At 38.2% G+C, this 72089-nt stretch overlaps 4 protein-coding genes across 4 annotated transcripts; 2 read left to right on the top strand and 2 right to left on the bottom strand.

Annotated features, from left to right (window-relative positions):
- Positions 1 to 22031: 22031 nt before the first annotated feature.
- Positions 22032 to 24836, top strand: LOC107809590 (uncharacterized). The gene is made up of 5 exons (XM_075236176.1): positions 22032 to 22112; positions 22226 to 22646; positions 22848 to 23307; positions 23556 to 24291; positions 24564 to 24836. The coding sequence occupies exons 1-5, from the start codon at positions 22032 to 22034 to the stop codon at positions 24834 to 24836; spliced, it is 1971 nt and encodes a 656-aa protein (XP_075092277.1).
- A 7639-nt stretch (positions 24837 to 32475) lies between these two features.
- Positions 32476 to 36913, top strand: LOC107767995 (uncharacterized). The gene is made up of 4 exons (XM_016587098.2): positions 32476 to 32677; positions 33117 to 34211; positions 35135 to 35512; positions 36386 to 36913. Coding segments are annotated over exons 2-4 (1419 nt in total). The 5' UTR covers positions 32476 to 32677; positions 33117 to 33172; the 3' UTR covers positions 36388 to 36913.
- Positions 36914 to 37281: 368 nt separating this feature from the next.
- LOC107767994 (protein Iojap, chloroplastic) lies at positions 37282 to 41777 on the bottom strand. Its single transcript, XM_016587097.2, has 5 exons — positions 41436 to 41777; positions 40248 to 40374; positions 38801 to 38939; positions 38584 to 38672; positions 37282 to 37693 (listed from the first exon to the last, which is right to left on the bottom strand). Exons 1-5 carry the CDS (start codon positions 41637 to 41639, stop codon positions 37563 to 37565), a joined length of 690 nt encoding a protein of 229 aa, XP_016442583.1. The 5' UTR covers positions 41640 to 41777; the 3' UTR covers positions 37282 to 37562.
- A 470-nt stretch (positions 41778 to 42247) lies between these two features.
- Positions 42248 to 45688, bottom strand: LOC107767993 (porphobilinogen deaminase, chloroplastic). The gene is made up of 5 exons (XM_016587096.2): positions 45280 to 45688; positions 43886 to 44291; positions 43055 to 43261; positions 42767 to 42944; positions 42248 to 42631 (listed from the first exon to the last, which is right to left on the bottom strand). Exons 1-5 carry the CDS (start codon positions 45471 to 45473, stop codon positions 42519 to 42521), a joined length of 1098 nt encoding a protein of 365 aa, XP_016442582.1. The 5' UTR covers positions 45474 to 45688; the 3' UTR covers positions 42248 to 42518.
- Between the last annotated feature and the right edge of the window lie 26401 nt (positions 45689 to 72089).

The following is a 72089-nucleotide window of genomic DNA, read 5'->3' as shown; positions in this document are numbered from 1 at the left end:
TGCGGCATGGACAATGCTCAAGAAAGTTATGGAATCGCCAAGAAATTCTGAGCAAAAGCAACAAATACTACTTTCTACTTGGTAAACAAGTGTCTGATCAGGTCCTTCCTGAATCAAAACCCTCTATGAATTGCCAAATGGAAGAAAATACCTTCTTGACTAAAAAATGCCATGCTCTCGACAACTGGAAGGACCAGCTTGGGAAGTTCAATGCAAAAGGAAAATGAAGAAATCCTTCTAGGATACTCTCCACAAAGCAAAGGCCACAAAGTCTACAACAAGGGCACACTAAGTGGAAGGAAGTGCCCATAGGGTATTTAACAAGACATCTTCCTCTAACCAAGGAAGAAACGGTGATGATCAATATGATGAACCAACTATGATTCCTGGAAAATATCTGAGGCTTCAAATAAGGAGGCTGACATAATGAGTAAGATGAAGGAGACAAGTGAAAGACAGTGTAACATCATCTTCCACTTCTCACAAGGACCTGATACTTCACTTACTACCACTGAAGCTGAAGAAAGGGTGGAGATGCAGCTCATGGCACTCCATAAGCAACAAAACAAGAGTGTGGGGATATCAAAATTAACCTCCCAACTTCCCCTACCAATCAAACCTCAGTCCCTAACTGAAACACAAGCTCCCATCTATGTAACAATTCAATCACTCTCTTGTATTCTAGAGTTAGATAAGAATTTAAAATCTCAAAAAAAAAATTGTCCCTTCTGTCTCCCCACTCTAGAAGAGAATCTAAAGTCAAGTCCTTAGGAATCCTACTTGAAGGCTTCCCAAAGAAGTTTGAGATACCTTATGGGAACTCAGGACCTGGTCCTGTATTACCCGTTAGGTGACAGTTTTTAATGTTATTGGGTATGATGATGTTAACTGTGCATGTTGTCTTGTGAAAAGGAAGAGCACTTCTGGAACGGTTCACTTGCCATGTTCATGCCTCATCCCTTGGGAGACAAAGAAACAAAACTCGATGGCCACGTCAACAACTGAAGAATAATATGTAGCGGGAGCATCCTGATGTACTCAAACCCTATGAATTGAGCAGCAACGGGAAGACCATGGGGTATCTTCGAAACTGATGGTATGTCTTCTCCAAGCAGTTCAATACAAGAGGACCAAGATCATTAAGGGGTGACATTATCTTTTAAGGATCAATATGGAGAAAGGGTTGATCTGTAGGAAGTCTTGCAGAACAGAAGACCAAATTCCAGATATCTTTATCAAAGCCTTGAGTAGAGAATATTCAGGAACAGACAAGGTAAAGATGGGGTCATGAGATGCTAATGAAGAACCTGATTCTTCATCAGTTGGCTATGCAAGACACCGTAAGGTAAAGTTAGCTAAAGTGTTTTCTGACCAAGTCTAACTTACATCAATACCGTTGCAGGTAAATACGCATGATGATCATAGAAGCGGAAGGTACAGTAAAAACTGCGAGAGAGGAGCTACTAAAAACTTTTTCAAAAAATTGGTCTGGCATCAGGTTCTTGTACCCCAGTTAGTAGTAATGTGCTTATTCTGCATGCCTTCTCAAAACAAAAAAAATAATTTTACAAACAAAATTAACTCAACTGCCACATCATCTGACTTTTCAAAGTCTGCATCTCCTGTCTTGTCTTTCAAATCCCTTTACCCCCTCTACATAGTAACGCTTTCCCACAAACCTACTACCGTTTTCAAAACTATTCAGAACCTGTTTCTCTCTCTCTCTCTCTCTCCTCTCATCATTAGCCCTTCTCCAATAAAACCTTCTTTCTCTCTCACAGCAAGCCATGAACCTTCATCTTTTTTGTATAGCTGTAATCCTTTCTTCATCTCTCGCTCTCACTACTTGTCTTCTAAGTACTCCTATAATGGCAATTGAACAATTGCCTCCTTCTCCCACCGATAACACCACTCCCACTTCCTTATCATCCTTGAAATCATCCCCAGAGCTTCACTATTTCACTTCTTCTACTACTTTACCCACTCCTAGCGCCTCCTCCTTTCCTATAGTTTTCCCTCTTCTGATAAACCATGTTCTCTCTCATTTTGAAAACCCTATATATAGCCATTCCTCTAATATTATCAACATACACTCAAGAGGTTTTACCTCTCAAGTGTCAGAAGTTCCTGAGGATAATCCTGACCAATACCCGAACTCCTCTATTTTGGACTTAGTGACTCTCTCAAAGTCACCGGAAAAGGAAGCAGCACATAGCATCATGGCTATCGTTGCTGAGAGTCTAATGAGTCAAGGAGCATATCTCTCATCAGGGTATCAAGGGGAAGAAACTCTATTCATAGGAGATGTAAGAACCACAGTACTCCTAAAGTCCTTGGCTCATGAGACGTTCTCAGAAAAACTTTTTGAAGAACCTGATTCTCTTCCATGCAAACCCACTCCTATACCTCCGGATCATTCTAAGCTCATAGAATCCTCCTCCAAGTCACCCACTATTAGGTCACAGCAACAAGAGAGTTTTGACTCCACATTGCAGAAAAGTAAGAGGATTGTCAAGAAAAGGAAAAAGAGGATAATGAATCAAAGGGAATTTGTCAGTAACCAGAGTGTTCCAGTAGGTGGGATTGAAAAAAATGTTCCAAAGGAACCCGGTTCCCTGGTACAACAATTTTTGAAAGCTCGAAAGTTTGTAGATAAAGCTTCCGCTGAAACTATTGAGCAACAAAAAGGGTCATCTGTGAAGGGAAACAACAAGTCTAAAAGAAGTCAAACTTAGCAAGCTATGTCTGAAGATGATACTATGGGGATAGTAAGCTGGAAAGGAAAGTCTGTTAAAGGGTCTAGTAAACGGAAACGGGAAACTATTACAGCACCTGTTGCACTGAGGATCATGCCATGTGATAGTGGTCTCTGGCAGTAGAGATTAAGAACTCAGAAAGTATTGTGGGGTCGTACATTTGATCTAGCAATTTCAGAGATGGACGGTATGAGACAAATTCTGGAGATTGTGGAATTTCAACAATGTGAACACCTGTTTGAAGGGAGCATGCCTCTGGTGTACGAAGATGCGGTACAAACGTTTTACGCATCTCTTTTCACTGTTGAGGGGGATCACATTTGTGCGCTAGTAAATGTAGTAGACATTGTACTCGATGCCCCAATATTGGGAAAGGTTCTCAGAATTCCATGTGAAGGTATGTTCTCAGTCAAGGGTGTATGTGGTGAAAACTTCAGGAGAGCCATCATGAAGGAGGAAGCAATTCAGTAGGGGGAACAAGTGCATAAAAGGTTTTGCTTCCTGAGTATCAGCTTCTTTTTGAACTAGTCAATAAGGTGCTCTTACCTCGTTCTAAAAGGTGATCTACTGCTACAAAATCAGATATGGTCTTAATGGAAGCGCTTGATGAGTTTGTCCCCATCAATTTGCCAGCAATCATGATAGATAAAATGCAAAAGGTGGAAAACTTTAAAGGTGGGAATCATGGGCTACCGTATGGATTTCTCCTCACTCAGGTGTTCAGATTCTACAACGTCCTCTTGGGGAATCCCAGAGTAGGCATACGCAAGCAAACCTTCTCTAAGTCTTTTTTAGAAGAATGTGACTGTATAGAAAGAGTTGGTGGAAACATCTCGACCATTTCTCTGCTGATCAACGCTCAGAATGTAGATTCTAAAGAGATCAGAAGGTTGAGGGCTCGAAATGCCATACTGGAGACTCAGCTCAGTCAAGCAGTTAAAGGACCTGATTCTGTTAATGAAGAAGTTGCACGACTGACAAAGGAAAATGATAGACTTCGGGCATAATTACTTGAAGAACAACTTTCTACAAATGCTTGACTGGACCTGGTTCTCAAAACCATTGTTGTCTCTTCTTCCAAGCCTCCTTCTTCTAGTGTCCCCTAGGATCCTCTTAGTTACCAACTATTTTTGCTCTAATCTTCTGTGGCTACTGTTTTATTTTTATTTTTGCTTTTGTTTTTGTGATGGCATGCTAGAATTCACCATTACTGCTCCTGTCTTGGTCCATTGTAAGCATTAATGAAACAGCTCCCCTTTTTGCATGTACTACTGTGTTCCTCTGACTTCTCTTTTCTATCATGTTGTGTGCACATATGTGGTATAAGCTAGCTGTGTTAGACTTCTTTATGCTAAATACCTGTCTGTGCTCTTTTTAATGATGCCAAAAGGGGGAAGAATATAAGATTCAGGGGGAATAATTGAAGGGAACTTTGTGTAGTCAAACAATTCTGAGCTTACGGGGGAATAAAAAAAAGAGAGAGATCTAAGATTAAGGGGGAACCTTGTGTTGTTTCTGGTATCTTATCTGGTTATTTCTGCTCTACACAAATACTATCCATGCCTAAGTTTGTCATCATCAAAAAGGGAAAAATTGATGGGTTATCAATGTCTTGGACTTATGCTTCTTATATTTTGATGATCTAACAAACTTGTTGTGAAGAACCAGATAGAGAACCTGGCCCACATGGTATACATTTCAACTGACCTGGTCCAAGTCTGAAAATCAGCAAATGAATGAACGACCACAAGGAGGAACACAACAGGGACCTGGTGACCTGGTCCCTTAGGGCTCTCCAACACAAGTACAAGTCAGTGACTATCTGCAATCATTATAAAGAGGAACACAACAGGGACCTCGTCCCTTAGGGTTCTCTAACAGAAGTACGAGTCACTATATAGCTGGAATGTAGCAGTAGAAGGTGACCATCTTACAACTGTGACAAAAGAGGAACACAACAAGCTGGTTCGTTAGTGTTCTCTGACAGAAGTACAGGTAGACTATCCAGCTGGAATGCAACTACACAGAAGTGGATGTGCAGATAGTACAACAATCACTTCTCATTGGGAAGAAACATGTACCAAGAATTGATACCACTATCTATTGTGATGTATTTTGTGATATAACAACCTGGTGCAAGGCACAACATCTTTTGTGCATTCAGTGATATTCACTCAAGCATAATAGTGTTTATCCGACATTGAAGTCACTGGTGTATCAAGAACAAGACGACAACTCCACAAAGGATCAGTTTCTTATTGAGTTTATGTACATCCATATTTGAGTTGTAATCTTGTCATTTGTTCTTCATTGTATTTCCTAATTTGCTTTCTTAGAAGCTTTGTCTTAGGAAAAAACCAAAAATCCGTAAACTTCCGAGTTTATGTTGTGACTAGGAATAGTCATAAGTTTAAAGACTTTGTAACCAGGAGAGTTATAAAGTGGCTTGTGGTGAGAGCATCACAAGTTAGTTGAAGTCTTTGTAATAGGGTTATTGCAAAGTAGCTTGTAATAGGGAGATTTCAAGTTAGTGAAGTTAAAAGCCTGCAAGAGTAGGTCGTGGTTTTTTTATCCCCTTGTGTGGGATTTTTCCGCGTAAAAGTCCCTTGTCTTCTTTACTTTCAGTTTCCATAGCTTTCGTAGTATTATCCCATATTGGACTAGGTACTCTACAATTTGGTGGACTCACATAAACTAACAAAGGGCATCGCGCGTTAGGGTTTTGGCTTAGTTGATGTAAGTAACACTGCCAAACTTGGTTCTGAGGGTTCGAAATCCCGAACTATCTGTTCTATGATTAATATTGAGGTGGCGCAAATGCCTAGTGACGAGCGTGTGGGCATGCACCATGAGAATTGCGGCCTGGATCATTCCATGGCACCGCTTAGTGATTCTTTCTTGTTGATACCTATGTAGAGAATATGTGATTAAGTTAATAAGGGGTAAATCATGCTAATTATCATGTTAAGGTTTCACGCCAAAACTGTTGTGACCCGAGAGGTCGTTTCTTGCTGTCATATTATTAGCCTCATTGATATTCTGTACTTAGTCTTGTTCATGCATATCATATCATATCTCAGTCTCAGTTATTGATATTTGGTGCATTATATCATTGTTTCGGGCTAGTTCATGGTATTGTGAGCCCGTGTGTGCGAGACTGGAGAGTTACGACTGAGTGAGGCCAAGAGCCTGATTATGAGTGACAGTATAGGATCAGGCTGCACACCGCAGCAGAATATTGATTATGCCTTCATTGGCTTATGATAGCGCTTGGGCTAAAAGGAGCCCCTCTAGAGTCTACACACCCCCAGTGAGCACAGTTGATATTATTGAAGGATGGATCTTCCCTAAACATGGATCTTGTCCGAAGTATTTATACCTAGAGATGGATCTTCTCTATAGGGCTGGAATGGCCTTTCTCGGTACTGGATGACTGTGGTCAGTGATGTGTATATATTCCGGGATGGATCTTCCCTGGGCCGCATGGCCATATATAGTACCGAGTGGTTGAGCACTTAAGAGTGAGGGTACATGGTACATTTTTCATGTTTTTTGTGCATTGGCACATAGAGTTTTGCTGAACTTTATACTCCACACTGTTCGAATTGTATTTATTTACTATTGAGTTGAATACTTGAACTGCAAGCATGCCTACTTTGTTGTATGTGTTACCTATTGAGGTTTGGTTCATCACTACATGTCAGTTCATAGATTGGACTTGTTACTTACTAAGTTGGTGTACTCACGTTACCCTCTGCACCTTGTGTGTAGATTCAGGTATCTCAGGGCACGGTAGCATGTTGACTATTCCTGTCACGGACCTTACGGAGATAGCGAGGTAGCTGCCTGGCGATCGCAGTTCCGCTTTTCTCCTTCTCTATCTTGCTATTGGTACATTGTTGCTATTTCCAGACTATTTTGGTCTTGTCTTGTTTCGGGACTATTGTAGCATTACTCATGACTTAGTGACACCTGAGGTCGGGCTTTTACTTTCCGCTTTTGTTTTGGTTTTGACTTTATACCTTTTATTGGATTTTAGTTGAAAAATGGTTTAACTTATGTTTTAAATGAAAAGTGGATTATTTTGAAAATGTGTCGGTTGGCCTAGTTTCACAATAGGCACCATCACGATCGAGTTAGTTTTGGGATCATGACAAGTTGGTATCAAAGCCCAGGTTACATAGGTCTCATGGGTCATGAGCGGGTTTAGTAGAGTCCAGCGAATCAGTACGGAGACGTCTGTACTTATCTTCAGGAGGCTGTAGAACCTTTAGGAAAACTTCCCATTCTTGAATTCTTGTCGTGCAAATCTGTTGATTCTGGTAACTAAACTTCTATTATTCTATTCTTTCACAGATGGTGAGGACGCGTGCTACCGGTCAGGGCGACTGACCACCAGTACCACCAGTTGGGGCCACTAGAGGCCGAGGTCGCACTTGAGGTAGTGGTAGGCAAGGGGTATAGCCCGCACAACATCTAGGGCAGCACCTGTAGATCCACTAGCCGCCCCAGTTCATGATCAGGTTCCAGCGGAGGATGCTCCAGCAAGACCAGCTAAGGCACCGACTGTGCCCATTATTATTCTGGGTCTTCAAGAGAGATTGCTCAGATCTTGACCGTGTGCACTAGTCTTGCTCAAGCGATACAGTATCTACCACAGCAGCTACTTTTCAGGCCGGGGGAGGTACTCAGACTCCCACTGCTCATACACCCTAGCATGTTGCTTAGGGACTTTAGACACCGGAGGCACTACCATCCCAGCCGGTTGCACCTACTTAGGTTTATGTGGTATTAGTTATGCCTAATGACGAGCATCGTCGATTGGAGAGATTTGGTAGACTTCAGCCTCCGACTTTTAGTAGTTCAGAGGGTGAGGATGCCTAGAGTTTCTTGGACAAGTGTTATAGGATGCTACGTACAATGGGTATTCTGGAGACTAGTGGGGTCTCATTTATTACTTTTCAGTTTTCTGGAGCTGCCTTCACTTGGTGGGAGGCTTATGAGGGGCGTAGGCCTGTTAGTGCAGCACCCCTTACCTGGCATCAGTTCTTCATTCTCTTCCTGGAGAAGTATGTACCGCATTCCCGCATGGAGGAGTTGCACAGGTAGTTCGAGCAGTTGCATCAGGAAGACATGACCATGACGCAGTATGAGATGAATTCTTCGAGTTGGACCGTTATGCTATCTAGCTAGTTCCCACGGATAGGGAGAGGATCAGGAGGTTCGTTGATGGCCTCACTTATCAGCTACGGATTCTTCTGACCTGGAAGAGGGTATCTGGCACTTATTTTAAGGAGGTGGTTGACATAGCAGAGAGATAGAGTCAGTTCGCCTCTAGGAGCAAGTTGAGAGGGAGGCATCAACGATCTTATAGTTTCGGTGATGTTCCTTCGAGAGGTCAGTTCCAGCACAGCAGAGGCCGTCCATTCAGCATGCTCAACCAGCTCATTCAGGTCACCATGATGGATTATCAGTACATGGTTCTCACAGTTCACTTAGGGTTACTCATCTCTTAGTGCCCTTCCAACTCAGAGTTCAACTCATGCACCATCAGTTCAGGGTTCGTTTATGCCTGGTTCTTCTAGTGGGTATCCCAGTGCTCGGGTCTCCCTTCAGTCCCCACCACCATTTACCGGGAGAGGTTGCTTCGAGTGTGGAGATTTGGGTCATATCAAGAGGTTTCATCCCCGTCTTATGGGAGGTTTATCCCAGCAGAGGAGTCAGCCTTTGACTTCAGCACCAGTTACTTCTCCACCTGCTCAGCCAGCTCAAGGTGGGGGTCAGTCAGCTAGGGGTCACCCTAGAAGGGAAGGTCGATCAGGTGATAGTCAGGCCCATTTTTATGCACTCTCAGCCAGACCAGATGTTATTGCTTCGGATGTTGTGATTACAGGTATTGTCTTAGTCTGCCACAGAGATGCCTCTGTATTATTTGATCCTGGTTCCACTTTTTCATATGTGTCATCATATTTTTCTCATTATTTGGAGACACCCCGTGAGTCTCTTGTTTCATTTGTTCATGTATCTACTCCGGTGGGCGATACCGTTGTTGTGGACCGCGTACTTCGGTCTTGTGTGGTGACTATTGGGGGGTTGGAGACCCGAGTGGACCTCTTTTTGCTTTGTATGTTGGATTTTGATGTGATAGTGGACATGGATTGGTTATCCCCGTGTCACGCAATTTTGGACTGTCATGCTAAGACAATGACGTTGGGTATGCCAGGTGTGCCACAGATTAAGTGGTGAGGTTCATCAGATTATGTTCCCAGTAGGGTGATTTCATTCTTGAAGGCCCAGCGAATGGTTGGGAAGGGTTGTCTTTCTTATTTGGCTTTTGTAAGGGATGTCAGTGCAGAGACTCCTTGTATTAATTCTATTCCAGTAGTGAGGGACTTCCCGAATGTGTTTCCTGCAGACCTGCTGGGCATGCCACCGGACAGGGATATTGACTTCGGTATTGATTTGGTACTGCGCACTCAGCTCATTTCTATTCCACCATATCATATGGCACCGGTAGAGTTGAAGGAGTTGAAGGAACAACTTCATGAACTTCTCGATAAGGGGTTTATTCGGCCTAGTGTGCTGCCTTGGGGTGCACCTATTCTATTTGTGAAAAAGAAGGATGGCACGATAAGGATGTGCATTGATTATAGACAGTTGAACAAAGTCACAATCAAGAACAAGTATCCTTTACCTCGTATTGATGATTTATTCGGCCAGCTTCAGGGAGCGAGAGTATTCTCCAAGATTGATCTCCGGTCAAGGTATCACCACTTGAAGATCAGGGACTCGGATATTCTTAAGACAGTTTTCAGGACCCGATATGGCCATTATGAGTTCCTTGTGATGTCTTTTGGGCTAACCAATGCCCCAACAACGTTCATGCATTTGATGAACGGTGTGTTTTGGCCCTATCTCGACTCGTTTGTTATTATATTCATTGATGATATTCTGGTATACTCGCATAGAAAAGAGGAGCACGCTGAGCATCTGAGAGTTGTATTGCAGCGGTTGAAAGAGGAGAAACTTTATGCAAAGTTCTCCAAGTGTGAGTTTTGGCTTAGTTTATTGGCTTTCTTGGGACACGTGGTGTCTAGTGAGGGTATTTAAGTTGATCCGAAGAAGATAGAGGCGGTTTAGAGTTGGCCCAAACCGTCCTCAGCCACAGAGATTCGCAGTTTTCTTGATTTGGCAGGTTATTACTGTTGGTTCGTTCAGAGATTTTCATCTATATCATCACCCTTGACCTAATTGACTCAAAAGGGTACTCCTTTCATGTAGTCGGATGAGTGTGAGGCGAGCTTTCAGAGGCTCAAGACTACCTTGACCACAACTCCCGTGTTATTTTTACCATCAGCTTCACATTCTTATATAGTATATTGTGATGCTTCTCGGATCGGCATCGGGTGTGTGTTGATGCAGGAGGGTAGAGTGATTGCTTATGCTTCTCGGCAATTGAATCCCCATGAGAATAGCTACCCTATTCACGATTTGGAATTGGCTGCCATTGTTCACGCATTGAAGAATTAGAGGCATTATCTCTATGATGTGTCTTGCGAGGTGTTTACTGATCATCGTAGCCTCCAGCACTTGTTCAAGTAGAAGGATCTCAATTTGAGGTAGCCAAATGGTTGAAACTGCTAAAGGACTATGATATTACTATCTTGTATCACCCAAGGAAGGCCAATGTGGTAGCCAATGCTTTGAGTAGGAAGGCGGTGAGTATGGGCAGTTTGGCATATATTCCTGTTGGGGAGCGACCTCTTGCAATTGATGTTTAGGCCTTGGCTGGTTTGTGATTTTGGATATTTCAGAGTCCAGTCGGGTCTTAGCTTGTGTGTTTTCTCGGTCTTCCTTGTTTGATCGCATCAGAGAGTGCTAGTATAATGATCCTAATTTGCTTGTCCTCAAGTATAGAGTTCAGCACGACGATGCCATAGATATGACTATTGGTGATGATGGAGTATTGAGGATGCATGGCAGGATATGTGTGCCCAATGTAGATGGGCTTCGGGAGTTGATTCGGGAGGAGGCCCATATCTCGCGGTATTCCATCCATTCGGGTGCCGCGAAGATTTATCAAGATTTAAGACAGCACTACTGGTGGAGGACGATGAAGAAAGATATAGTGGTATTTATAGCCCGGTGCCTCAATTGTAAGCAGGTGAAATATGAGCATCAGAGACCAGGAGGCTTACTTCAGCAGATGGATATTCCAAAGTGGAAGTGGGAGCGGATCACCATGGATTTTGTAGTTGGACTCCCATGGACTTTGAGGAAGTTTGATGCTATTTGGGTGATTGTGGATCGACTTACCAAGTCCACGCACTTCATCCCTGTGTGTACTACCTATTCTTCAGAGCGGTTAATTGAGATTTATATTCGAGAGATTGTAGTTTTGGAGAGCCGTGCAGCGAGAGTTGGGTACTCAGGTTGAGTTGAGCACAATTTTTCACCCTCACATGGATGGGTAGTTCGAGTGCACTATCCAGGTATTAGAGGACATGTTGCGCACTTGTATCATTGATTTTGGAGGGTTCTGGGATCAGTTTCTACCGCTCGCAGTTTGCATATAACAAGAGTTATTAGTCGAGTATTCAGATGGCTCCATATGAGGCTTTGTATGGGAGATGGTGTAGATTTCTAGTAGGTTGGTTTGAGCTAGGCGAGGGTAGGCTTTTGGATACAGACTTGGTACAGTATGCTTTGGACAAGGTGAAGGTGATTCAGGAACAGCTTCGTATGGCACAGTCAAGACAAAAGAGTTATGCTGACAGGAAGGTTCGTGATGTGTCTTACATGGTTAGGGAGAAGGTTTTACTAAAAGTTTCACCGATGAAGGGTGTTATGAGATTTGGGAAGAAAGGTAAATTGAGTCCTCGGTTCATTGGACCTTTTGAGGTGCTTCGGAGGATTGGGGAGGTGGCTTATGAGCTTGCTTTGCCACCTAGCTTGTCAAGTGTGCACCTGGTATTTCATGTTTCTATGCTTCAGAAGTATATTGGTGATCCGTCTCATGTTTTGGATTTCAGTACGGTTCAGTTAGATGGTGATTTGACTTATAATGTGGATCCAGTGAATATTTTGGAGCGGTAGGTCCGAAAGTTGAGATCAAAGGATATAGCTTCAGTGAAAGTGCAGTGGAGAGGTTGGCCTGTGGAGGAGGCTACTTGGAAGACCAAACGGGAGATGCGGAGAAAATATCCACACCTGTTTGAGGCTTCAGGTATGTTTCTAGACTCGTTCGAGGGCGAACGTTTGTTTAATAGGGGAGGATGTAACGACCCGACCGATCGTTTCATGAGTTACAGTCTTGTTTTCCCCATTTCTACTTCTTTATGTATTATTCAGCTATATTTTATCGTATCTTGTTGGTTGGTTCGGGTTCGGAGTGGCCGTGGAGTGGAATGAGACACTTAATCTCTTATTTAGAAGCTTAAGCTGGAAAAGTCAACAGGATGTTGACTTATAAGTAGAAGGTCTCGGATGTAAATTCTAATGGTTCGAATAGCTTCATTAGGGGATTTTGGACCTAGGAGCATGTTCAAAATGTAATTTGGAGGTCCGTGGAAGATTTAGCCTTGAATTGGCGAAATTAAAAATTTGACGTTTTCCTGTCGGTAGTGGAAATCTTGATATCGGGGTCGGAATCAAATTCTGAAAATTGGAGTAGGTCTGTTGTGTCATTTGTGACACGTGTGCAAAATTTTAGGTCATTCGGTTGAGGTTTAATAGGTTTTGGCATTGTTTGCGGAATTTGGAAGTTTGGAAATCCTTAGGCTTGAATCCGAGGGTGATTTGGTGTTTCGATGATGTTTTGAGTGTTCCAAAGATTGGAATAAGTTTGAATAGTGGTATATGACTTGTTGGTATTTTTGGTTGGGGGCCCCCGAGGGCCTTGGGATGAATTCAGATGGTTAACGGAAAGATTGAGACTTGATTTGGGCAACTGAAGCTGCTGCTGCTTCTTTCATATCTGCATCTGTGGATTGGAGACCGTAGGTGCGTGGTCGTAGGTGCGAGAGGGAGTCTACAGATGCAGAGAATTAGGAGCTGAGGCAAATTCATAGGTGCTCACAAAGGACCGTACCTGCAAGACCGCATGAGCCAGAAGTTGACCGCAGAAGCGGGTTCTGGGACTTAAGTGAGGACCGCACCTGCGATGGATTTTCCGCAGGTGTGGCATCGCAGAAGCGACTTGGAGACCACAGATGCGGAAATAGTTGGGCAGAAAGTATAAAAGGCCTTCTTCGCGAATTTCTGCCATTTCTTCACCATTTTTGGACGAGTTGGAGCTTAAGGGCTGCGATTTCAAGAGGGAATCAAGGGTTTTCAGTAAGGTAAGCTACTTGGGATTTGTATCTTGTGTTTATGGAGATATTTCCATTGTTTAATCATGATATTAGTGGAAAAATTAGGGAAGAAATTTTGGGAATTAGGGCTTGAAATTGAAGAGTTTAAATTGGGGTTTGAAGGACCATTTGAGGTCCGATTTTGATGATTTTTGTATGTATAGACTCGTGAGTGAAAGGAGTTTCTAGTTTTGCAATTTTTGTTGGATTCCGAGATGTGGGCCTGGGGGCCAGGTTTGAGCAAATTCGGGATTTTGGGTCTAATTTGATAATTTTTGTATGGGTTTCATTTCTTTAGCGTGTATTGATGATAATATACTGATTTTGGTTAGATTCAGAGCATTTGGAGGCCGGATCGAGAGACAAGGGCATCACGGGTTAGAGTTTTCGCTTGGTTGAGGTAAGTAACGCTTCCAAACTTGGTTTTGAGGGTTCAAAACCCCGAACTATGTGTTTTATGATTAATATTGAGGTGGCGCAAATGCCTAGTGACAGGCGTGTGGGCATGCACCGTGAGAATTGTGACCTGGATCATTCCATGGAACCGCTAAGTGACCCTTTTTTGATGATATCTATGTAGAGAATATGTGATTAAGTTAATAAACGGTAAATCATGCTAATTATCATGTTAAGGCTTCACGCCGAAACTGTTGTGACCCGAAAGGTCATTTTTTGCTATCATATCATTAGCTTCATTGATATTCTATACTCAGTCTTGTTCATACATATCATATCATGTCTCAGTCTCAGTTATTGATATTTGGTGCATCATATCGTTGTTTCGGGCTAGTTCTTGGTATTATGAGCCCGTGTGTACGAGACTGGAGAGTTACGACTGAGTGAGGCTGAGAGCCTGATTATGAGTGACAGTATGGGATCAGGCTGCACGTCGCATCAGAATATTGATTATGTCTTCATTGGCTTGTGATAGCGCTTGGGCTGAAAGGAGCCCCTCTAGAGTTTACACACCCCTAGTGGGCACAATTGATATTATTGAGAGATGGATCTTCCATGGACATGGATCTTGTCCGAAGTATTTATACTTGGAGATGGATCTTCTCCATAGGGTTGGAATGGCCTTCCTCGGTACTGGATGACTGCGATCAGTGATGTGTATATATTCCGGGATGGATCTTTCCTGGGCCGGATGGCCATATACAGTACCGAGTAGTTGATCACTTGAGAGTGAGGGTACATGGTACATTTTTCATGTTTTCTGTGCATTGGTACATAGAGTTTTACTGAACTTTATACTCCACGCTGTTCAGATTGTATTTATTTACTGTTGAGTTGAATACTTGAACTGCAAGCATACCTCATTTATTGTACAATTTAATTGTGTTACCTGTTGAGGTTTGGTTCGTCACTACTTGTCAGTCCATTGTTTGGACTTGTCACTTACTGAGTTGGTGTACTCAAGTTACCCCCTGCACCTTGTGTGCAGATCTAGGTATCTTAGGTCACGGTAGTGGCTGTTGACTATTCCCATCGCGGACTTCACGGAGATAGCGAGGTAGCTGCCTGGCGATCATAGTTCCGCTTTTCTCCTTCTCTATCTTCCTTTTAGTACATTGTTGCTATTTCCAGACTATATTGGTCTTGTCTTATTTCTGGACTATTGTAGCATTGCTCATGATTTAGTGACACCCGAGGTCGGGCTTTTACTTTCCGCTTTTGTATTGGTTTTGACTTTATATCTTTTATTGGATTTCAGTAGAAAAATGGTTTAACTTAAGTTTTAAATGAAATGTGGATTATTTTGGAAATGTGTTGGCTTACCTAGTTTCACGATAGGCACCATCACAACGGGGTCGGTTTTGGGGTCGTGACAGTGTTCTTGGGCAAAATTATGAGAAGGAAGAAGACTTAGCGATATACAAGTCAAGTGTGTGAATAATAATTCGGGGTGGACCCTTACCATGGGAATGGTCCTCCCACTTGCCCTTCGAGAGCTTGCGCCATGCGCGCTCAAAACAAGACATCTATTTGCAGATCCCATCAATCCACTCCTTGAAGCGGGGGACTGCATTAGGGACTCGAATAATTGCTGCACAACGATAAACATAGGTAACTAGGAAAAGAATAAAATGGAGTGCCAAATACTTGAGAAGGAAAAGACTTATGAGATGTGTTCCACTTTTCGAGGAATAGTAGAAATTTGGAGGGAATGAGGTCTTCCGTTTTCATCCAAATGAACCTCCCCTGCCAACATTGATCTCAGTCCTCGTCAATGCTTAAGAAGAGTGCTTTACTTGCTCAGCAAACGAGCTTGATCAACCCCACTCGGAAGATTTAGGGACTGTGGAGCTGAAGAAGATGGTCAAGGGTGAACCGAGGTGCTTCAGTGTTGTTCATGAAGTGATGGAAGAGGATTACGATCCTCCAAAAAGACAGGTGAATCTGCCAAAGGCAAACCTCATACCTTTTTGAAGAAGTCGAGAACTATAGGGTCCACTGGGGCAAGCGTGAAAGGGTAAGTGTAAACACTTAGATACCCCTCCACGTGGGTGGTGATGTCTTCATTAAGCCCTCCTTGTCCTCCCAGTTATAGTCTACCAGAACTGTGGGGAGTGTCTCCTCAGTAATAGAGCATATGTACCCCCATTCTCCCTCGCCACGGTCCTGTAGACTAGAGACCTTCTTGACGTTGAAGTCATTCTCAATAGAGCAACCCCCGAGGATGAAATTCTTCAAGGGAGGCTCCTAGGAGACCTTGGGAATGGCCACCTCGGCAGTTGTGGCCAGGCTGGAAGATGAAAGGGCGATTTATTGAGGCACGAATTTGGAAGTTTTTGCCATCGGATTCTGGAAAGTATGAAGGTTTGAAGAAAATATATGAAGATTTGAAGGTGAGATGAATATATGAAGATTTGAAGGTCTAAGTTGAAGATTCAAAGAGAAACTATGAAGATATAAGGAGTAACGTATGAAGATTTGAAGAGGTTAAAGGTGAGTAGAGAATTCGAGGATAAATCAAAGAGTTCTCGGATTGGAAAGTGGAGAAATGAGAAAGGGGTCGGAGTTTTTATAGAGGAAGGACAATCAATGCGCGACGTTTCACATTCGAGGATAGTCAATCGGCGGCTAACACGTGTCTGAAGTTAGAACGACGCAATTGATGGGACGTTTAATTGACCCATAAACTCAGTCGTAACATACTAAGGAAGGAACCGGGGTTCATTTTTCGTTTCTTGTCACTTCGATAAATCTACTCTCCAGAAAATAAGGGGACTATCCGTGTACAAGTAAAATCGGGGACAATGTCTACCCTGATTCTCCGATGAGATAACAAAGGGGAAGTACGAATCTGTAAGGTTATAATCGAGGCCAGAAACACCTGGCATGGAAAAGCAATGGATGATATATCTGACATCGGGCATGGTAAAGCAACGCACTCCGGACCGAGTATGATTTCAAGCCCTTGGGAGACACAGTTTATGGTTATGCATGACGGATAGAGAGCCGTAATACTAGCCCTCAACCAGATATTATGGCGTGAATCTCATTCGGTATCGATTATGGATCAACAACTACCGAGAAAAGAAGATTGTTTTTACCTTTTTTAAGCTTATACTAGGATTGAAATTCTCCTACTATATAAAGAAAAAGTTTTTCGTTAGTCTAACACATTGTAACACGCGATTCGAAGCAATAAAAGTTCATTTTTGTCTTCTAGCTACTATTAAAGGCATTATTCACTTGTTATTTTCTTCATTCGTGACTATGCTCGATCCGAGGATCCAATCGATGACGAGTTCCACTGTTCAATATAAGATCAGACTTGGCCATCGTATTGCAATTGATTTGATCATTTATTTTGTCTTTAACTCATCTATCTATTATTATTAATTATTCGTATTGAATTAAATCATGTATCCTTTAAACCACATATAAATTTAATTGTTACTCATTTTTGGGATAAATAGGAATGTCCCCATTTTTATTGTCTTAGCAAATATCCCCATTTTTTACGTGAACACCATAGTTCTTCAATATTTAAAACTTGAAATTTTTATTTGGTGGTGGAAAGTAGAAGGTTAATGATCTATTATTGTTAAAATTGTTTGGATGTTGATAATTTATGTTTAAATTAGTTCACACACCAATCTAGTGATTTCCTATAAAAGGCTCAAAACTCCGTTGTTGGACCTTAAAAAGTGTTGAAGAAAATAAAGTGGGTCTTTTTAATTTGGTGTTATTTGTCTAAATTGGTAGTTGAAAATTATTTGTGTTTTGTATTTGAAAGCTTTGTTTCAAATTTGAGATCATTTGGAGCAGATTTGGGGTGATTTGATTGACAAGAATTAACCCAAATAGCCACCCACCTAATTGCTTAAACTAGAAATGGCCGACGGATATATAATTTATGTATAATTCATGTATAATATGTTTGTAACTGTATATAATAAATGTATAATCATGTATGTCATCTAGAAAAAGTAAACAGGGAATTAAGCAGGCTATTTGTGTAATCCCAAATTGAAATTGCAAATTCGAAGAACACTTTGTTAAAATCAGTATTTTAAAAGGCGTTTTCGGGGCGAGGCGCACCAAAAACGCTCTGAGGCGATGGTGTGGGGCGAAAGTCTCAAGAGGCGTATGCCCAGTAATTCAGGGAGTACACCCGGGCGTTCGGGGTGTACGCCCGGGCGTTTGAGGTACATTATTTAGTGAGGCGTAAGCCGAGAGACTTTTCCAAATCAAAACAAAATTTGTTGAATAAGTCCTTCATATAACACCCAAATTCTCAACAGTCAGCTTGGTAATTACTCAAAAGTTTTAAAAAGTAAGTGAAATATATTAAATTTAAAAATCAAGATCTTTTTTATAGATTGAAGCCCTAATTCATGGTCTTTCCCAATTCTTTATCTTATCTGCTAGTCTGCTAATATCTCCCAAAAGCAACAAATATTGAATTTTTTTATTTTTTTCTTTTTTACAAATACAAAGAGAACTTCATTCTCCTTCGTAGCAGCAAGTTCAAAGTTCAAATTGAAGGTTAGTCATCCTTTTTGTTCCTCCATGTAGAAAATTTTTATTCTTTTAATATATATATATATATATATATATATATATATATATATATATATATATATATATCCACATGTCTATATTTTTTATGCAATTTTACATGTTTAAAAATATTTAGTGTAATTATATTATTTTATAAAATATATAAAAATTAAATACCTATGGGGCTTGCGCCTCTGCCTTGGGGCTTATGCCTCGCTGAGGCATATGTAAAACGCTCCGCCTTACGCCTTCGCCTCTTAAAACATTGGTTAAAACAACAGAAAAAATATACCAATTATGTAGATTTTGATAAATAACTTAATAAGTAGATAGAGTAAATATAGCATAAAACTCTACTAATCTGATAGAAAAATCTCTGAAGAGCAAAACCACGCCAACTTGATAGACTTTGACAAACAAATTAACAAACAGGTAGAGTAAATATAACATAAACTCACCACCTCGGTAGAGAAATGCTAAAGAGCAATAACTGAGTGCGAGTCGGGAGACCATTTTTTAAGAAGAATTAACCCAAATATTCGCCCACCTAATTTCTTAAACTAAAAATAGTCGTCGGATGTGTGTGTGTGTCTCTCTCTATATGTGTGTGTGTATAACAAATATATCATTATATATAATCAATGTATTATTTATGTATATTGACTAAATAGAATATTGAATCTGATTGACTATTTTTATAACAATCCTCTTTTTTTTAAAAATATTTTTCAATTTTAGGGACATTCAGCCAAGAACAGCCTTACGGGGCCATTCCTATCAATCAACTTTATAGGGAGAAGTGCACGGTTAGCCACTAATAACACATGTATTTACTTTTAAGCCACTGTTTAAAATGTCTTTAGTCTTTAGCCACTGCTTTAATAAACTTTAACTGTCCGGACGAAAATACCCTTTTGCTCATGTCCTTAACTTTTGAACTTGTAACTCTAAGTTCAGGACTTCAGGACTGCATGTCCTTAACTTTTGAACTTAACTTCAGGACTACAAGTCCTTAACTTTTGAACTTAACTTTAGGACTACATGTCCTTAACTTTTAAACTTGTAACTATAAGTTCAGGACCAAGTGTCCTTAACTTTTGAGCTTGTTAGTCTAAGTTCAGGACCTATTGTCCTTAACTTTTGGGCTTTTTTGCCTAAGTTCATGACCTATTGTCCTTAACTTTTGAGCTTGTTAGTCTAAGTTCAGGACTTAAGGACCTATTATCCTTAATTTTTGAACTTGTAACTGTAAGTTCAGGACCTATTATCCTTAACTTTTGAGTTTGTTAGTCTAAGTTCAGGACCAAATATCCTTAAGTTTTGAACTTGTAATTCTAAGTTTAGGACCAAGTGTCCTTAACACAGACAAAAACAATGAGTCTTTCTTTCAATTGTACCCCAGTTAGCACTTGCCCTGACTATATTATTTATGCTTCTGTGTTATAGTGTCCAAACTACACTAGCATCCAATTCGCCTTTTGCAGTTTGTTCAATTTTCATCTGTCCACTCTTCTTTTCTTCTTTTAGAGCACACTGTCAAATTTCATGAGTATTGCCAGTTTAAATTTGGTCGTCTGGCCATTTTCCTTGACTTCAATTATAGTATTAGTATCAGCTATCACGTTTCACAGACGACGGCACAGTTCTTCTCCCTAACATGAAAGAGATAGAAGAAAGGGTAACACGGTCTTTTCATATTAATTTTAATAGACTAGTGGCTACTATTGCTAAGCGTTAAAAATGCTGGATAAAAAGTAAATACCATTCTAAAAAGTGGCTACCCCACGCCATTTTTTACTTAAAAGACCTATCATAAAAGTTCAAATAAAGGGCGAACGGCACAAATAGCCACTAAAAGCTGTGACTTTTATTTTAAAGCCACTGTTTTCAATGTATTTAGACTTTAGCCACTCCTTTTAAAAAACTTATACCTGACTGGACGAAAATACCCTTCTGGTATAACTTATACCTATGCTATCAACACAAGCAGCAGTTACACAAAGAGAAGAAGCGAGCAACAGCAGCAGCGGCGATCAACTGAGGACGAACCACCATTTCTCTTCCCGATTTCAAAAATTCAGCAATCTAATCCAAAAAAACAACATAGATAAACAGTAAGTTGTAATTTCATGTGTTTCTATCAATTTTTATTTCGCTATAGTTATACTTTTTTAGATCTGTATTGATTTGATTATATATTAGATAAGAATTTGATTTTTTTTGAATTTCTGGATTGATAAATTTATAGACACCGCCTCCTATGATAATTCTGTATTCCGGACATAGTGTCTTCATTTTGGAAATTTAATTAAAAAAAATAAGAACACTATGTCCTTAACTTTGATTCTACTGGCCTCATTTTGCAAATTGAATAAAAAAACTTAAGGACAAAATGTCCTTCACTTTGTTGTTGTTCTTCTGTATACAAAATTAAGGACTAGCAGTCCTTAACTTTTAATTCCATGTTTAAATGTTAAAGGACAGGCAGTCCTTAGCTTTTAATTTCTGGTTCAAAAGTTAAGGACTGGTAGTCCTTAAGTTTTAATTCCATGTCTAAAACTTAAGGACTGACAGTCCTTAACTTTTAATTTTAATTCCATGTTTAAATGTTAAAGGACAAACAGTCCTTAGCTATTAATTTCTGGTTCAAAAGTTAAGGACTAGCAATCGTTAAGGTTTAATTCCATGTTTAAATGTTAAAGGACAAACAGTCCTTAGCTTTTAATTTTTGGTTCAAAAGTTAAGGACTAGCAATCCTTAAGTTTTAATTCCATGTTTAAATGTTAAGGACTAACAGTCCTTAACTTTTAATTCCATGTTTAAATGTTAAAGGACAGGCAGTCCTTAGCTTTTAATTTCTGGTTCAAAAGTTAAGGACTGGTAGTCCTTAAGTTTTAATTCCATGTTTAAATGTTAAGGACTGACAGTCCTTAACATTTAATTCCATGTTTAAATGTTAAAGGACAAACAGTCCTTAGCTTTTAATTTCTGGTTCAAAAGTTAAGGACTAGCAATCCTTAAGTTTTAATTCTATGTTTAAATGTTAAGGACTGACAGTCTTTAACTTTTAATTCCATGTTTAAATGTTAAAGGACAGGCAGTCCTTAGCTTTTAATTTCTGGTTCAAAAGTTAAGGACTGGTAGTCCTTAAGTTTTAATTCCATGTTTAAAACTTAAGGACTGGCAGTCCTTAACTTTTAATTTTAATTCCATGTTTAAATGTTAAAGGAGAAACAGTCCTTAGCTTTTAATTTCTGGTTCAAAAGTTAAGGACTAGCAATCCTTAAGTTTTAATTCCATGTTTAAATGTTAAGGACTGACAGTCCTTAAATTTTAATTCCATGTTTAAATGTTAAAGGACATGCAGTCCTTAGCTTTTAATTTCTGGTTCAAAAGTTAAGGACTGGTAGTCCTTAAGTTTTAATTCCATTTTTAAAACTTAAGGACTGGAAGTCCTTAACTTTTAATTCCATGTTTAAATGTTAAAGGACAGACAGTCCTTAGCTTTTAATTTCTGGTTCAAAAGTTAAGGACTGGCAGTCCTTAACTTTTAATTCCATGTTTAAATGTTAAAGGACAGGCAGTCCTTAGCTTTTAATTTCTGGTTCAAAAGTTAAGGACTGGTAGTCCTTAAGTTTTAATTCCATTTTTAAAACTTAAGGACTAGCAGTCCTTAACTTTTAATTCCATGTTTAAATGTTAAAGGACAGACAGTCCTTAGCTTTTAATTTCTGGTTCAAAAGTTAAGGACTGGCAGTCCTTAACTTTTAATTCCATGTTTAAATGTTAAGGACTGACAGTCCTTAACTTTTAATTCCATGTTTAAACTTAAGGACTGACAATCCTTAACTTTTAATTCCATGTTTAAAACTTAAGGACTGGCAGTCCTTAACTTTAATTACATGTTTAAATGTTAAGGACAGACAGTCGTTATCTTGGTCTTGCACTTACAATACACTTGTTCTTAATTCTACAAGGATTTCTTTATAACGTATGTCTTTGTTTCCCATTCTCTTGACTTGTAGGATGGAAACAATATGCATAATAGTTGCTTTTAATGGTAGATGAACTGAAGACTATAAATATCTTGATCATCAAACAAAGCTTTTCCTAGCACCTGAGTCAATTCAGTTTGAAGATTTCGTTAAACAAATTTTTGAGCTTATTGAATTGGATAGTGAAAAGTTTGAAATAGTGATATGGTTTAATATTAACCTTGGAACAAGCAAAGGAATTCTTGTATCCAAAGATTTAGATCTTCACACATGTATAGAGTTGCTAAAAACTCATTCACTCTTCAAGAGCTGTCGTTTCATAGTTGATATTTCGGAAAGAGTTTTTGCATCAACAAGCAATGAACATGCCAACACAAAAACTCAACATGACAATCAAGAGCGATGCCAACAGATAGTTGACGTAGATATGGTTGAAGCTCAACCATTAAATGAAGAGGTGCATCAAACATTTGATTTTATTCAAGTAGAAGGACAAAACATTATAGAGATTGACAACGAACAAGCTTTGGGTATTCAAGTCTTAGAGAGTGCACCGGTAATCGAAGTAGTTGCTGACAAAACCTGCACTCAAATAACTAAACGAAGATCAAATTTGAAACAAAAAGAATCCCCAACTACAATATTAAGAGAAAATGCTTCTTTGGATCAAATAAAAGTCGGATCAGTATTTGACAATAAGAAGAGCATAATTAATTGTTTTTCTAATGTAGCAATCAAAGGACATTTTGAATTCAAAGTTGTTAGATCAAGCTCAACAAGATATTCGTTGACATGCAATGATGATAGGTGTCGTTGGTGTGTGCGTGCTTTCAGAATTAAAGACTCAACATTATTCAAGATAGTAAAGCTTGAGAAAAAGCATGACTGCTCTGTTAACACTAGGAAAGCAGATCAAAGGCATGCTACTTCAAAGTTGATTAGTGGTTACATTATCGATAATCTTCGGGACCCAAGATTTGAAGTTACACCAGCTTTTGTCATGGCAGAGATGCAAAAATTGCATGGACTAGACATTGGATATCACAAGGCGTGGCGTGCTATTCAACATGCTTCCGCTTTAATAAGAGGAAGTCCCGAAGAAAATTATGAATTATTGTGTTCATACTTGTATATGATGACAAGTAAAAACCCGGGAACTTATACTAACATAAATATAGACGACAACAACAGGTAAACAATTTAGGACATGCTGTCTTTAGCCTTGTTAACTTTTGAGTTATAACCAGAAGTTGAGGACTGCCTATCCTTAAGTTTTGAACTTGTAATTAAAAGTTAAGGACTTCCAGTCCTTAAGTTTTGAACTTTGAAATAAAAGTTAAGGACAACATGTCCTTAACTTTATAACTTGTAAATGTAAGTTAAGGACTGACTGTCCTAAACTTCGGGTATTTTAACCTTGTTTTATATTGTATTTTCAGGTTTCTTTATATGTTTTACGCATATGGATCATCGATAGCTGGTTGGAATCATTGTAGACCAGTTGATGCGACTTTTTTGAAGTCAAAATATCGTGGTGTTTTAATTATTTCAGTTTCAAAAGATGCAAATAACCAAATTTTCCCATTAGCCTTTGTAATAGCAGAATCTGAAAACAACAATTCCTATGAGTGGTACTTTAGTCAGCTTCGCAATGCAATTGGGAGCCGTGAGAATTTGATTTTTTTATCAGACAGGCATCAAGCTATTGCAAATGACATTGTAAAGGTATATCCTGAAAGCCATCATGGGATTTGCATCTATCATTTGGAGCAGAACCTAAAGCGAAGAAAGGTGAAAAGTGAGGTCATAAAACTTTTCCAAAGTGATGCAAGAGTATACAAGCATAAAGAATTTGACATATACATGTCAGATATTGCAAATGTAGATAAGAAAACTTATGACTACTTGATGGAAGAACCACCGGAAAGATGGGCACGTTCGTGTAGTCCACAACGAAGATATGACATGCTCACAACAAATATAGTTGAATCGATGAATTCAGTGCTATTAGAAGAAAGGGAGCTGCCTATACTAAGAATGATGGATTTCATTCAAGTGAAGCTACAACATTGGTTTTATGAAAGAAGAAATAAAGCAGAAGGAACATTTTATGATGTTTCTTGTTGGGTAGAGGAGGAATTGAAGAACAGAATAGATTTAGCATTTACTTTGAACGTAAGTATTATGTTTTATGTTTATATTATGATTTTGACATTTTTTAACATAATGTACTCACTTATAATTTTTCAACATTGAAGGTCTTCCCTGTTGATTCATGGCGTTCTAGAGTTGAAGAAGAAGGAATAACTTTCTTGGTGGACTTAAACAAAAGAACATGTGATTGTTTTCAATTTCAACTTGATGAATTACCATGCATACATGCAATTGCATCTATCGAGAAGAGAAACATCAAGAAGTCTGACTTTTGCTCGCAATTGAACTTAAAGGAATCTTGGCTGAAAACATATGAAAGACAAATACATCCTGTAGGACATACTGATTCTTGGATTGTACCAGAGAGTGTTAAGTCACAAATTATTAAACCTCCAGATTTCAAAGTGCCACCAGGTAGAAGGCAAAAGAAAAGGCATATTCCTGCTACCGAGCCATCAAAAATAAAATTCAAATGTGGTCGTTGCAGAAGAATTGGTCATAATAGAACAGCTTGTATATATTCTCCGGCACTCCATCCATTTTCAAGAAAGCATAGAGAAGAGTAGAAATATACACTTATGTTTATCGACTCTTTTAAGTTTTTGCTATAGATTGTATTCATTATTATTCTAATTTGAGCGGATGCCTAGATTTTCAATATTTATATCATGTTACGTTCTTTTAATTTCTTTTGAGTTCAACAATTAAAAGTTATTAACAGGAGTCAGTAAGTTCAACTTGCAATTTTGAAAACGTAATGACTGTCTGTCCTTAACTTTGAATTTCAAGTTCAAAAGTTAAGGACATGAGGTCCTTAAGTTATAGTCTCATGTTAAAAACTTAAGGACTGTCTGTCCTTAACTTTGAATTTTAAGTTCAAACGTTAAGGACATGAGGTCCTTAAGTTATAGTCCCATATTAAAAACGTAATGACTGTCTGTCCTTAACTTTGAATTTCAAGTTCAAAAGTTAAGGACATGAGGTCCTTAAGTTATAGTCCCATGTTAAAAACTTAAGGACTGTCTATCCTTAACTTTGAATTTCAAGTTCAAAAGTTAAGGATATGAGGTCCTTAAGTTATAGTCCCATGTTAAAAACTTGAGGACTGTTTGTCATTAACTACAGGAGTCCTTAAGTTTGAAATACAAGTTAAAAACTTAAGGACTGTCTGTCCTTAACTTTAAATTTTAAGTTCAAACGTTAAGGACATGAGGTCCTTAAGTTATAGTCCCATGTTAAAAACTTGAGGACTGTCTGTCCTTAACTTTGAATTTTAAGTTCAAACATACAAGTTAAAAACGTAATGACTGTCTATCCTTAACTTTGAATTTCAAGTTCAAAAGTTAAGGACATGAGGTCCTTAAGTTATAGTCCCATGTTAAAAACTTGAGGACTGTCTGTCCTTAACTTTAAATTTTACGTTCAAAAGTTAAGGATATGAGGTCCTTAAATTATAGTCCCATGTTAAAAACTTGAGGACTGTTTGTCATTAACTACAAGAGTCCTTCAATTTGAAATACAAGTTAAAAATTTAAGGACTGTCTGTCCTTAACTTTAAATTTTAAGTTCAAACGTTAAGGACATGAGGTCCTTAAGTTATAGTCCCATGTTAAAAACTTGAGGACTGTTTGTCATTAACTACAGGAGTCAAGTTTGAAATACAAGTTAAAAACTTAAGGACTATCTGTCCTTAACTTTAAATTTTAAGTTCAAACATTAAGGACATAGGTCCTTAAGTTATAGTCCCATGTTAAAAACTTGAGGACTGTTTGTCATTAACTACAGGAGTCCTTAAATTTGAAATACAAGTTAAAAACGTAATGACTGTCTGTCCTTAACTTTGAATTTCAAGTTCAAAAGTTAAGGACATGAGGTCCTTAAGTTATAGTCCCATGTTAAAAACTTGAGGACTGTCTGTCCTTAACTTTGAATTTTAAGTTCAAAAGTTAAGGATATGGGGTCCTTAAGTTATAGTCCCATGTTAAAAACTTGAGGACTGTTTGTCATTAACTACAGGAGTCCTTAAATTTGAAATACAAGTTAAAAACTTAAGGACTGTCTGTCCTTAACTTTAAATTTTAAGTTCAAACGTTAAGGACATGAGGTCCTTAAGTTATAGTCCCATGTTAAAAACTTGAGGACTGTTTGTCATTAACTACAGGAGTCATTAGGTTTGAAATACAAGTTAACTTTTGAAATTGTAATTTTGCATAGCTGTTACAAAAAATTACGCTATGCCAACAAAACAAAATATAAGTGCCTTTTCACAAATTTACAGAATATTTCAGAACTATCCTAAACTAGCATAATTCAGATGTCACCTTTACAACAATTTTATACAAAAATAACACCACAATTTCTTTACAACTCCTTTGGACATAATGTTTCATTTTCACTCTCATAATCATCACCAATATTTTCTGGTGGAGTATCGTAACCAGAATTTCTTTTCCATTCACCATGTGCCCAAAGATTTGCAGCAAGTTCTTTTCGAAAGTCTTTTATGTCTTCGGGTTGGAATTGCTGCACGTCCTTTCCAATCATCAGCAACTCGGCAAATTTGATCAGGAATGCACCACAATCAGTCCTAAGAGAAATGTAAGATATGCAGTGAATTAAACAATAAATCTTAAGTACATATAAATAATATAACAAATAATAACACGTACGATCCAGTTTGGTGTGGTGATCTTTGCCACTGTATATCAAATTTGTTGAAGACATTCCCAAAAGACTTGTGATTTTTGTCAAACTGTGAGAACTTTAGCAAATGGGGGATCATGCGTGCATACATTTGCATGTAGTTCATTCCTGCTTCATATGGCTCACTGTATATGGAATCATATACATCAATCTTTTTTTGATTCAAGTCCAATACTCCCAACAAAAAGTGTGTCACAACTTCATCATCTTCTGAAGGAAGCCGACATGGAAAAAAGATTTTGTCAACCTCAGTCCATGCAATTCCACATCTACGGCTGTCTCCCCACACATATGGTGTCAGAAATAACTGATTATCACCAGCACACCAAAACTCATCACTAGCATCTTCACTGAAATCTTTATACACAAGTGCCATATAATTATCAAAAAGAACATCAGTAGTTGTGCATCGAAAAGGATGATCGCGAGGGTGGTAGCATTCCTTCTTTCTCAGATAATAGAGAGCAATGTCAATATGCTTCATAAAAAGGTAAAAAATAAAACAAATCAATAACAAATCAGTCATAAAATAATGAAAAAATGATAAATTAATTATAGAAAAAATAAATGCCTTGTGAATTATCTAACCTTATCATCAAGAACAAATTTGCTATCTGAAAGCTCAAGGAAAAACATTTTGCTACTGATTTTTTGATGATACAATTTGTATGATTTTTTCCTCAAACTATTATCATCAGCATATAAATCAATTTGTCCCCTGAAAATTTTGAAAATGTCAAGTTAGAATTTTGAAAACTTTAATCTATAACTTAAGGACCAAGTGTCCTTAGCTTTTGAATTTGATACTCAAACTTAAGGACTGCATGTCCTTAGCTTATGAATTTTGAATTCAAACTTAAGGACAAGAAGTCCTTAAGTTTTAAACTTGAATCTATAAGTTAAGGACAGTTAGTCCTAAAATTAGTCTTACAATCACAGAAGTTAAGGATGTAGTGAAACACATTAAGAGACTTATTCTTTTTTGCGACCTCTCCTTTTCTCCTTGCCCAACCACACAATGAATTTCTTCACTAATTTTTCATCTTCTTTGGCATAATGAAAAATACACCTACGAGTATAGGTTGATTTTATCCAACCTGAACTCTTCAGAGTATTTTGATTGTCTGCCTTGGAACTTACTGCTTTTCCTTCCTTATCAAAAGGAGATTTCAACTGCCAGCTTAACTTCTTGTTCCTTTTACCTCGACCAAGTTCTTCTTCAACATTTCCTTCACCCTCTATAGTCAAAGTCGCATCAATGTCCATTAGCTTACTTGGAGGAGTAGGAGTAAGAAGAGAAAATGACGGACCATCATAACCAATACTGTCTTTCTTTCTTTTCCTTCTATATTGGTTAATATTGTCATCATTGGTGTCCTCTTTGTTTTCCTCTACTGGCGACATATATATATATATATATATATATATATATATATATATATATATATATATATATATATATATATATATACATATTCATATTAGTTTTCTGCAACAGGTCAAATGAAGAGACAAAATTTCAATTGTACATATAATAATTAGGGCACAATCAGTACCTGTCTTCTCCACAGTACCTTCTTGTGTTTTTTCAAGAGACAACTCAGCTAAAATATTGCGTGCAGCATTTTCTTTTTCTTGCAATTCCACATTTTCTTTATCTTGCAGTTGTTCACCATGATCTTTAGATGCTTGTTGACAAGATTCTGCAAAAATATTTACAACAGCTAACATGTTAATAATCTTTAATTAAAACAAACATATATAAAATTAAAAAAGCACTGCCTAACCATTTGCAATATCCAAGATCATTCCAGCTACATCATCAACATCACATATTGCATCTATAGATTTGGAACCAATCTCACTTCTGCCTATGTCTTGAGATTGTAGTCCAGTTTTCTCTTGATACTGCACTCCAGCTTCTTCGCTTGCTGCTTCAAAAGATACAATATATAATGAAATAAAGATACAATATATAATGAAAATTTTATCTAACCTTGACTGGCACAAGTTTGAACTCCAAATTTTTCTTTGTATGACAGCGGTGTAGAGAGATCATACGTTCCTTCTAAGCATTTGCATACAATCTCGCTGACACTTGTCCCCAATGGACTTGTTAAATCCTCCTGTGATTGCAATCCACAAACTCTACAAATTTTCTCCGGCACTCCACAAACTTCTGCATGCACATGCATAGTTTATATGTATTAATCTATTGAATATACATTTCAACGAAAATAAAAATCAAAATCTATAACTAACCTTTCCCAATATCAGTAACATTTTCAGTTTCATCATCTAGATGTGCATCTCTAAATTCTCTTTCATACTGACCCTCTGCATGAACATCCATATAATCACGTTCAACACCACCTGCATCTTGGTTGAATATGCCAGTACGCTCAGTAGCACGACAATGATCATCAACTCCATATTTTCTAACTGGAACACTAGATTCTCTATCTGTGTTCATCTGATCAGCTTTCCAAACATGTTCATCAAAGTATCAAGCTTTGATCCTAGAGTTTTCTTTAAATCCTGAGAAAGCAACTAAGTTACAAAGAGAAGGACATGTTTAAAACTTAAGGACATGCAGTCCTTAAGTTTGAACTTAAAGTTCAAAACTTAAGGAAATGCAATCCTTAAGTTTGAACTCCAAGTTCAAAAGTTAAGGACAAGAAGTCCTTAACTTTGAATTCCAAGTTCAAAACTTAAGGACATAATGTCCTTAAGTTTCATTTCAAAGTTCAAAAGTAAGGACAGGCAGTCCTTAAGTTTGAACTTAAAGTTCAAAACTTAAGGAAATACAATCCTTAAGTTTGAACTCCAAGTTCAAAAGTTAAGGACAAGAAGTCCTTAACTTTGAATTCCAAGTTCAAAACTTAAGGACATGATGTCCTTAAGTTTCATTTCAAAGTTCAAAAGTAAGGACAGGCAGTCCTTAAGTTTGAACTTAAAGTTCAAAACTTAAGGAAATGCAATCCTTAAGTTTGAACTCCAAGTTCAAAAGTTAAGGACAAGAAGTCCTTAACTTTGAATTCCAAGTTCAAAACTTAAGGACATAATGTCCTTAAGTTTCATTTCAAAGTTCAAAAGTTAAGGACAAGAAGTCCTTATCTTTCAATTCCAAGTTCACTGAAATTACCTTGATTTCGTTCTCAATTTTTATTTCCGATACAGCAATTTTCTGATTAACTCTGGTAACTTCTGCTTGCAAATCCTTCTTAAAACTCTCTGATAATCTCTGAATCAAAAAACATAAATATAAAAAAAAAGGTGTTCGTAAGCAAGAAATAATCAAATAAAAAACTAATACTATTCAAAGGCAGAAACACATACTTTAACAATTTCCTTAAGTACGCCTTCGTCAAATTGTGTGGAAGAAGACCTTGAGCCTTGATCTTGTGAAACTGGCTCCTCTACACAAAGAGGCTGTGTATCTTCTTCTTCCACGGGAATAAAGGGTGACACCTCAATCAACTTAAACACCTATTATATAAGAAAAACTAAACATAAGTATACATAACTAAAACAAATAAACAAAAAAAGAGATAGTAATTACATTAACTTACTTTTTATTATGGAAATATTTTCTACAAAGAGCATCAAATTGTGGAGACTTCATTTCAGAATAACATAACATTCGAGGATAACCAACTTCTTTGAAGTTCACAAATTGTTTCTCTTGGAAAATAGGAAGTACTTCCATAATCCAGACACAAAACGCAAAAGGAAAGCCAACTAAAGTGTAGCTATCAATATCTTTTTCTTTCTCTTTCTCCTTCTGAACATCATTCTCATTTGATTTCAAGCAACTCTTCAATGATTTTAATAGCGTCTCATAAGCAAGAGAGCCCCAGTTGAAGGAAGCGCAAAATGCATCATCGTCAACAATTTTCATTATTTGCTCCGACACATTCCTATTTTTCCTCTTGCCCATCAAAACCGACTCAACAAAATAGAGTGTTGCCAACTTCAAAGCATCATCATCACTGCCAGCAAATGATGAAGTTATACCATGTGGGCGACTAGAAATAAAACTATACAAATCAGCCAACTCAATTTTGTCCTTTCCAGGGAAATAGACTCTTAAAAGCCTATTCTCTTTTTCATTTAAACCTTTCATGTCAAGCGACGAATAAGACTTCAAACCAGTAATAATATGGAATGCATCACGAGTAAACTTAATATCGCGGTCAAATACCTTGAAGGTCATCGAATCAGGTTCATTACTAACAATTTCAGAAAGCAATACACAGTGCATAAGTTTACCCGAGAACTTCACACTTTGTAATCTGAAGAAGTTGCCAAAAATGCTTTCCCTCAATTTCTTCCATTGGCTATTTGACAGAAAACTTTTAATTGTTTCCTTATATTGAAAATCTCCTTTCCAATATACCAGAAAATTACGCCAATCGTCAAAATCAAACAAATGATCGCCTTCTATTATAACACTAGAAAAGAAGGAAAAACAAACAAAGATTAGGACTTAACTTAAAATTTCAAGTTTAAAAGTTAAACAAATACAATCCTTAACTTTAAATTTTAAGTGCAAACGTTAAAGAAATACAGTCCTTAACTTATACTTTCAAATTCCAAAGTTAAGGACACTTAGTCCTTAACTTCAAGTTTCATGTGCAAAAGTTAAGGACAATAAGTCCTTAACTTTAAATTGTAAATGCAAAGGTTAAGGAAATACAATCCTTAACTTATACTTTCAACATTCAAAGTTAAGGACACTTAGTCCTTAACTTCAAGTTTTATGTGCAAAAGTTAAGGACAATCAGTCCTTAACTTTAAATTGTAAGTGCATAGGTTAAGGAAATACAGTCCTTAACATATACTTTCAACATCCAAAGTTAAGGACATTTTGTCCTCAACTTCAAGTTTCATGTGCAAAAGTTAAGGACAATCAGTCCTTAACTTTGAATTCCAACTACAAAATTTAATGTCGTTTCTTCCTTACATTTAATAAACACAGTTAACTGAAAATTCATAATCACAGTAAGCTTATGAATTTCTACAACTATTTTTATGAAATATACCTACATAATAAAATATATTGACTCAACCACAAACACATTTCAAATTTCACACACTAAAAATTTATTAAAAACAGAATCACACAAAATATACTATACTGAATCAACATATAATGCTAATTTTTGAAATTTCACACATACTTCACACGGCATTGAACCAACTTACAAATAAAGAAAAACGAAGATGACGAAGAAGATGAAGGACAGAAGATGACGGAGAAGATGAAGATGAAGATGACGGAAGATGACGGAGAAGATGAAGGAGCAGAAGTTTAACTGAGATTGCAATTTGAATACGAGGAAGATGAAGAAACACATAACTCTGAACGAATGAAATAAGGGTTCTCGTCGATTTTGGGATTATACAAGAAATAGAGAAAGGGTAATTGTGTCTTTTCCCCTTAGTAGTGGCTATTTTTGATAAGTATTTTAAATAGTGGATAAAAATTAAATACACCCTGTGGCTACTACACGCCATTTTCACTCAAATAAACGAGAATGGGCTGCAAATATGGACCCAATAATTTCATAGTTACCGGCGATCCACTGAACGCCCACTGTTCTCTCTCCGCTGCGAACTTGCTCTGCTTTTCTTCGCTTCCGGTCAACTGCTCTTCTTTTCCCTCTGTGTGAATTCGTTTGCAGTGCAGCGTCTGCCTCTGGTGCGTAAATAAAGCCTCAATTTTTCAATTTTGAAGCTCAATTTGTCTGCCTTATTATAATTGTCACATAATCTATTATTCTTTCTCTTTGATATTTCTTTTCTCAATTAATTTAAGTAGTCACAGACCAATATGGACATGCTAATTGCTTTAGTGAGGTATTATGGAGTAAATTAATTAGGCTGAATCTCTTTTAGACATGATAGAATCACTACATGGAATTTCCTTTTACTGGTTAAAAAAAAAATTGGTTGTTAGGAGCGTTTATGCCAGTGATATTATACAGAACCTTTAGTGTTGAGAATCCAAATTATTGAGTATTGGAATAAACGGGTCCAAGGTATTAAGGAGTCATATAGCCGACCACTGATGAGAGTTTGCTTGTTGTTTATATATATTTTATTTTCTGAATTGACTGTGTCTTCTGTTTGCTACTCAGTGAGTGTGGTCTCAATTTGAACAAACATCACTAAATCAGTGTCTCTAGAGGGTTCCATGGCAGGCAATGGCCTGCCAACTCTGGGTCGTGTGAAGCTCATTGATTTGATACCATTGGAAGGTCTTCCTTCCGATTCGTATAAATTATCAGTCTCAACTTTGTCACAGTCGTTGGCTCAATATTCAGCCGCTATTATCCAGCTATCCACAAGTGATGGAGCTCTTTTAAGGTGTAGTCTAGAGTCTGCCCGACTTTACTTCCAACACAAACCCTCGTATCCTGCCGCTGATGTTATTCATTCTGATGACTCTCGAGAATGGTGTAAGACTTCTGGCTACCGTGCAGATCCTCAACAATGGCAAGAAACTTATGATTTCAGGCCAGGGCTCACTCCTACAGAACCCAGCAGTGATATTGAATTTCCTCCTGCTGGTTTATCGGATGTATTCTCTCTGCTTGGAAGAGCAGCAAGAGATATATTGGATGCCATCAGCTTCTATTTAAATCTGCGCAGCTCTCCATTCACTGAAATACTTGACAGTGTTCCCCTCAGAAACCGAGAAATATCATCCTCTGTGTTATCCGTCTGTTGTCATGCCAGACCATCTTTTCAGGGTGCACAACACCATAGCCTGGCAACCCAAGAGGATGGTCAGTTAGCGATGTTCTCAGATCATGAACATCAGGTTGACAGAAGCCTTGTTACGGTTGTTAAGTCGGATAAGCCTGGTCTACATGTGAGAGATTTTCATGGTCACTGGGTTCTTGTGGATGGTGATCTTGGTCCCCAAGAGGCAATAGTTTATCCTGGTCTTGCTTTATATCAGGCAACTGCAGGCTATATCAGCCCTGCACTTCATCATACAGATATTGGTAATCAACAGGGGAGCATATATGGGCGATGTTCTCTTGCTTTTAAACTTATGCCCAAGTCCATGACCAACCTCAATTGTTCAGAGATGCGGGCTGCTGGGCATGGGGTTGAAGCTCAATTCCAGCTTCCTGTACCAGTTGACGATTTTATGCAGAGATCAACTGATCAGTTGCTTAACAGGAGCAATTTCCCAACTTTCAACTTTCCTACAGCCCAAGATGGTATGCCACCCTTTTTTCCTGTTCCCATTATCAATATTGAAATGAAAATCTAAACTTATTGCATGCTTGCTTTTTTCTTCTTCCTTTCTTTCTTTAAATTTAGATATATTAGTAGACATGTTAAGGATAAGGTGAGCTAAAGTTGGTTTTCGTGGATGGTTTCTCCCTGATGTCTTCAGTTGGAGTGCCAGTTGACTGCTTGATTGGTAAAGAAGCTTATCCTAAGCATGAAACTTCCATGTTTTTCGAGAAGTGTCAGTCTAGTAATAGTTTCTAGTTGCTAGAGTTAGTTAGCGTGATTATGAGTCAATGCAGCTAATAAATCCGAGCAAAAGCATTTATTGTTACTTTTGAAGATTTATGTAGAACCAAATCACATTGCTGAAGGAAGCTGGTGTATAATAGTGTATCACGTATCATTGTGGTCAGTAAAATGAAAATTTTCGTGACAAGCTTAGCCATAAAAACTTTTGAAAACTTTGAAGTAAAAGAAGGACCTAGTTTAAATTATTACTGGTATTATCTTAAGTATCTGGAAATGACTCGTCAAAGACGGTCAAAGCAGATAAAGCCAGCTTCCATCGGTTAGATTATGAATTAAAAGGTGCCAGATTCTGTCTGTTTGTTTGTTTGTATCACTTGCCAGAAGAAGGGGAAAATGGAAAAAGAATCAGTGTGAAGGAGTTGTCTAGAAGCAGAAGGAAAGCTTTTTTGGGACTTAAGAAGGAACGCTTTTTTATTGTTACAACATCTTGGTTCGTTGCAATTTTGATGGTTTTAGTGTCTTCTCTTAGTTGTCCTTAAGCAATGTATTACTGCTTGCTGCATTTATTTAACATTAAATTGAGTTCTCTTTTCTGCTAGTATTCCTTAGTAAGAAGCTTTTAACAACAGGTCCTTGGATCGATGAAATGCTGATACAGGATCTATGAAGCCCATGATGAGGAGGAAAAAGAGTAACTCAAGATCTAAACCTCTACCACCTTCAAAGAGGTTGAGATTGGAGGCACAAAGAGTTCTCAAAGAGAGAGTTCAAGATATAGCTGATAAAAAGGGCATCAAGCTGAGGTTCTGCACCTTAAAGGACTGTGAAAGTCACATCCAGTCACTTGATAGCCCTTGTACTAATATAAGGATGGAGATTGGATGGCCAGCAGGAGTTCCATTTGTTCACCCACATGATCTCCCAAATAAGGCTAAGATTGGATTTCTTGAAACATATGAACCTGGTTGGTCGGCAACTCATGATATGGAGATAAGTCTAATCGATCCCGGACAGCCAAGTCAGCACACTGCTAACTGTACTGCCACTCCCCTATTTAGCTTTACTTTTTTGCATCAGTATCTTTATTTAAGCAGTAAATGTTTCTTGTTTCTTTAGTTGCTTATGCATGAGAGATTGCATGTAAGATCACATCCTTTCCATCTTCTGCAATAGCCATGGTACTAGTAATACAATTTGAAGATGTGTTAGGTACTTCATATATTTTTGCTTTCCACTTCACGTAGATTTTAGCGACAGTTCAAAACAAAAAGAAAAAAGAGAGGATAAAAGAACTTTTTCAATGAGCATAAAATGCCTTCTGTCTGAAACTATATTATTAAAAGATACTTTTTCCCCCACAAATTTGGAGAACATGAGGTACAATAGATATATGATTCCCCAATTAGAGCAAAAGAAGGGAGGAGCGGGGGGAGCTTCTAGTATAAGCATAAATGGCGTTTTGAAACTATGTTTAAGTTAATCTAAACATACATTCTATTGTACCTCATGTTCTCCCCCCAAAAAAGCAAAGAAACAAAAACAGAGTAAAATAAAATTAAAAGATACTTCCTTTTCATAAGTTTGGAGAATGCTCGTTGGTTTTGTTTTTCTTTCTTTTTTTTTTGTTTGGGGGGGGGGGGGGGGGGCAGGGGACAGGAAAAGGAGATTAAAACGGGAATTACAATTGTCTAGTTGGAGAGTGGAATAAATTGAGTTTCTTCGAACACGAACCAATTCTTGGTGTAGGTTTTCAAAATTATTAGTTCTTTCTCGTTTTGTACATTCTACATCATTCTTTTTCTAGCCAGACCGTTTTTGTTTATCTACTAGTGCACTCTAGAAATTCACACCCTCCCCGTTCTTTTCTTTTTGACTCTTGTATCTACTGAAGTAAAAAATTGTTTTGCAGGAATTCACATTCTTATCAAATGCTGCCTGTGATGAGTACTTGGATTCTTTGGACCCGTATTTGGCTGCTTTAGTTATGGTTGTCTCGCGCAGATCTTGCTAATTTCTATGCAAATTTTCAATTAAGATGTGAAGTGACAATGAGCTGTGTCGTTGGTTATCCTTATCACTGTAAAAAAAAAAAAGGTAGCCTGGTGTATGAAGCATCCGGCATTCACGTAGGGTCCACGGAAGGGCCACACCCCAAGGGGTATGATGTAGGCGGTCTACCTTGATGCAAGAATCAGTGGGTGATTCCACAGCTTAAATTGGTGACCTATAGGTCATACGCTTCAATGCTCCCCTTCCTTATCACTGTCCCTGTAAATATTAGTTTGTAAAATTTTGATGGAATTTTAGTTAAATTCCCACTTCATCGATAATTTTGCCAGCTCTTGTACCCAGTAGTTTAGAGCATTCTATGTTGACCAAAGAGTTTGAATTTATGTAGTAATTGTATCTTAGCAGCCAGGTTTACGTTCGTTTTCAACTCCTATGTTGATGTTAGATTCAAACTCAGTGACCGAATGTACCAGCAAAGAACCAGACCATTATGTTCATGTTACGAGCAGCATTGCCTTTTTCTTTAATCGCCTTCCTTGCCAAGTCTCTATCCTCTTCCATGGCTTGTTGAATGCAACTTCACTCCCAGGCCCCAGTGATTTCTCTCCTATAAAATTATTGACAGGTTTCATCTACCGAAGCGAACTGTAAAATGGTGAACCTACTGGAGAGTTGGAACTGCATAGCACAGGCTCTCCTTTCCTCAAGTGCAATGCAAGTGTGTCTAAATGCTACTAATACACATGTTGAAAAATAAAGGAGGAAAGAGAGACGCCAGGTTCTGTTGTAGGATGAGACAATGAGCCCGAACTTTGACACCCAATTTAATTCAGAAAAAAAAATGCAAGTAAGCTCTTTCTTCACTAGATATTTCTAGAGCAAAGGCAAGTATAAAACTGTGTTCTACAAAAGCAATTACATTGTTCCTGATAAAAAATAGTTCAACGGGTGGACCAGCAGAATGACCCCCACAACATGTATTCGTGTCAGTTTTCACTTTTCAGGGGAACACTGCTACTCCCTCTTAATTTGCTAACAATTTCTATCGATCACCATGAGGCCAAAATCTTTGGACTTTAATAACCTTTAGATCCCCGCAATCTTTGGTTCTCAAATGGTAGTTCGATAGGCGCTGCATTGCCATAGAATTCTTCCAGGTTGTAGTACTCACGCTGCTGAGGAAGAAATATATGAACAACAACATCACCTGTAATTAAGAGAGACATGAAGTGACATATCAGCAACAATAATACTTTTCAAGGCATACTACATGGTTACTGCAAGTGTCAAATAGTAGCACTGTGATTACGTCATAAATATAAGCAGTTTTCATTGTCTGTTGTTGCTAGCATTTCTTTTTACAGCCTCCTCTCTGGAAAAAGGATCAAAATACTGTAAGGATAACACTAACGCCAAGCGGAAATGATAAAGCCTGATCTCTATATAGACTTCAAACACAATTTTAATTTAGTGAAAATACATTGAGCTAGCAGGGATATCAAAGGACACAATATATAGCATCGCCTTCTCAAAACAAAACACTCAAACTCCAGTTTTTAGAGTTTTGGAGATAATATGTTCTATGGTCCTGACTATAACAGGTTTGGCCCTCGGGATAGCTAGCCCAAATTGAAACCAGAAGTTCACCTTATACGCGAAACTGAGTTTTGATAAGCACTACCCCTATGCAGCATGACAAGATTCAAACTCCTCCTCTCTTATATGAGACAGAGATCTCCGTGTTTTGAACCTTTAAATACCTTTTCCCACTCCCCCCTTAGTAATACTGAATTGTTTGCAAGCTCATTTAACCTTGTGACAGTTCAAGCACTATATTTGAGTAAATTATGTCGGACAATTTGAAGCAATAGTCATAGTAAATAGTTGCAGGAGTGGGTTAGTCAACAAATGAGTTACTGCCTGCTAGTCCTAATGTGCAGAACAATATTGTCTCATAACTGTACTTGTTTAGGTATGAAATGAAAAATAGTGGTGGGTGAAGAATGAGACAACAGCTGAATCAAATTCAGTACTGAAATTCTTCAGCTGTGATACAGATTAATGGTAGGATCATTAAAGTGCCATAAAACTACTTACCAAAGTCTAGCAGCGTCCACGAGTTGGGTTTGAAATCTCCAGATGCAACTCTTCCATATTGTACCTCAGCCATATCTCTTATTCTGGTCCTTTATGACAAATTTGGATAAAATTCAGAAATGCAAAATGCCATCCTCTCTTTTTATTTACTCATTTGTGGTTATTTTATGCTGCTGGTTAATGTCAAATAAAAAACACTCAAGATATGATATCATACCCAATGGCATCAATCTGTGGGCGAGAGAATGCAGTAGCAATAATGAAAAACCGAGTCCAATATACTAGAGGCTTGACAAAGAGAACCTTTATATCTCCAGCCTTCACATCACTTGCAACTTTAGCCACAGCCACTGCAACTGCACAGAGGGAATAGCACTGTTATCAAAGTCGGTGTAAAGTTAATCATCACATACATTCACAGATTCTAAGTCCACTGGTGTTCTTTAGTCATTGATACATGTTCTTGTTAAGCAGGAGAGCAATAAGTCACTAATGAAGCGAAAAGAAAAGGAAAAAAACAGCAGGAAATGCCAGAGTGGATATGTTGTTGTTCCATACACGAATCTCCATAAAACAATAAAGGAATACAAAGCAAGACAGCTATAAGGATCCTAAAGAAATGTAGATCGCAAGAATACGGGGCCAAAAGCAGCAATATGTGTAACACCTAGCAGTAGAAAGAATAAGGATGTGCTGTAGTTTCTCGTGCAAAGATCACTTCAATGATCATTATGAATTTCAGTTAGGGCATGGCGAAGAGGGGGAAAGCTTGGTTTATCACACATCTAAAAATAAGATCCATCTCTTTTCCTTTCTTTATTCTCACCTTTCTCTCATTTTTTCTTCTCAAAGCACCATATTGTTACCAATTAAGAGTAGTAAAACTTGGTTTCTTTTTCTTTATGATTATGTCTTGTATAATTTTATGTTATGATGATGAGATTCAATAGTTTAGGCACCACCAATCTACATCGAAATTAAGCAACATTAGCAGTAAACTTCACTAAAATAAGTCAAACTTATACTAAGCAAAAAGCTGTGAACCAAATTGCAATTAAATATACTACCTTAAGGATTAGTCTATAATAAAACGTGGGATTATACTAGAGAGATCTAACGAAAATAATACTATCTGAAAAACCTTCTGGCAATATTACTTTTAGATAGAAGAGGCAACGGAAGTCCATGAACATTTTAATACATGAGCTCCTACACATAAAGATATGGAAGATGTTCGTGACAATTTTCAGTAAAATTTTGGAGGAACAACAAATGCGACACATATGTGATTGATCAGGCAAGTAAAATGAATGGTTTGTAAACTAGAGGGGGCTCTCAAGTCTATTATTCACTATAGGGAGCTACAATGTAAGTTCAGAAATCATAGGGGGAGATAGAGTTTTTGCCAAAGAAGATAATAAATTAATAAAAACACGAAAAGGAATATGAGTTATGAAATTAAAGTTTGTCAGCACATTCTTCAATATTCTCAAAACAAGACGCAGCAACAAGATAAAATCAATCGATGTTCCTCATATAAAGCTATAGCCTAAGAGATTCAGGCTGCTTCAGCAACATGAAAAGTAAAACTATTGAGGTTCAAGCTGCTTTGGCAACACGGAAAGTTATCATTTTTATCACTCCAACAATTCAAAGCAACATACAGGATAGGCTTTCAGCATCATCATCAACCTCCTCAGTTGCAGGTTTTTGGTCATTTCTTCTGTAGACCACTTTCCCATGTTTCTTTAGGAGATCATCAAACATGTCATCTGTATCTTCGCTTACATCCTGTACCAAATGTATTCATGTTAAGTGCAGCGTCAAGCGGAAACATTAGCAAACATTCATATTGAAACACAGAGTTACCAGAAGAAAACACTTGTAGCAAGCCTCAAGAACAGACTTATGAACTGAAAAGGGCAGCACAATGCACAAAACATCCCACATTGACATTGACACAAGGTCCTGGGGAAGGGTGTATGCATGCACCCTACCCTGACACAAGCGTTAATGGCTGATTCCACGGCTCGAACTCGTGACATATAGGTCACACGGGGACAACTTTACTGTTACTCCGAGGCTCTCCATCAAATCTATTGATGGAGATGCGGGGGGTCGAACCCCGTGCCTCTCGCATTCAAATCTATTGGTAGTTGTTCAGTTTCCATAACAACTTTTGTCTTCTTCCAAAAAGTTACAGATTAATTGTATCTTTTTACGCAGTAAACTCACTTTTATAAGGACTTTCTGTCATATAATACAACTATGCCCTAGGGCCAAATAAGGGCAAGGACTACAGATTTTCTAAAGTCAATATCACTGGAAGGGGCAGTGAAGTCTGATTTTAGGAACTAGACTACAATCTGAATTTCTCAAACAGTGAAATACGGTAAATCCTTTCCTGTTTCTTTTTGGAAAGGCAGGGTCCAAACTAAAGAACCTTGGAAGTTGCAAACTCAAGCTTATCCTTTGACTCAGCTGGCAAATCCAACAATTGAGAACAAGGATTAAAAAAATGGAGATTGCTAATTAACAGGTCCTGTGTAAATTCAGATATTTTTGTGTTAATTTACAATAATATGTACCAAAACCCCAAAAACGGATAATTGCTCTACAAAATGCAACAACCACGACTTCAGTAAAAACTACAACAACAATAACTAAGGGTCAGTACCCAATAAATTGGGTCGGCTATATGAATCCTTCATTTAAATTATCTCATGCCAACATATACAAATACAACAAAAAAAGAAGAAAAGCTCTGGTTGCGTTAGAAAAGTGCAAATAGTGGAGTAGCTTCACATAGAACAAGAAAGGGGAAATTTTGAAGCTTTAGGCTTAGGGAATACCGAGCCAATAGCCATCCTAGAAAATTCAGCAGAGCTACTTCTGCCCAAGTTGTAATCTTTAGAAGAAAATGCGACAGAATTCAGCGTTAAAGAATGAAGCTTTCTGGGGTTGGCAGCAAACTTAGCTTCCGTACGACCGCCGGAGACCAAAATTCCGGTGGAAGGAGTGCAGGGAAGAGGGTGAATGCAGGAGTGTAGTTCCATTATCAATATCTGAGGTTCGTTATTGCAACATTAATTAAAAGATGAGAAATGGGAAGAGTGTTGCTTGTACCAAATAATAATCTATCTATCTCATCCCATATCTCTTCTCTGTTTAATATCTTCGCCCCATTTTCGTCCTATTCTGGATAAGATTTTTGGACATAATATCTTTTTTTTTTTAGTTAAGGGAGGACTGTTTTATAGTTTATGTAATACACTTCACTTTTTATTATATTTCAAATATAATATACTAAAGTAGTTCTTTTTTTTTTGAAACTATGTAGCTTAGCATTCTAATTTTGTTCTTAAGGATATGACTGATCCAGAGTTACTTGTGGTAGCTATGTTTTCTTTGCATCTCTTGGCACCATTGTTCGATCACAGAAAACTGTTCGTTGTAATCATATACTAGTAAGTATCAGTTAACCAAGAAAAAATTGTTCACATGATCAGTTTTCAATGAGTGATTTGGATTCACGGTGGCATGATGAAGAAGCCAATTTAGATAAAATCAGTGTTTCAGAGCTTATAAAATTATATTACACTAGTAATTTCTATTTTCTTTCAAGCTGGATCTTCTTTACTTTGTTTAAAGCAGTTGCATAAAGTGATTAACAATCCATATTACTCAGAATCTGTCAGTAGAAATTTTCATACAACTCTGCAACCTTGAAGGATAACAACTTCAAACTGACGTGGAAATGCTACACTAATATACAAAGAATTCAAATGCTACCCTAATATACAAAGTACTCAAATTCTATTGCCGTTATTACAGTTACAAGGATAAGTGAACTCATAATCCTATCCTAGGGGTGAAATATCATTTTCCAATCTCTCTCCCTGTTATTAGACATCTCTGAGGCGGATAAGCTTTACTCAGTTTCCAAAAAATCCTGGACCTGCTTCTGCGAGTAGTTCTTTGCCTGCATCTTCGCCCATTCGTATCATGTCTTCAAACGTATATGGGCCTTTTCTAGAGGTTTCAATAACTGAAATTGAGGGACATAAAAAGATTATACAACAAATAATTATAGAAAGGAATAGGTAACCAGGAAAGAGACATTCCCAGCATTCACACCCACTGTCACTTTACTTAGGATTCGGTCAATAACAATTTTGTTTACCTCGAGTTCCATCTGGAGAGGCAACCAATCCTTTGAAAATACAATCTCCATCTTCACCTCGACAGGCATACCCAGCAATTGGGGTTCGACAAGATCCATCCAAAGTCTTCAAAAATGCTCTCTCACAAGCCACTGCTAATCTGGTTTCCTCATGATTCAATGAGGCAATGTAATTGGCCTGTAATTGCATCCATTAACTAACAACACAACAAAGTCCTCAAAAGAGGAGAAATGAACAACTGGGGAAGCAGGGGAAATCTGTATAGTAGCAGAGAAGGGTGCTAATACCATTGTCTCGTCGTCAGTTCTGCAGGCAATACCAATGGCTCCTTGAGCAACAGCCGGTAGCATATCTTCTATAGGGAGAATGGAAGTTACATTTTCTGTCATATTCATACGTTTTAGACCTGCCAATGCCAATAATGTTGCTTGAACTACCCCCTCATTCAGTTTCCTTAACCTTGTCTGAACATTGCCTCTGAAATTCTCCAGCACCTACGGGCAAAATACACATAAAATTATTGGCCTTGCTTCTCCAACTAATAAAAGCAAAGAGTAAAGCTTATAAGATCAGCAGAACTAACCAAAATAAGGCAATACAGGCTAGAAGTAAACAGAACAAAATTTCACCACAAAATTTTGGTTCATCTAAATGAGATTAAGATATAGAAAGTTTTGGGCTTCACATTTGCCTTCTCAAGGAAACAATTAGTACTCACGGAACATACCCCCATATTAGGTTAACTATCAGAACAAGCAACACAACACTCCTGAATTTATTTTCACATATTCTTTTTATAACATATTCCCAATTTATTTGACTATATCAAATTTCTTCGATTACTTTGGCCCAGTTTGATCATGCTCTTAATTGTTGCAAATAATCTTCTACTAAATGCATGCAATAACCTATTTAATTTTCTCGTTTTAACTTTCAAAGAAGGCATATGCATCAACACAATCTAGATGGAGTATAACAACGACCGGCATAAAGTATGATTGCGACTTGATAGGAAATTTGACAGTTTTTCTTAGTTCACTTTTTTCTTCTGATATCAACACATACTGAGAAGCTGGTATGTCATCTTCAGAGACTGATGTGATATGAAATAGACTTACATTGAGTGAGGGATACCGGTGGAGAATCTGTGACTTCCTCCTCAGCGAAGCAGTACCAATTGTGCTTCCTGATGGAAGCTGGGCCAGAGAACCTGCAGTTAAAGAAATGAATACATCCCTCACATCTTCACGTGGAAGGTTGCACGGTAAAATTGTCTTCTCTGGCAGATATGTGGGCACATCTTTCATTGAGTGGACAGCAATATCAATTTCCCCATTGATGAGAGCTTCATCTATTTCTTTTGTGAACAACCCTTTTCCGCCAATGTCTGCAAGAGGCTGACTTAATATCTTATCACCTGTCGTCTTTATTATTACAATTTGAATGGCTCCCTCTTCAGCAAGGTCAGGATATGAGGCTATTAGCTTCTCACGAGTCTCATAAGCTTGGGCAAGAGCTAGGGGGCTGTCCTACACAAGTACGTACATAATCCATAAGAGAAGAGTTTTAGCAAAAACACATCAGAGATATAGCAGTCCATTTTTATCCTCCTACCTCCCAGACACACACAGAAAGCAGGGAAAAGAACAAAGTGTTAATCCGATGCAATGTTGAGACTTAAACAGTGCTCTTCAGCTCTTAAACATTCCGTAGCTGTTTTCACATATGTTCAGGGATCAAGTAGAGAAGCACAAGAGATTTTAGTCCATCAGACAAAAAAACAGAATGCCAAAAGGGTAGGGTTTACTAGCATTAATCAAATTCTAATAGGCATACACAAAGAGGATTGTATTTTTGTTTTACCCAAAATTTCTTATCCCCTTAAAAAGCCTACATTCTGACTAACACTAGCAGACATCATAACTAAATACAACACATTCGTACACATTCGTAACAAAGGCATAAGAGGATGTAGAGGGTAAGATATGGTTTCATACAAACCCAATAACTTTGGCTCATACTCTGTATATATGTAAAACATTCACTAAGTACGTACAAATTATTGATTTCGAACCCTGTAAATCAAATGAGTTGTGGTAGAATCACAATCTCAAACCCATTAAGTTTAGATCTTGGATCCGCCTTTGGGCATAAACATGGGTATTAAGCCATTAACAGATTAGAAAAAAAACTAGTCTGAAATATTCCTAACTATCATCAATGCATTACAGGGATGCGAACATCAGTAGGATTATGTTGAAGGAAACTAAATCCAGATTTCCTTCCACGAATGCAGTCATTGGCAAAGCCGCTCCCTACATTTTCAGTTCTGATTGATAAATGTGCTGAGACTATTGAACTAACTGATAGTTGATTGGTAAAACCCGCAAGCTTTTTCAAAATTTTCAGTTGAAACTTGAAAGACTACAACGTTAAGCTCAGCTGGGCATTCTGGTACAGATAGAAAAACATAGGGTCTGAAAAGTGAAATTGGGTAAAGAATAGACAGTACCTTCCTCTAGTACCAACTCTGATGACAGCAACCTTAGTTTGAGCTTGCTGCTCTACAGCAATGGAAGCCCTTGTGACGTGGACCCTTGAGCGTTGAGCCAACACTGCAGATTTGACGCAAGGCGAAGAAAACCCAATTGGTAAAAGAGAAGCAGAGCTCAAGTTTGAAGCGTTGAGAGTAGCAAACTTCTCCATTGGAAGGAAATCAGGAATTGAGAGAAAACGAGGTTGTGTTGTTGTTGCTACTTATCCTCAACAGAACATCCAGCTAAGTCGTCAGCTGTTTAAAAAAAAATCTTAAAAAGCGGCTAAATGGACCCTACTTACCGTCTGTTTCTCCACTTAGCTGCTACCACGTCATTTTCTCACCTTCCACCTCAACCAAATCCACCATCACCTTTTTTAACCCAAAAAATGAAAAGAAATGTAGAAAAGAAAGCAAATGGTGAAGGAAATCAAAATTTGAAATTTGAGCAACGCTGTTTTCAGCAAAGAAATGCAAATAAGGTGGACTCTTTTATCATCAAAACTAATTTTAAGAAAAAAGAGGTTATTTGGCCTACCAAATTTATTATTCGCTTATGCTAGAGAATTATTTGGTAGTAATGTGATAGTATTTAAAGGTTAAAAAAACATTTTATATGATGAATTAAATATATTATAGTTATAGAATAATATTGTCATTGGACTATTCCCGACATGAATCTCCTAGATAGTTTTCCGCGACGATGAATCTCCTAGATAGTTTTTTTGAGGAATTTAAGTCAAAAGAAAAAGGACAAAAAGATTTTCTTTGTTTTGTAGGTAGTGTAGTAATTACCCTTTGATTTTTCTTTGTGCTGCGGTTCTTTTCCAAGGATTTTCTTTGAACCGGGTGTAGTTAGTTTTATTTTTTTTAGGAGTAGGAGCTATTGTGCTGTGATTGAAATTGAAGTAATATCTTACTTTGTTATACCTTGAGAATAGTGAGTGCTTTAGTTGTGATGCTTAGGCTTAGTTTTTGACTCTTGTATAAGTACCTTAAATTGTATGATCTTAACTTTGCTTAACTACTTTGACTAGAGTGTCTTGATGAGTCCAATCCTGATTGAGTTATGTGCCATGTGTGTGTGAGGTTTTTGTGTTATTCTGTGTATTGCATTTGATGTCAAGAACTTGCCCCGTGTGTTTGCAAAGCGAAATAGTAGTTAGTTTTATAAGTGATATAGGCATTTCTTTGTTGAGCCAAATATATATATATATATATATATATATATATATATATATATATATATATATATATATATATATATATATTACCCGCCAAATTGTTATGTATCGTAGTTAACCCCTTTGAGCCTGTAATCCTATTTCGTTGGCAACCACATTACAAGCCTTACCCCTTTGTTTGAATTAACCATTTATTTGAACATTTTCACCTCTTATGAGCACTTGAATTGTAATAAACTTTGTAAAAGTTAAAGTGTGGAGTGGTTGGTTTGGCTTTTGAATAGAACTAGTGAAATAAGGAGAAAGGTGCATCGTTTTGAAAAAGTAAGAGCCACTTGAAACGAAAAAATAGTTGAATTATTGTGAAAAATATTCTTTGATAGTGGTGACTCTTGATGTAATTGTGCTTAAAGAAGTATGAAGTTAATATACATTGATGTGAAGGTAGAGTTATAGTTTGGCATAGGTGTGAGATTCTAAATGTTAAAGTGTATGTATTGTTGATACCCAATTTTGCTTTCGTATTTTTAAAATAAGTATATATACTTTAAAAAGGTCATTTTGCATCATTACTTAATTTACAAGAATTATACAAGTAGTTTCTACAATTTTCCATAATTTTTAGAGATTATTGATTTCTTTACATTTAAATTGCTTGATTATTTATTAATTACCCTTTCAAATTAATTTGTGATGATTAATCATCCAAAATTATTATTTGCATCCACATATATGTTTCATAATATTTTACTTTGTTTTATATAATTATATTTGTATTTTTAAGCGATTTTACATAATTTTACAATAATAGCCTATATTCTATACATAATTATATTTATTATATTATTTATACTAAAATAGCATTTTTATAATTTTATTATTTGTTAATTACTTTCTACAAATTGTTTGGATAAATTTTCGTGTATTTAAATTATGGCCCAGCTTTATATGAATTTCAAACCAAAAGCAGGCCCAAAACATTTGGCCCACTTCATTTTTACCTTCAGGAGCCCAACCAGACGACCCCTTTTCTATACCCGGTCGGTACCCATTTATGACCCGCCCCATCTCTCTTCTAATATTGGCCGTTGATCTCAAATAATCAACGACCCATAAGCAATCTCTCTCTTTAATTAACCAAACCCACCCGGAAACCCTACCATTTCTCAAAGACCGTCGCCCTCAAACGCTCTCCTCTTCTCTCATACCAAACCCTAGATGCCTCACTCAAATCTCATTCCCAATCCAATATTACATGGAAATCGTCCATGATTCCTTTCCTTTCTTGCGCACACGGAGATGCTTACCATCTTTTAAACGTTACAAGTATTTGGTACTTGATTATTTATGGAAGCTGAGTCGTTGGTGTTCGTTCAACTCTGATTCTGTACTATCTTCATGTTTCTGACTTGATACACTCACTACCAGCCCTATGGGTTTGATTCAGTGAGATTTTTACTATTTTTATTCTTAGTTTTAAACTAGGGTTTGCCGGATTCCTCTTAAATTGATTCTAATTGACTTTGCATGTTATTCTTTCCTTGTTGTGTTTAATCGATTGCTTTTCCTTATTTGGGTACTTACTTTTGCTACTATATAAATCCCTCCCCAATTTTCCCTTTGGATAGACTTTTAATCACTCTAAGAACTATCACCTCGCTCTTACTTATTTGATACTATCTTGAAATTGAGTTCTTGGCCGGCTAAAAGCCAAGACCACCATATTTTGTTGATCTTCCTCCAGTGCAAACACTGCTCGGGGTCCGTTTCGAGGCTCTTGTGAACTCTGAAGCACTGGGGGTTTGGGGTTTTTCATCACTCACTTGCAATTTCTACTATTCCTGAGATTTTGAGTTTCTCGTTCTTTATTCGCTTGTTTGCAACTGGTTAGTGCCCTGTACCCTCGTATGTCTACTCCAATTGTTTATGTTTATGCTATTTGCACTAGTGTTATTCGAATTTCTTTGAGTTAATTTCGATATTATGCCACTTCGTATACAATTTTGCTTATTCTAGCACCACTGAGTAGTTCCACTAGCTTCAATTCTATGCAAGTTTTGATGTTAACTCTTCATGATGACTGCCTTACTTTGATTTTCTGTGCCAAAACTCTTTTGGAGACTATGTTCTTGCTCAAATTGTTCTCTTCATGTTGAATCCTTTATGTATAATTTGCTATTTCTCTGCAAGTTTTGTGACAATATTGTCTAAGTGCTTAGATTAATATGTCAACCTTAGTGGATGCTCATTATAAGTGTCCAATCTGATTAATTGCTTATCTTCATGTTTAAGTGTAAACTGGTTACTTAAGGTTTGTTACTTATCATGACTTAGATCCTCTTAGGGGACTGATGCATGCCTAGTATTTATTCGAATATATGCTAAGACTTTTATATACAACCTGCTACTTCCATGAAGTCACCCTGTGATTATATGAATTCTATATGCCAATACTGTTACCATTCCTACGCAGACTTGTTTCTTTACTTTGATGTTGTGTGCTCACTAATGGTTCAAGGCTCGTAGGGTGAAATCCAACAAATGTCTAGTCTATTTCTCCTTATATCGACTAAAAGAAGTCTCATCCTTCTTCATATGATGTCTCCTTGCCTTATTTATCTGAAAGTTAGTCTCTTCTCATGAATGCTTACCTGTTAGATATAAAACCTTTATGTGGTGATTGGTATTTACCTGAACGTTTCACATGTTAAGCTCTGCAAGTTAGTTGTTTCTCATTAGGCTCTCATGCTAAGGCTATATCCCACTTGTTCTTGTCTATGGCAGTACTAGGTTTTCATATTCAAACCCCTGCCTGAAACTCTCTCTAAGATAGTTCTGGACCAAGCCTGTTGTGAAACTTTGTTTGAAATAATTTTGTTGCTCTTAAACTCTATTTTTGGTGATAAGCATGAACTTGCCTCATATGTGTCTCATACGTTTCCCAATTTAAACATGATATTGCCTATATATGCTGATTATAAATGGTTGTTAGTTACAGTTTAAGAGTAGTTCCGTTACATGTATGGCTGAATTTAGCATCCCTTAGATTAATCATCAGAATAATTTAGGCCTGCTATGTTAGGCCTGCCTTTGATCTTGAGGGTTCGAAGTATACTATCTTCTATTGGAGTTTGGCCTACTGTGCGCATGAAGTCCTAAGCCTATTTGAAGGTCTAGATGTATTGTTGGGTTATCCTATAGTTGTATTTGGGCCTGTAATTATTTAAAGTGGTCTGTAATAGTTTGTAAAACTAAATGATGGGGAAACTAGTGGAAAAGGGAAACAGGTATGCTCTATTCTTGCATAAAAGGGTAGAGAACATGTCTATAGTGTCTATGTGCTCTATTTGTTGTTTTTGTTTAGCGTGCTTTATTTCTGCACACATAGTAAACTATGTCTATAGGAATCACGCACACACTTCACTTAACTTATCAAAACATGTTAGTTCAAGCATTTGCTATACCAGTTTCCATGTCTACTATTGTGCACACTTAGACAACATGCCTATAGGATGCAATAACACATGCTTCACTAATCTAGATACCATGTTTATAGGACTTCAAATAATCAATTGGTCAAATTGCTTCGATTACTTTAGTACACTGCCCATCTAGATATCATGGCTATGTGATTCTAATATTTTAATCTACTATTTCTGTGGCTTTCGTTACACTGCCCCGCTTAGATGACATGTCTATAGGAATAAAATGTTATAAAATCAACTTAATTGTCAATTGTTAGAAATCCTGCCTATAGGATGTTGTTACGCGCATAAGAACTATTTAAGAGATCAACGTTGTCAGTACTAGACTCTCAAAGTTGTCTCACTGCCTAATCATGCAATTATTAGAAACCATGCCTATAGGAGATTAATGTCTGCCTAAGGTGCACACTTATAAAATCAGCATTAGTAATCTAGTAACTCGTATCGCTTTATTACCTCACCAATAATTAGAAATTATTCCTATAGGACTTGCGATGTTTTAACCTACCTACATGCTGCTTATACAAAGCTGGAATTCAGAATCACATAGAAAACATGCCTATAGGACTTTAAATTTTGATTCTAAAATTACGTCCTACCTGAACTGCCCTCGTGCATTTGTTGTTATGTGTGGAGGCTAACTTGGGCCTTTAATTGTCTTTACGTGAAGTCCTATTTGTTTTGAATATCGCTTAGTTTTGTCATTTTTGAGCAACCTAAATTGAGTCCAGAACCACCCAAATAGAGGTCTAAAGCCTCCTGGACCATAGGCATGGGACGGGTACCGCACACATGGGGTACGACTTAGAATTGAATTTGAATGCTTTTAGGTAAACAACTTCAACATAGTAATCGGGTAGCAGGAGATGATAGTTGCCACGCCCCCTTTTCCCCCTTTTTGATGGGGAAGTCCGGGTTTCGACATTCATGGGGGAAATAACTCGTTTCCTTTTAAGAATTGGGTATTTGAAGAGTCGCCACCTAATGGATTACGGTGCATTAGGGCACCTTGAGCAACTAACTCATGGACTAGTTTGCATTACCAGAGACTTAGGGTAAGGACTCGAAATAACCTTGAGGGGAAGGTGTTAGTCACCCCTTGCAGTCCACAACAGTGGGTCCCGACCGAATTTAAACTATGTGAATTAGTCATTTTAACAAATAACAAGTTTTAACACGTATTTGCAAGTAAAGACATGTTTTGACATTCTAAGCACATGTATGATTCAAGTAATGAAACAAGGGAAAAGGTTTGAACAAGTTGCACATATATAAAGAAAGTAAATTCATTTAAACAGCCAGAGTTGGGAAAGAGGGGTCCTGGGTTGGTTAGCCTGCAGGATCATACCCACACAATTCCGGTAAACACTCCTTAACAAGGGGATACATGTGACATTAGCGCGTAGTCATCATATTCCTTGCTACCCAATTCCCTCCCCTTGGTCATAGCCTAAAGCGTTCTAGCAACCTTGAAAGATACCCTGTGCATGCACTACCCGCCCCTTCCTCGTGGCCCTGGAGGTATTTAGGACCTCTAATTTAGGTAGTTCCAGACCATCCTAAGGTTTTTAAAGGATAAAAGTCTAGGCGTCAATCAAAAACAATTAGGACTGCATTTAAACAAGGAACAATTAGAGGCTCACATTTACCTCTACAAACATAACAAGTAAGTGCACGTCTCAAATAACAGTTTCGAGTATTTAAGAGAAAACCTTAGAACATGATATCTAGGTGAGCAGAGATTATGCAGTATCGAATTAGGAACAAAGTGTCAAAGACCTATTCAGCTTGCCTACTGATTTTAGACTCATTTGAATGTGGGCAGTCTCAAATAACAAGGTGCAGATTTATAGTTTGAAGAATTTTAATTGCCCTACAGGCTTACCTAGGCGTATAACAATGAAGTCATATGAGCATGATATCTATTATTGATTAAGAATGTAACTAAAGAGCAAACAGCTTTAGACGGCAAGTTGGATCGTATAGGCATGCTTTCTAGCAATATTATTCAAGGCAGTGTTGAAACTTATTAAAGAAGTGGACATATTAGTTAATTAAACCAATTCAGAATAAACACACATGAATTAAACTGTTTTTCTAACTAAACTAATTTTAAGTCCTATAGGCATAATTTTTAATTGAGCATAAGGTGAAACAAACAACATTCATTTAGCCAAAGTGAAACCCCTATAGGCATGATTTCTATTAAAGCTGATTTAAACTCCTATAGGCACGATTTCTATTAAAGCTGATTTTAACTCCTATAGGCATGGCTTCTAATTGTGTGAAAGTAAAGCAAACAGAACTTATTTTAAACCAAAGCAGGTCTTATAGGCATGTTATCTAACAAACACATTTGAATTAACATAGATCCTATAGTCATGCTATCTACCCAATTTTACAATATATAACTACCCTCCCTTTTTCACTAATCACCCCACTGTTTGTTTATAATAATTATTACAGACTAATGAATTGAATAAATTACATAAAAAGAACAGAAATAATCTATAGGGAGCCTGAAGTATGCCCAAATGATTCCCAAGCCTCCAATAGTCTCAAATGCTCAAAGTTCATAGCCAATTCTATGTCTAGGTGTGTCAGAGTTCCCTAAGGACCTCAAGGATCCCGAGCAGTGCTCACATCTAGAACTTTCTCAAATGATAACTGATTTAGGTGCAGTGTGGAAATACCAGCCCTGACATGCCAGAGTTCAGAGAGATCTCAAGGATCTTAAGGCAGTATACATATCAGAGGGGCAAGACCTAGTATTCTAAGAGTAAGTGGAAGTGCATGGTAGTTTGAAAATTTTTTAATAGAAAAGTCTAAGGACTGAAAAGAACTTCTGAAAACCACTAGTGATAAAACAGTTTGAGGGAAATGTAAAGAAATAATTTTGTAATCAGAACATAAGACAGGGAACAAACAAACTTTAGGAAGTAACTTTGGCAAGCAGCTCTCACACAAGGGAAGAGGGATTGGGAACATAGAGAGTACACCTTAATGGAGCACACAGACAATATGATACATAAAGTTTTAAGTTGGTTCTATAGAACTAGTAGGTAGAATGCATATCATGCAACATAGATTACAACAAAAACATGTTGAAGCCATTCTAGGGAGAGTAATTAACTTAGCAGGAGTGAGGCAGAAAGGCAAGACTTAGGTGCTAGGAAAGTATTAACAGGTGAAGGCATGATAATTACACAAAGGCAGTGTCTAAGCATGCTATATAGACAGAAGTCAATCAAACATACTTAGTTTCATATGTAGACATAGCAAACAGGCAAGTAAAATGGGAACATGCTAATTACAAATTTGAATATGCAGTATTAGGCATGATGGGTAGGTAGTAAACAAAAGCAAGAATGGACTCAGGCCACATGAACTGAAGAAGTAAGTAAACACATAAGTTTTGATTATTAAAATTAATCAGAAGCATACCTAGTTTAAAGAAAAAAACACAAGATGTGAGCAAGGTATTGTGCAATTCCCAGCCTAGGCTTGCAGCCGGCTAGAATAACAGGGATCAAAAGTAACAAAGAGAGCAGAGAGAGAGCCTTTTAGAGTGTAAAGTGATAGTTTTTGAACTATTGTCGTTCGTGTCAGAAGTGAGACTAGGAGGGGGTTTATATAGTAATTAAGAGTTAAACAACATAAGGTAAGAGATCAATTAAGTATCTATTAGAGAAATTAACAGAATCAATCACACGTGAAATCAGTAAGTCTTTTCCCTTAATCAAGGGATAATCAATCAACGGTAAGAGCATGATAGATATTTAAGGAAAGAAATCAAGTAAAGTTTGGGTATAGAGTAGGTAATTAGGGGTAACTGAATAGAAGTTTCAATTAAGGAAACAATTAATAAGAATCAGCAAGTAACAAATAAGGCAAAGAGTTCAATCAAAATAAGAATCAAAAGGTTGTTAAGGAAAATAGTTCAAATCAAAACAGGAAATAAGAACTTCAGAATAGTCGAGGGTTCAATCAAAGAGAAAATCACGTAAAGAGTCAGCAAGTCTCGCAGACAAAATAAGGCAAGAAATGAATAGCCAGGGTTCAACACATAACTTTACCGAAACAAATTGGTAAATCAAGAAAACGACACTGATTTAAGGAGAAAAATATAGTCTTAACATGAATATTCAGAATGAACATAAACATATAGGATCCATAGAAAAGTTGAACTAAGAAACTCAGTAAAGGCATATTAGGATAAGAAAACCACGAGACATCTAAATGGCTAAAGAAAAATTACAAGAACCAAGGCAAGAACACAGTCAGTATACAAGTACTTAGAAACAAAACAAAGAATGTCAAAAATTAGGCTTTTAGTATAAACCTGTTAAGATTAGAGCAAACCTTACAAAATCAATCAAGACACATAAGAAGCAGAAGATCAAATAGTCAGAACTATCAAACATTTTTGAAAAAGAAATTTTCGGGAAACCCTAGTTTAGAAAAACGGAAAACCATTCGAAAATCAGAAGATCCTTGTAAAAATCAGAAGGTTTTTGTAAAAAATCATATGAAATAGGTCCAAACATCTCAAATTTGTACAGATCTAAGAAGTTCAAAAGAAAGAGATTAGGATTTCGAGAAGAACAATCACAGAGATGAAGAAGCAAACCTAGAAACCCATAGATATAGGAAGATCTTACTTAGAATCAAACTGGGACAGCCTGAAACATGCGAGGAATGGCCATAGATGCAAGCAAACTAACCCTGGTCCCTTGAGGACCCTGGAGATGGTGATACCAGTAGAGGAGAAACCATTAGAGACCTGATGGTGGTGGGGAAACACTATGAAAGGCAACAGATGACTGGCAATATGGGAAAATTAGGGTTAGGGCTCGAGAGCTTTTGGAGAGAAAAGGGATTTTAGGGCGGCGGTTGGTGAGAAATGAGAGGGATTGGGGGGGGGGGGTCATTTAGTTAATATAGGAAATGGTTAATCTGGACCGTTGATCAAAATGATCAACGGCCAGGATTTGGCCGGGTATTGGGTCAGGCGGATGGGTATTGGGCTTGGGGTAGGTTTAGGTTAAAAAATTGGGCTGGGTATTGGGTCAAAATTAAGGCCAAAATTGAAATAAAATAAGGCCAGATTTTAAATAGCCATTTTAATAACTAAATAATTTATAAAAAATAATAAATGAGTACCAAAAATATTTTTGTATACTAAAATGATTTAAAATATTTATTTAACATTTTAAAAGTATGAAAGACCATTTTATGCATAAATAATATAATTATACATTAGTAAGGGCTATTATTGCAAAAATGTACAATTTAGTTTAAAAAATATAAATATAATTACGAAAAATACACAACAATATTTAAACATTATGTTGGCATAAATAATGAATTCGGATGGCTAAATCATCACAAAATTAATAAGAAGAATAATTATTGGTTATTTATATAATAAAAAGAGGAGAAATAATTTGATTTGGAGCTTTTAAAACTGTAGAATAAAAAAATACTTATGCATGCTTATAACTGCATATATACTATTTTGAAAGTATATATATGTGCTCAAGATATGTGAGGAAAAATTGGGTATCAACAACTGTCCCTCTTTACCCGGGAAAGATGAAATGGTTTTGGGTAAAGAAATGATGACCAATTTTGACCAAATGGGGTGTTCTTGAAAGATAGAGGCCAGACTCCGGTCTTGAGTTGCCTACATATCCCTAGTTTTATAGGAATTAGGCCATGTGTAATTCTGGATTCATTGGTGAAATATACCGATGAAGTCATTACAAGAATGGACACGAGATTTTGGAGTGGATGCAAGAGTGGTTATGGCAAACGGTCCAGGTTTGAGATAGTTGAAAGAACTGGAGCGAGGTCGCTGCTGCTAAGGTAGCGGTTGCTTACTGGTCACCTGCAGATAAAGAGATGCTACGAACATGTATTTGTGCTAAAATTTAAACATGATGCAGATTCCCTTTGGACCATGAAAGTTGTCTTCGGACGGTTAAGGATGACGTCCTCAGACCATGATGTCCTGGGCCATAAATCATTTAGTGCAGGATTCATAGGCCATGCAATGAAGTTCTCAGTCCATGAAGATGGTGCCTCCGAACCATGACGCCTTTGAATAATGATATGCAAATTTGAGGGATCCTCAAGCCATGGCATGGTGTCTTCCGGCTTATGAGGATGATGCCTTTTAGACTATGACGGCTTTGGATAGATTGGCGATATTTTAGCCCATGAGATGCAATAATACGATGCTACCAAGACAAGGCTTAGTCTTGTGAAATACATGGCAGGGCTTAGCCCGCTCGAAAAACAAACAGATAGTATCAGAATAGAGCAATATTTATGTAAGGAGGGACAATGCTTAGTCCCATGCAAATGTGGAGGCAAGGGTTAGCCTCATGCAAATGTGGAGGAAGGGATTAGCCTCATGAAAATATGGAGGCAGGGATTAGCCTCATGCAAATATGGAGGCAAGGATTAGCCTTATGCAAATAGGAGGCATGGATTAGCCTTATGCAAATATGGAGGTAAGGATTAGCCTTATGCATATATAGAGGTAGGGATTAGCCTTATGCAAATAGGAGGCAGGGATTAGCCTCATGTAGGTATGGAGGCAGGGATTAGCCTCATGCAGGTATGGAGGCAAGGATTAGCCTCATGCAAATATGGAGGCAAGGATTAGCCTCATGCAAATATGGAGGCAGGGATTAACCTCATGCAAGTATGGAGGCAAGGATTAGCCTCATGCAGATATGGAGGCAGGGATTAGCCTCATGCAGGTAGGGAGGCAAGGATTAGCCTCATGCAAATATGGAGGCAGGGATTAGCCTTATGTGGGTATAGAGGCAAGGATTAGCCTCATGCAGGTATGGAGGCAAGGATTAGCCTCATGCAAATATGGAGGCAGGGATTAGCCTCATACAGGTAGGGAGGCAATGATTAGCCTCATGCAAGTAGGGAGATAGGGATTGGCCTCATGTAAATATGGAGGCAATGATTAGCCTCATGCAAGTAGGGAGGCAGGGATTAGCCTCATACAGGTAGGGAGGCATGGATTAGCCTCATGCAGATAGGGAGGCAAGGATTAGCCTCATGCAGGTGTGGAGGCAGGGATTAGCCTTATGCAACGAGCGAGTAACAAATAAGAGTGGTATATTTCTTACCTGGAGATATATTCGGTGTCTGACGGCCGGATTGATAGTGAATTTGCTTTGTGTATACGTGTTTGCGAATACTATCGCTATGTCAATTGTACCTGCGTTCAAAGAAAAATTGTAAGTGTTGTGAGGGGAGGTTGGTTCGTACTTCTGTCTGCTTGCTTTACTCCATTCTGGAGGCCTTTTCGAGTTTTCCTGGGTAACACCTGACTGTTACGGAAATAAAGTTTTCGAAAATATGCAATTATTGATAAAAACAGAGTTATCTTAGAAACATGTTTATGTATCAAGTAGTTTTTAGATGAACTAGTGACTGTAATATATTTCAGAGACATTGCAGCTTTCTTATGTTAGAATTTTGAGGATCCTCCTCAAAATTTTGCCCCAGTTTGGTGGATGATCCTTCGGCTATTTGTGGATGATGAACCTTGTCGAACCTTCTTCAGAATTTTGAGAATCCTTCTCAAAATTTGTGGATTTTGAGAAGGAGGCAATGATTAGCCTCCTTCTCAAAATTTGTGGATTTGTGAATTTTGTGGATTAGCCTCATACAGGTAGGGAGGCAATGATTAGCCTCATGCAAGTAGGGAGATAGGGATTGGCCTCATGTAAATATGGAGGCAATGATTAGCCTCATGCAAGTAGGGAGGCAGGGATTAGCCTCATACAGGTAGGGAGGCATGGATTAGCCTCATGCAGATAGGGAGGCAAGGATTAGCCTCATGCAGGTGTGGAGGCAGGGATTAGCCTTATGCAACGAGCGAGTAACAAATAAGAGTGGTATATTTCTTACCTGGAGATATATTCGGTGTCTGACGGCCGGATTGATAGTGAATTTGCTTTGTGTATACGTGTTTGCGAATACTATCGCTATGTCAATTGTACCTGCGTTCAAAGAAAAATTGTAAGTGTTGTGAGGGGAGGTTGGTTCGTACTTCTGTCTGCTTGCTTTACTCCATTCTGGAGGCCTTTTCGAGTTTTCCTGGGTAACACCTGACTGTTACGGAAATAAAGTTTTCGAAAATATGCAATTATTGATAAAAACAGAGTTATCTTAGAAACATGTTTATGTATCAAGTAGTTTTTAGATGAACTAGTGACTGTAATATATTTCAGAGACATTGCAGCTTTCTTATGTTAGAATTTTGAGGATCCTCCTCAAAATTTTGCCCCAGTTTGGTGGATGATCCTTCGGCTATTTGTGGATGATGAACCTTGTCGAACCTTCTTCAGAATTTTGAGAATCCTTCTCAAAATTCTGCCCCAGTTTCTTAACTGATTTCTGACTGTCTGACATATGTTGACATTAGCTAGACTTGCTCCGGAATTTTGAGGGTCCTCCTCAAAATTTTGCCCCAGTTTCCGACTTTGGGGAAAATGGAAATTTTATTATGATATGACCGAACCCATGGTTGCCTACGTATCCCCTCTTAAATGGGAATCAGGTCAAACATAGTTCAATTACATCAAATGAGGAATTGTAAATAGTCTTATCAAAGTATCTCTTGACTGCATCTGAATTGATTGGTTTTGGCCAAATTTCTTCTTCCATTTCTACAAGTATGAGTGCTCCTCTTGTCAGCACCCTGTACGGACCTTGCCAATTGGGAGAGAATTTACCCTTGGCTTCATCTTGGTGTGGGAAAATCTTCTTTAGCACCAGCTGTCCTGGCACAAATTGCCTTGGTTTGACTCTTTTATTGAAAGCTCTAGACATTTTATTCTGATAAAGCTGACCATGACATACTGCATTCATCCTTTTTCCATCTATGAGGGCCAATTGTTCATAGCGGCTCCTTATCCATTCTGCATCGCTGAGTTTAGCTTCCTGTATGATTCTTAAAGAAGAAATATCTACCTCGGCTGGGGTGACAACCTCGGTACCATAAACCAGCATGTAAGGGGTTGCTCCGGTTGATGTGCGAACTGTGGTGCGGTATCCCAATAGAGCAAAATGAAGCTTCTCGTGCCATTGTTGATACCCAATTTTCCCTATATATTTTTTCAATATGCAAAATACCTTCAAAATAGCATGCATATGCATATATAAGTATATCCAAGTGTTTTATTAGATTTTTCCTTAATTTTTAAAGGTTTTTAAACTAATTTATTTCTCTATTTTTATCCATAAAAACACAATAATTATTTTTAAAATTATTATTTAAGTGATTCACTTGTTGGACTTTTATATTTATTCTAAAATATAGCTAAGGTATTTTTTTGCATATTTTTACAAATTTATTTAGTATTTTTTAAAGCTAAATTGCATAATTGCAATATTAGCCTCTTTTAGGATTTAATTGCGTTTATATTCATGAAAATTAAGTCCATTATTTTTAAATTGATAATTATATGTGTCATAAATCGTTTTAGTACTTTTAATCTATTTCTAGAAATTAATTTACTATTTTTATAATTTTAAAAGGGAAAAAATGGCTATTCAAATGATAGCCCAATTTCATTTCAGTTATAGCCTAATTTGGCCCCAATCTGAACCAAATTCTTCGGCCCAATTCCCACTCAAACCCGACCCCTAACCCAATTTACACGACCCAACCCAGATCCCCACCTAACTCCTTTAATCCCAGCCGTTGATCATTTAGATCAACAACCACTGGCTTCCCTTTCCTTTTTTAATTCCAAACGACCCTTTGCCCTACTTCATTATTCACCTACCGCTGCCTTTGAATCCCTCTTCTCTCTCAACTCTCTCTGAAACTCTTACAAACCCTAGCCGCTGCCATCAAACTACACCCTAATCCACCCTAAACCTTGCCTAATCTATGGCCTCATATGGCTCCTAGGTGTTTGTTCCCGTGGTTTCATGGCTAGACTTTGAGGGAATCTGGTCCAGGCCTTGTTCGATTTCAGTTCGTGGCTTTTCTCCGGCCAGCCATGGCCGTTCGAGTCTGATCCTTGTCTCTCCTGGTTAGATCGATAACTTTTAGGGCCTTTCTCATCTTTTCTAGGTTTTTCGAAACCCTAATCTTTAAGATCTTTTAAATTTCTATTAGATATGCTTTAGATATGTACTTACTATGACTTTCTTAAGTGTTTCTCGAAGGTTCTTTAACTTTGCTTTCAAAACAACTTTTCATTTTTTTTCCGATTAAGGTTTTCCTTTAAGTTATTTCAAAAATCTCTTCTCTGACTTTGATGTGTTTGTGATTTTGCTATGTTTTGCTCATGTTGTTCTTCTATCTGAGTTAGCATATTGAAAACCCTAATTTCTTTTGGGTCTCATTTGAATCCTGAAGTTGTTTATTTAAAGGTGTACTTGTTTAATTAAGTTCCTCGTTCTTGTTTAACTTATTTGAATTACCATCTTTTAAACTCAATTGTTGTTGAAAAACCCTAGGTCTTTGGGTTTTAAATTGTTTGTTTAAGTACTTGACTCGATTGAAAGCTTTTGTTTTAGACTCCCTCTTCTTTATGTGACTTATCTGATTCCGAGTTTTAATTTCTTTTAAACTCGACTTGAAACCTAACGTTTCCTCGCCTGTTATTGTGAGACCTTTACTTGTTTGACTCTCTTCTTCACTTTGGCTATATGTGTGAGCCCTGACTATCTACTAGACCTTATGCTTATTTCTGCTACTATTGTATGCTGCTTCTTTTGCCAATGGGCTTGGACTTGCATGTCTGATGTCTCTGTTCACTCTGTTTATATACTGAAGTGCAGAAGCATATTTCTTCCTTGATTGATCTTGATCTTGTGACTGATTCCAAAGCTTTTCTTTTATGAACCCTAATTTCACTCACCTGTTTAAAATTGATTGATTCTTTTCCCTTTACTGTAATATTTACCTTGCTGAATCCTTTCCAAAAACAAGCGTATTTTCATACTCATACTTGATTGTTTACTGCATGCTTTTACTACCCCTTTTATGGAAATAATCATCTACTCCCAAACTGATTTCTTTCCTTATTTGAATATATTACTACCCGTTAAACAGTGATTACTTAATTAAAGGGAATCACTTGTGTAATTGATTCTGACGGGAGATTATTTCTATATCTGTGTTAAGACTTTACTTATTACCTTATTTCTCACCTATTTTCATACCCACCCTCTTTTCTTTCAAAGGACACGAACCATTTTGAGTTCAGAACACACACATCACTCAAAACTCTCTCTCCTTTTTTTTCTCTGTTACTATTGGTGTTGCTGCCTTGTCTAGCCGGCTGAAAGCCAAGGCCAGGCTGTGGAAATTTGCTTACTTTTCTTTCTGCATTTGCTTCTTGCTGGTATGTTCTAATTAATCTTCGAGCATAAAAAACAACATGTTTTCTTTAGCTGTTTCCTTCACTCTTGCTTGTTCCTACTTATATTTATTCAATCAGTTTCATTAACAAGCATGCTGTAATCTGCTCCCTCCCCTTCTAAATTAATGTTTTCCTTTATGTATAAATTCTATCAGTCACTTATTATGACTTATAAATCCCAAACCCCCATATCCCCTATATGTTTGTGTTCTCTGGCTGGTTTGAGGGTATGTCAACATTAGATATTGCTATGCATGACCCAAACCTGACCCCTCTCAGGGTCGTATGCTCTATGCAATGTATTCCCAAACCCCTGACCCCTTTGTGCAACTATTGATTCTATGTAGTTTTAGCTTTACTACTACTGTTTTCAAATCACCCTTATCCCTTACTACTCTCAACCCAATTTTAAATAAATCTCTGTTTCTGCACTTCCACTATACTCTTAGAATTTAGGGTCTGCCCCTCTTGTGTGAGACTTGCCTTGGGACCCATGAGCTTCCTCTGAATTTGGACACATAAGGGTTGGCCCTTCCACACTGCACTTATCTCTATCTGGATATGGAAACCTGGGTGTAAGCACTGCCCAGGATCCCTTGAAACCCTTAGGGAACTTTGACACACCCAGGTCCGAGAAAGGCTTTGAAACAAATGTCATTTGAGGTGATTTATTCCATAACTCAGAGAAGAAGTTAAGAATCAGGCTTTCTCTGACTGTACTTCTTTTACACTTTTTCTGATGTAATTCATTGTTTGGTTTGTAATAATTTGTAATGAACATTGGGGTTGGCTAGTGAAAAGGGGATGGGTAATTATGCATGTTTAGCTATTAGAAGGGTAGAAAACATGCCTATAGGGCCTGTTTTAAATTCTGCATGTTTAATTCTGCATTTATATCATGCCTGTAAGATCTATTTTCTTTAAATTCTGCATGTTTTAATTCTACATCTAGAGATCATACTTATAGGACCTGTTTCAAATCCTGCATGTTTCATTACCACACTTAGACACCATGCTTAGGACTTAAACGACCATAATCAGACATCACGTCCATAAGGTTTAAAATCAGTATTTTCCATAGAAATTATGCCTATAGGAATTTCAAGTAAATCCTACCTGCTTCATTTCATGTTCAATCAGATATCATGTCTATAGGAATTAAATCAGCAATAATAGATATCATGCCTACAGGATCTGAAACCAGTCTAGTTTAAAATCAGCCTAACTCATACTGTTTTGAACTAGTTGTAAACAACCTTGCTCCTTTATTTAACACGGTTTAGAAAGCATGCCTATAGGATCTAAATCGCTCGTTTAAAAACTGTTACTGCTTTGCCACGTTCTGAATCAGTAATAGATATCATGCTTATAGGGTATCATCAATACACACTTAGGCAAGCCTTAGGTGACAACGATGGAAATTGAATCCACTTTGTTAATTAGTAACTACTACAACCAGCAAGCAGACCTGATTCGGACTTCTTATCTAAGTTATGTAATAAACTAGTCTGCCTCAACAATTAAAATTCCCCTGGCCTTAGTACTTTAAATTCAGGACCTGATTGTGTTTATGTCATGTTATTTATGTGCTTTGCTTGAGGAGGTATACATGAGCCTCTTAGTTGCTTACATGTTTCCCCAAATGTGCAGTCCTATGTGTTTTTGTATGTTGCCTTAGCTTTTTCACCTTTGAAACCTAAAAGTTAGCCTAATATCCCTCCCCTTTAGGAATAGTAGTCCTATGTTCCTCCGGGACTGATAGGAATGGGACAGGTAAAAGCATGCAATAGTGGTCGAGACCAATCCGTACTTTAATACCTTAACGGGGCGGGAAGGGTAGATATTATGATGACCGGTGCGCTAATACCACGTGTATCTCCTCTTTTGAGGAGTGTCATACCGGGTATCTCATTGATGTGATCTATATTACAAATAAACCTAGGACCCCCCCTTTTTTTTAGTATTTATAAAATTGTAACTTCTCTTCAAAATCCGCCTTTTAATAATTGCTTTTTTTAACTCTTATGTGTTTAAACTTAAATCCCCTACTATTTGAGCCTATACTTGTCTATTTGCTAAATTGCACAAATTCACAAAAAACTGTCTGGCCGGGAACCACACTAGTGGATCCTGAGGGGTGCCTAACACCTTCCCCTTAGGATAATTTCAAGCCTTACCCTATCTCTAGTTATCAAACAAATGTAGAAGTAAACCTTATAGATGTCCTGATGCACTTTAAATCATTAGGTGGTGACTCTTCAAATACAAAACCCAGTTCCCAAAAGGAATGAGTTGTCCTATACCTAAAATGTCATAAACCCGATTTTTCGATGTAAAGAGGGAAAAAGGGGGCCGCGACAGCCATTGTTTGTGGTTTTCTACCATCTTCCTTAGTATTTTCTTGATGTTTTGTTGGCAGCTTCTACGACTCCATTCATCTGAGGCTGTGAAATTCTTGTGCTTGATTTTGAAAGTTTCACACATGGCTTTCATCAGATCACTGTTGATATTGGCGGCATTATCAGTAACAATGGACTCGGGAACTCCGAATCGACAAACAATGCGATCTTTGACAAAGTCTATGATGACTTTCTTGGTGACAGCTTTGTAAGATACAACCTCTACCCATTTTATGAAGTAATCAATGGCTACTAGAATAAACTTGTGCCCGTTTGAAGCAGTGGGATCAATTGGACCAATAACATCCATTCCCCAAGCGGCGAATGGCCAAAGGTGAGCTTGTTGCATTGAGGTTATTTGGAAGTACTTTTATCATATCGGCATACACTTGGCATTGGTAGCATTTGTGGACATACTGGACGCAGTCTGTCTCCATGGTCATCCAAAAGTAACCGACCTAAGTATCTTCTTAGCCAAGACAAAACCATTCATGTGTGGTGCACATGTCCCAACATGTACGTCCTCAAGTAGTTTAGAAGCTTTTTTTGTGTCGACACAACTTAGCAATCCCAAATCGGGAGTTCTTTTATATAGATTTCCTCCGCTGTTAAAAAGTGATTGGACAATCATCGAAGCGTGTATTTCTAAGTGTGGTTTGCATGCTTCAGATACTCTCCTTTCACCAAATACTCCTTGATGTCATGGAACCAAGGCTTTCCATCTGTTTCTTCTTCAATATGAGCACAATACATCAGCTGATTATGGATTCTTACTGGGATGGGATCAATGAAATTCTTATTTGGATATTGTATCATAGATGACAAGGTAGCCAATGCATTGGCAAACTCATTCTGAATTCTGGGTACATGTCGAAACTCTATCTTCGTGAACCTCTTTCTCAATTCCTGTACATGGTGTAGATATGACAATATCTTGGAATTCTTGATGGCCCACTCCCCTTGCACCTGATGCACAAGCAAATTTGAATCACCAATTACCAGCAGCTCCTAAATATTCATGTCGACTGCCATGTTGAGTCCTAGTATGCAGGTTTCATATTCTGCCATATTGTTATTGCATGGAAATCTAAGTTTAGCAGATATCGGATAATGTTGACCAGTTTCTGATACCAAAACTGCTCCAATGTCCACTCCTTTGAAATTTGCAGCTCCGTCAAAGAACATCCTCTAACCGTCGTATGCTTCGGTAATGTCTTCCCCTAAGAACGACACTTCTTCATCAGAAAAATACGTTTTCAAAGGTTCATATTCTCCTCCTACCGGGTTTTTAGCAAGATGATCTGCCAATACTTGCCCTTTGATCGCCTTTTGAGTTACATAAACGATATCGAACTCACTCAACAGTATCTGCCACTTAGCTAACTTCCCAATTGGCATGGGCCTCTAAAATATGTACTTCAAAGGGTCCATCCTGGATATGAGGTATGTAGTATATGCACAAAAGTAATGCCTCAACTTCTGGGCTGTCCAGGTCAAAGCACAGCAAGTGCGCTCTAACAAAGAGTATCGTGCCTTATAAGGTGTGAACTTCTTACTCAAGTAGTATATGGCTTGCTCTTTTCTTCCTGTCTCGTCACCTTGTCCCAGAACGCATCCAAAGGCTCCATCCAACACAGATAGATAGAGTAGCAAAGGCCGCCCCTTCTCTGGCGGGACCAAAATGGTGGTATGGATAGGTACTCCTTAATTTTGTTGAAGGCTTTCTGACAATCCTCGGTCCAACTTATCTCAGCATCTTTTCTCAGCATCTTGAAGATGGGTTCAATATGACTATGGACTGTGCTATGAAGCAACTGATATAGTTGAGACATCCTAGGAAGCTCATCATATCCTTTTTGCTCCTAGGCAGTGGTAATTCCTGAATAGCCTTGACTTTAGACGGATCCAACTTGATTCCTCGACGATTGACGATGAATCCTAGTAACTTTCCCGTGGGAACCCTGAATGCACACTTTGCGGGGTTTAGTTTCAAGTTGTACCTTATTAACCTGTCAAAGAACCTTCTCAAGTTTGCTATGTAATCTGCGGCCCTCTTGGATTTGATAATGATGTCGTCCACATACACCTCTATTTCTTTGTGTATCATATCATGGAAGATGGTTGTCATTTCTCTCATGTAGGTAGCCCCAGCATTTTTCAGACCGAATGGCATCATCTTGTAATAGTATACCCCTTATGGTGTAATAAAAGCTGTTTTCTATGCGTCTTCTTCATCCATCCAGATCTGGTGATAACCCGCGAATCAATCTACGAAAGATTGGAGTTCATGCTTGGCGAAATTATTGATCAGAATGTGTATATTTGGCAGTGGAAAGTCATCTTTGGGACTTGCTTTATATCTCAATAGTCAATACATACTCTGACTTTCCCATCTTTCTTCGGTACTGGCACAGTGTTATCTAACCTGGTTGGGTACTCAACCACCCTAAGAACTTTGTCTTTGATCTGCTTGGTAACTTCCTCCTTGATTTTTAGGCTCATATCTGGTTTGAACTTTCTGAGTTTCTGCTTCACTGGCAGACACATGGGATTAGTAGGGAACTTGTGAGCCATTATGGATGTGCTTAAACCGGTCATGTCATCATATGACTATGCAAAGATGTCCTCATATTCTTTTAAGAAACGGATGTACTCTTCCTTCTCTGTTGGTGACAAGTGAATGCTGATGTGAGTCTCCTTGACGGTCTCAGCATCCTCCAAATTTACTGCTTCGGTCTCGTCCAGGTTGGACTTAGGATTATTCTTAAAGTTTTCCACCTCCCTGACAACTTCCTCTAGTATCTCGTCTTCTTCATCTTAATCACTATTCTCATGTTGCGTTGCCTCATTACATGTCACAGTCACCGGTTTATTAGGAAAATTAACAATAATGCTGTAGAAAGAAAAATATGAAAGATAATGATAAATAATAAAGAGCAATGCATTTGATTAATACTTAAAACATCCGGATGAGTACAGCTCGATGAATCGAGCATTTATTTGAAACAAGTGAATCTCAAATTTTTTTTTTTTGAAAATCTTAAATGCCTAAAATGGCTATAGGAATAAAATCTGCCAAGCTACCTAGGGACTTGGCGGGCCTGAGATGGTGTGGCGGTCTAATTTTTGAGAACAACTCCCTTCTTCACAGTCTGAATAGTGAGGTCTTCTTCCTCCTCCTCCTCCTTAATTATTGCACTGCAGTCCATGTCTTCGTCCTCCAAGAACATATTCTTTAGCCCGGCTAATGCTTCCTCTTCTACAGTTCCCCATATTGTATCAGCTTGGTGAAAAGCTTGATTTAGATGTGGCACTGGTTGCTCGAGAAGGTAATACGGTCTGCGCCATGAAGGCGATGAATCATTTTATTCTTGCCATGTGTACTGATATCCGAGCCCAAAGGTAGTACCATGACCCATCAGCCGTATTGGTTTAGTGATACCCTGGAGATTCTTCCCAAGCCCTTTGTCGAGTTCATACCCAGACTATGCTAGTATGCTCTCTATTTTACTGCTCCACCATTTATCTTTATCGACGACATTGACACCTTCAATATGATAATAGGTTTAGCCTCCTAGCCTTCTTCTATGTCCAATAACCTATATGGTTTGACTGGTGTAAATGGGTTACTCCCATCTTCGTAAATGATCACCTCCTGACAATTCCATTCGAATTTCACGGCTTGATGCACTGTGGATGCCACAGCCCCAGCGGCATGGATCCATGGTCGGCCCAATAGAAGGTTGTATGAGGCCGGTATGTCGAGCACCTAAAACTCAATGTCAAACCAAGTTGGCCCCATCTGCTAGCAAAGGTTGATTTCACCGATTGTGGCCCTTTGAGACCCATCAAAAGCTTTCACATTCATGCTTCCTGCCTGTACTTCATGAAAACCTTTGTCCAACTTTTCAGAGTGTCCAATGGACAAATATTGAGGCTTGAACCTTCGTCAACCAAGACCCTAGCAATGAATTTGTCTTCAAATTGTACCGTGATATGCAATGCTCGATTGTGATTCAACCCCTCAGGCGGTAGCTCATCTTCGTGGTACCTGCCCTACTATATTGGCCATCTCTCCGCCGGTGATGTTGTTGGGTACATAAGCTTCACTAAACACCTTCATTAAAGCATTTTTATGCGGCTCTGAATTTTGCAGCAGTGACAAGATGGATATCTGAGCTGGGGTTTTGTTCAAATGGTCAATGACGGAATACTCCTTTGCTTGTACTTTCCTCTACAGGTCATCTAGCCCTGTTTCAATGACAGGCTGCCTGGTAGTGGCATCCTTACTTGGTCCTCCCAAGTGTTCAAGTGTATAGACTTTTCTAGTCCTGGTCATTCCCTGTGCAGCATCAGATTCTTCTACCTTTGCCTTCCCTTTTCGCTAAGCTTCGACAACGTAATCCCAAGATATTGCTTTTGAGTGGAAAGGAGGTGTGGTTGATACTGTCACTGTAAAAGGCGTGACCACTTCTACTTCAAACGGAGTAGGGGTGTCCGTAGGCGGAGCCACCTCTACCTCAAATGGAACCGATGCAGCTACCTCAGCCTCGATTGGTGACTGAGTCTGTACTACAATAGGAGTAAGTGTGATAGAGGGTATAAAGTCATCGCCCTCCCGAATAAGCCCAATCGACCCTTGAGGGTCCCATTCTTTGTTCGTCTCTATCACATGTACCCCACTACCTCTATGATCAGGGAGAGGGTTGTTGCGGACATTGGGTGCAACTTCCTTTGCTTGTATGACCTTGTTATCAATTAGCATCTGGATCTTATCTTTGAATGTTTGGCACTCATCAGTGGTGTGCACCTTCATACCGGAATGGTACACACAAGTTTTGTTTGGATTGACCTATTGGGATGGATTCTCTAATGCCACAGTAGGAATGGGGGTAACATAACTAGCGACTTTCAACCTTTCATACAGTTGGTCATTGGGTTCAGCAATGGCGGTGTATTGTCTGGGTGGCTTGCGGTCGAAGTTTGGTCGTGGTCTTGGAAAGTTTTGGCAAGTTGGAGGTGATTGGAAATGGGATGGTTGGGAATTTTAGGTATGATATGTGGTGGCTGGTTGGGAATATCTGGGAGATGAGGGTTGGTATGTAGGCGGTGATGCTTAGTATATGGGCAGAGGTGTTTGATATATGGGTGGAGGTGTTTGATATGTGGGTGGAGGCGTTTGGTATGTAAGTGGAGATTTTGGGCCCTGGTCCACCATTACTGCCCCAACATCTCTCTTCTTTAATATGCCGCCTGATTGTAATGCCTTATTTGTAGCCTATAGTGCCTCAAAATTCGTTACCATCCCGCTCTTGATGCCTTCCTCAATTCTTTCCCCAATCTTGATGATATCGAAGAATTTATGGTTTTTGATAACCATCAATCTTTCATAATACTATGGATCCTGTGCTCTGACGAAGAACTTGTTCATCTGTTCCTCGTCCAAAGGTGGCCTGACCTTGGACGCTTCCGACCTCCAACGAGTAGCATACTCGCGAAAAGTTTCGGTAAGTTTCTTCTTAAGATTTTGGATGTAGAAAACATCCGGTGCATTCTCTGTATTGAATTTGAAACGGTCCATCAAATCCTATGCCATACCCACCCATTAGACCATTTCTTGGGATCTTGGCTGATGTACCAGGACAAAGCATCTCTAGTAAGACTCTTCATAAAGAGTTTCATCCGGATCTTTTCATCTTTCCCGACCCCAAAAAGCTTGTCACAATAGGTCCTCAGATGAACCGTGGGATCACCTGTACTGTCAAACATCTCAAATTTCAGAGGTTTGTATCCCTTCGGCAGTTCTACATTTGGCTGTATGCATAGGTTTTCATAGCTCAAACCTTCTATTCCCTTGTTCGTCTTTGACACCCTGAACTCGACTCGTCAACTTCTTGAGTTCTTCAGCCATATTTTTAATGAGCAGGTCCTTCTTGGAGGATTCTGGGGTATAAGAGATTGGTTGGATAGAGTGAGGTACGATTTCTATGTATATGGGGTTGTTTTGGTGAGTGCTAGGTGCCTGTGTGTAGTGGTGGTCATTGGTAGAGTTTTGAGGATTGGGAATAGGTTGTGGTGTATTCTGGGGAGTATGATAAGTGGCGGTTGGTGGGTAATGAATTAGTTGATGATGGTGTTGTGACGGAGTTGGTATTGGTATGGGATTGAGATTTTGGGGTGGGGTTGCGTATTGATGCGGTACAGGAGGGTTTTGCGGATGTTGGTTTGGTGTGTTTTTGGGAGGTGCTGGGTTCTTTGTGTTTTGTTGATTGATGTCAGGGATATTCAGGGTGAGTGACAAGTTTGCCAAGTTGCGGACCTGCTAAGTTCTCCCTATAGTTCTAATATCTTTTGTTCTAACCTTATGACTAGATCATTTGGTGTCGGGGTACTCCGACCATCTGAAGCTTCTGTGTTCTCAACATCCTTCTTTAGAATACTACTTAAATCGTCCATTTTTGCTTTTCCTTTGCCTTTTGTATTACTTGGAGGAGGAGGAGGTGGAGGGCCTCTAGATCTAGTGTGATATGCTGACGATGCCAGTATGAGCGAACCAACCTTAGGGGATGAGAATAGGAAATAAAGAAAAACAAAAAGGTAAACACGTCAATAAGGATTCTAAAATGTTTACAATATTTAATCACATATTGCAGGAATGTAAATTTGTGTCCTAATTTGGGAGCCTCATTGTGCCTGAGGTAGGCCTAGCGACAAATAAATTTGGAGAAATTTAGTGTCAATAATTGCTTCATTTCATTAAAGTAGAAGTAAACGAACCAAAAGAAACTAAATAAGATAATGTCATTGATGGCTCTTGGCCTTATTACATTTGAAAGGAAAGCAAATAAATCTAATCTACTTGGTCCCAGAAGGACCCTCTCCAGACTAGATGCTTTTGTCGATCAACTCTCCCATCTCGCGCAGGTTCAGCAGCAAGAATGCCCTTGCCAGATGCCCTCCTTCATTTCCATTAGCGTTCTGGCAGTCAGTGACCCTCTTTCTCATCTTCCCCTCCAACTACATTAAACTGTATTCCAGGTATTCCAATAATCATCTCCATATTAGCCTTGTGCAGTACCATATGCTCGGCTTCATACTCTTGAACTCTTTTCCGCAGCTTATTGTACTTCACCTCTGCTTCAGTAACCTCATCTATGACCCTCTTTCCTGGCCCAACCCTTGGCTCAACGACCCCAATTATGTTGTCCTCCAACCACGATGGGTAAAGGTATGAGTGGCCCGCGTGATATCGGTCTGGCTCAATAGTATCCTTCTCTACAATGATCTTCAAGGTTCATATGTGTTGTGCTTCATTCTTGTGACGACCCGGCCAATCGTCTTAAGAATTAACGCCCTGATCCCTTATTAACTAGTTTCCCCAAGTTTATTTCTGCTAATGTGATTTGTCGGGATGTTCGATTTTGAGTTTCGGGGAGTTTTGGGATACTTAGTCCCTAAATAAGAGCTTAAGTGTTGCAAAGTTGACCGTAGTCGAAATAGTGTATAGACGACCTCAGAATGGAAATCTGATGGTTTCGTTAGCTCTGTTGGGTGATTTTGGGGTTAGGAGCGTGTTCGGATTGTGTTTTGGAGGTCCGTAGCTAATTTAGGTTTGAAACGCCGAAGGTTGAATTTTTGAAGTTTCCGGTTCGATAGCGAGATTTTGATCCGAGGGTCGGAATGGAATTCCGAGAGTTGTAGTAGTTTTGTTGTATCATTTGGATATGTGCGCAAAATTTCAGGTCATTCAAACGTGTTTTGGTTGGGTTTTTTGATCGAAAGCGGAATTCGGAAGATTTTAGAAACTTAGGCTTGAATCCGATGTGTTTTTGTTGTTTTGATGTTGTTTGAAGGGTTTTGAAGATTTGTACAAGTTTGAATAAGGTTTTAGGATATGTTGATGCTTTTGGTTGAGGTCCCGGGGGCCCCGGGATGAATTCGGATGGTTGACGGAGGAAATTTTTGGAGTGAAGTTGCTGCAGCAGCTGTTCTTCTGGTATTTTTGCATCTGCGATTTGGGGACCACAGATGTGGAGCCGCATAAGCAGCGTAGAGGACCGCAAAAGCGGATTTGGGATTTTTCCTCAGCAACCACAGATGCGGTGAAATGTCTACAGAAGCGGAACTGCTGCTGCGGTTAGAGTTCCGCAGATGCGGAAGCTGGGTCCTTAAGTGAAAGTCGCAAATGCGACACTTGTTCCGCAGAAGCGGGGCTGCATATGCGATCCCAGAGCAGCAAATACGGAAATCGCTGGGCAGAACATATAAATAGTTGCCTTCGCGAATTTGAGGGATCCCTTCACC

The sequence above is a fragment of the Nicotiana tabacum genome, chromosome 18, assembly GCF_000715075.1.
Source record: "Nicotiana tabacum cultivar K326 chromosome 18, ASM71507v2, whole genome shotgun sequence".
Lineage (NCBI taxonomy): Eukaryota > Viridiplantae > Streptophyta > Magnoliopsida > Solanales > Solanaceae > Nicotiana > Nicotiana tabacum.
The sequence above is the reverse complement of the archived record's forward strand: the minus strand, read 5'-3'. Positions and strand labels throughout refer to the sequence as shown.

Coding starts and splice junctions, on each gene's coding strand:
- LOC107767995 (XM_016587098.2), top strand. CDS start 33,173: ATGGCAGGCAATGGCCTGCCAACTCTGGGTCGTGTGAAGCTCATTGAT. Junction 34,212..35,134: donor CTTTCCTACAGCCCAAGATG/GTATGCCACCCT, acceptor ATGCTGATACAG/GATCTATGAAGCCCATGATG.
- LOC107767993 (XM_016587096.2), bottom strand. CDS start 45,473: ATGGAGAAGTTTGCTACTCTCAACGCTTCAAACTTGAGCTCTGCTTCT. Junction 42,945..43,054: donor GAACTGACGACGAGACAATG/GTATTAGCACCC, acceptor ATGCAATTACAG/GCCAATTACATTGCCTCATT. Junction 42,632..42,766: donor CTCTCCAGATGGAACTCGAG/GTAAACAAAATT, acceptor CCTCAATTTCAG/TTATTGAAACCTCTAGAAAA.
- LOC107809590 (XM_075236176.1), top strand. CDS start 22,032: ATGTTAAGGACAGACAGTCGTTATCTTGGTCTTGCACTTACAATACAC. Junction 22,113..22,225: donor TACAAGGATTTCTTTATAAC/GTATGTCTTTGT, acceptor CATCAAACAAAG/CTTTTCCTAGCACCTGAGTC. Junction 22,647..22,847: donor TGACAACGAACAAGCTTTGG/GTATTCAAGTCT, acceptor TTTCTAATGTAG/CAATCAAAGGACATTTTGAA.
- LOC107767994 (XM_016587097.2), bottom strand. CDS start 41,639: ATGGAACTACACTCCTGCATTCACCCTCTTCCCTGCACTCCTTCCACC. Junction 40,375..41,435: donor CTAGGATGGCTATTGGCTCG/GTATTCCCTAAG, acceptor CATTTGGTACAG/GATGTAAGCGAAGATACAGA. Junction 37,694..38,583: donor GTGGACGCTGCTAGACTTTG/GTAAGTAGTTTT, acceptor TCTTAATTACAG/GTGATGTTGTTGTTCATATA.